The sequence below is a fragment of the Salvia miltiorrhiza genome, chromosome 8 (assembly GCF_028751815.1).
Source record: "Salvia miltiorrhiza cultivar Shanhuang (shh) chromosome 8, IMPLAD_Smil_shh, whole genome shotgun sequence".
NCBI classification, from domain to species: Eukaryota; Viridiplantae; Streptophyta; class Magnoliopsida; order Lamiales; family Lamiaceae; genus Salvia; species Salvia miltiorrhiza.
In genome coordinates, this window is record NC_080394.1 from 41428604 (window position 1) to 41500692 (window position 72089).

Here is a 72089-nt window from a genome sequence, read left to right on the forward strand (position 1 = left end):
TTTACAAAAATACCCACTTCAAATTCAATCTCAAGCTCAACCACATATTTCATAAAGTGGTGGGACCCTTTCTCCACTACATCAAAATCATCAACAATTTTATTAAATTCTGTACCCAACTAAAGTGCCCCAGTTTTGGCGGACGGAGAGAGTATTTTAATAAGTATTTTTATTTTAGTGCCCTTATATATATATCTAATATATGGTTAGGTTATAGTGAGAATGCTATTTTTCGTGAGAAATGAGAATACTGAATAACTCAGTATATAGTGTTAAATAAGCCAGTATATAGTACTGAATAGCTGTATTCAGTTTATTGATTAAAATTTTGCTCCCTCCAGGATTCGAAACTAAGTAAAATTTCGCCCTCTAGGTAAATATCAGTCATAGGATTTGAAGATCTAACATTTCAGATTCATTCTCATTTCTCATTATATTTATCCATTCTTATTTGATCTTGTATTTACAATGTAAGGGATAAGTTAAACAACAAACCTATTTTTAAAATATAAACCACAGATTATGAATTCTATGCGAAACTTGGTAAATTCAATATGTGAAAATGATGAATTAAAAAAAATCATCTCATGAAATTTGAACCGTTGATCATAAAATTTATTCGACGAAGTGATGAATCAATCGTAAATTTTTAGGGCTGAAAATAATTTCTAATTTATATATAGGGACGAGTTATTATTAAAATAAATTTTATTGAAAAGAAAAACTAAAAACCTTTGAAAGCACAAGAAGCAGACTAAGGGTCGAGCCTCATTAAAACCTAACTAAGGAAAACCCGGGAGGGAAAAACCTTAGTTAGGAAAAAGAGTACTCGTCTAAAAATCAATGTTAACGAGCTGAGTTGAGGCTATTTCAGAGAACAACAAAAGCCAAGAAAAGCTCCAAAAAACTGAAAAATTAACAACAGAAACGAGCTGCCAAATCCAAGCGAAAGTAACGCCGTTGAGGGGCTTGAAGAAGATAAAACTCAGCTTCCTGATTAAAACCCAACAGAACCACCAACGCAACTGATCAAACCAGCCCCTGTAGTGCAAAGGGGCAGCAACTCCATTCACACCCATCAACTGTTCGACCGTAAGACCAGAAAAGGTAGAACAACCAAGAACAACAAGAGGCAGCCTAGTTCGCCCACCATCTGTTTGTCGAAAGTCCAAAGAAGAAGGCATCATAAAAAACCAAGAGCAAAAGTCAAAGGAATGATGCAAAAGCTCCTCACGGAGCCGAACACGACATATCAACGACCAGAACTTGTCGGTTCGAAAATCTCTATGCCGGTAAGCAAAGGCTTTAACCGCAGAGCTACCACAAAGGCACCAATCGTCCAGACCCAGTTTTGAGCTCACCCAAAAACTGTGAAAAGCACCGGAAGAGTGCCCGAAAAACCTCCTATCCTTAGCCACCCAAAGACTCCTATAGTTCCACCACCAGAAACGCCCCACCACATGATCTCTCCAGCCCCTGTAATGCAGATGAACTGCCACGCCAGGCACCCCCACCAACTGTTCGACAGAATAACCGAGAATAACTAAATGCAGCCTGGTTCGCCCACCAACCGTTTGACGAAAGCCCAAACAAGAAAACATCCTGAAAACCCATAAACACACGCCAAAGGAATGAAGCGAAAACCTCCTGTCCATAGCAACCAAGAACCCAAGAACCATGGGAGAATTAGTGGAGAACCATACGAATATGGCTATGTGAAGACATATCCAAACGCACAACAGCCTTGATAGCGTCAATTTCAAAAGCCCACCAGCCCTCAACCATATTGTCAGCAGCCAAGATGTCCACCACTGTAATACCCCGTTTCCCTGAGTTAAATTTAGAATTTATTTTCGAAATTTAGAAGTAAGATGATTCACGCCGGATATAAAAAAAAAAAAGAATTTATTTTAATTCCAACAAAAATGATTTACAAAAGCATTTGTAAATTTAGTAAATAAATTATATGCATTGCATATTTATTTAATTTAGCATTCAAGTATTTTCACGAGCTATTTATTTAAACGAACACTGAACGATTATTACAGTTTTCATAATACAACCCGGAAGACCTTATTTTATATTACTCTCCCACCTACTTCCATCCACCTACTCCCTCTCACACCCACCTACTCCCTTCTTTTTGCAAACTTAACATAGCTGGATTGATCCAACTTCATGCTTCCATTTCACAAACTACTTTCGCAAGGGGGAATTTAGATTCAAGATTTCAGACTCAGCCAAGCTTCATCAGATTCAACCTACAGACATTTCTTAAGGTTCCATCTTGAACTTCCTTTACCTGATTTTGCTATCACAGTAAGATTCAAGCTTTGATTTGTGCTATTCCAATCAACCACGAATGAATTTACATTTTGCAAAACTGTAAAAGATACAAGCTTTATATATATCTGCATATATACATACATATATGATGCATGTTTGAGATGAAAGGAGAAGAAGTTGAGTTCGAAACTTTAAATTTTATTCCTTGTTTTCGAACTGCTGTGTCGAGTCGGGTAGACGAGTGTGGTGGCTGTGTGAATTGAGTCGGGAGGTGGACGGAGGCACGGCACGGCAGCGGCGCTGCTGTCGCCCGGCCACGGCGAGAGTGGAAGAGGGAGGCCAGAGCTCGGCGGCCTTGGCTGCTGTTGCTCGGCCACGGTCGGAGAAGTAGAGGAGAGTCGGAGTCAGCGGCGGTCGGTGGCGGTTCTCGCTGCTATCGCCGGAGTTCCAGAGGAAGGAGGAAGGAGGAGAGGGCGGTCTAGTCGGGAACCTGTGTTGAACTTGGCCCCGTCAGAGCTTCTAGCTCGATTGTGTCGAGTCGAGAGGATTGGAATGGAGGCTCTCATAGAGAGGATGCACGGCTCGTTTGACGAGTGAGTTGCAGGACGGCGGCGACCTTGGCCTTGCTGCCGTCGACCTGAGGAGGGAGAACCGAGCGTCGTCAGCGGCTGTCGTTGTTGCTCCGGCAAACTTCGGCGGTGGCGAAATTCTGAGGGAGAAGGGTGCTGCTGCGTGCGTGAGTTTGTGTAGGTAGAGGAAAAACTAGGGAGAAGAAGATGGGGTAGAGGGAAAGGGACGATCGTCGGCTTCTCGCCGGAAGGAGCCGCGGCAGCGGGAATGATGGCTGAGAGAGAGAGGTCGAGAGAGAGAGGGGGCTGAGCGGGTTACTGGCGACGCTGGGTGCGTGCGTCTGTGTGTGAGGCGGCGGTACGGCTGGTGTCGTGTCGTCGCCGGAGTCAGAGGGTGGCCGGCGCCGTGTCCGGTTAATGCCGTGCGGCCGTGAGTTCGAGAGGGAGAGAGAGCAGTCGTGAGATGAGAGATAAGAGAGGGTGTGCGGCTGATAGGGAGAAGATAGAGAAGGGTTGGGGGTGTTGGGCTTTGGAGTGGGCTTGAGCATATGGGCCGAAAATTTTAAAGGTTGGGCTTTGTTATTTCCTTATTTGGGCCGAGTATTTGGGCCGATTTTTATGAGTGATGGGCTTCGATTTTTAAATAGATTTGGGCTGCGATTTTTTAAAAGCTTGGGCCGATTTTTAATTTTATTTAGCTGAGCCCGATTTATTTTATTCAGTCTGGGCCATTCATATTTTATTGAGTTGGGCCTCATCTTTTAAATTTATATGGACTATTATTTATTTAAGCATGAGCTCTATTTCATCTATATAAATGGCTTCCCTATTTTATTTAATTAGACTATTAATTAGTTTGATTAATTATTTTTAAAGACTTTGGATTGCCTTCAATTAATTAAATTGGGCTTTCTTATTTTTAATTAATTGAACTATTACTAGTTTGATTAATTTATTTAAAGGATAATTTTCATAATAATATCATATTATTATTATGTGCATATTTTAAGTAAATTACTTATTATATGCTAAGCATGACATGAAGTTGCATTTATTTTGCAATAAAAGTATTTAATTGGTTTTAATAATAATTCCAATTATTAAAGAAAGATGAGTAAGAATATTGTTGGTGTTCTTAACTCAAGAAAAATGTTTTCAATTATTTATTCATTAAATTTTGAAAACCCGGCTAAGTGAATCCTAGAATATTAAGCACTTCACTTTGACTTAAGATTAGATTCAAGGAGACCTATTAAGAATAGAATTTCTTGTAGGCTTTGTGGACCAAGGGGATTAGCACTGCTTTCCCAAGACAGGTTATGTGATTATGATCTTCAGGCTTTGCCTATCCAGGTGGGCATTACTTTTACTATACGTATATAGAGATCCCCTGCGTGTCGTAGGCCTCTTATACGAATATATGCATGAGATGATTTTAACTGTTAATTTCAGTTTATTATTATGCCCAAATGATAAATGACTCTTATGAAATGAAAATGAAATGTTTATGAAATGAAATGAAATGTTTATGAAATGATTGACTGCCAAAAATGTTTATGTTTTTATATGTATCCTATCTGTGTTGGTTCGCCAACTTTAAAGGAAATCCAATTGGGATCCTATGCTAGACAAAGGTCGCTAGCTAGGGTTAACGTGTACACTCATGGAGACCGCGAGTCGCTTGCGACCGGTCTTGGCGTCCGTGGTAAGGAGGCCTCCTTCCCGGCGCGTGACAGAAAGGAACAGATATGGATCATATGAAGGAAAATGATCGGCCGATCGACTTTATGAAAATGAAAGAAATATTTTAGTAAGCACAGGTCATTTAAGAAAACCCCTGTGTGTTACTGTTATGGCAGTTCAATTTATATATATGTTATGCATGATTGTATTTTCGGCTATGCCCACTGAGTATTTTTATACTCAGCCCTGCATGTATTTCTAAATGTGCAGGTTGAGCAGCTGATGGAATGGAATGATGTTGAGCGGGTGTTCCTTTGACATTTCAAGAAATGTAACCTTGAGTATACATCTTCATATGTATATCTCACACGTTTTCCGCTGCAAAACACTTTGATTAGGATAACTTTATGTTATGAAATTGTGATACGTGTTATTGGGTAACCCACCTTAATCAGTTCTCATTTATGTGTATGTTTTATAAGTATCCAAATAATCATATATGATCCTAGCATTTTATCTATGAGTGACATTTCCATATACTTTAATGTTAAGTAATTGTCCATTTCCATTTCTTATTGTTCACCCCAAGTCATAACCCCTGTTAACCCGTCATTGGGATAGTGGGCTGTGACAGAGTGGTATCAGAGCGGTTCGTTCGCTCTGGCCCTAGAAACCTTATTCTAAAGAGTCGAGTCTAGTTTGATTCTTTAGACTTACACGGGTTCATACGGCACCGCTCAACACTCCATTGCATCGTGCTCAATCAAGGAAAGAAGGTAACTGCAGTTTCAACGTTTTAAAGATGTTAATGTTCTAAAATGCTTCATGAATATGTTTATGTGAAGAGCATGTTATGATGAAATGTTGAATGTTTTGCCTTTCATGGCATATTTTCGCAGTCTATGATGTTATGATCAGATGAATGATAGAAAAGTGACATATGTTTTCCCAGAGAACATAGATTGCTATAAGATGCATGATCACAATTTCAAAAGAACATAGACTACTAGATTAGTAGGATATCTCTACAATCTAGATTCTTAAGGTAATGATTTAGAAGAATGAAAGAGAACTTAGAACGTCTCAGCTCCCTTAAGAAAATGATGGTTCTTTTGAACTACAAAGAGGAATGAAAAGATATGTACGAGGTAAAGGAAAAGCACAGAATGAAAATACGAGACGAATTCAAGGTAAACGTTGCATCAAAGGTTGAACCATAGTCTCTACGTTCAAATGTTCAAGTGCAACGGAAGTACGACGGAATATCAAATCGACTTTTTCTATAGTATAGATTTTAAGAATAGTGTGTTTTGTCTGTGTACGTATGTCTGTGTGTATATGTCTTAAGAGAGGTTTGGGGTTTGAGATCAATAGGATAAGGAACCTTAAGATAAGTTTAGTTGTCATGATAAACTTATGCTTTGTTATGTATAGTATGTTCATGGCTCTCCAAGTTCGGGACGATGTTTCCCGTGTGACTGGGAGGTGATGATGTTGGACCTGGCCAGTCCACATGATCCAAATCTCAGTAGACGTCTTTTGGGTTGAAAACCCATGTGTTTCAACTTTCGGTTGAAAAGCCAGATGGGTTCTTACTCGAGGTCATTTTGTTCGACCTAGTAGTTAATCGTTTCATACCCTCTGGTCATTCTTTTGATTCTCTTGAACAATTTCTACAACACCTTGCTTTGATGTTGTGTTGAGTTTGAGCCTTGCAACTCGTGAGTTGTCATAATAGATCCCCTTGTTTGATAAGACCAAGAAATGTTAGTCTACCGATGTAGTATACTACCCAAACTATGACTTCATATTATTGTGTCTCATTGTGATTGGTTGAGATTAGTTTTTGTCCTATAAATGATATCGACCACTCATTATGATAGAAATTCAGAGTCCAAGCTGAGACCGTAATATAGTGTTCGAGTACGAGGACTTAAGTTAATTGGTCTATGATAGTTTTAAGATAAATTCATAGGAAAGTGTTATTCATGTGATAGGTAACAAGAAATGGGTTGATGACTATTTTAGTCTTTGGAAAAAAAAAAAATACCCCGTAGATGAGCCCTAGGAATGAGGTAGGAGCAAAATGAACCGCCGAAAAAGGACGAGGGAACTTATTCTCAAGTAAATCTCATGTATATAAATTGGAATTAGGAATCCAATTGATATGAGGAGAGACCCGAATCTATTCTAGATCGGAAAGTTAAAGTACTAAGGAATAAGTCGATACCTTTAGTAATAGTTCTTTGGAAGCACCATGACCAAGAAGAGGCGACGTGAGAACTCGAGTTTAGCATGAAGGAAAAATACCCAGAATTATTTCCTGTAATACAAATTTCGTGACGAAACTTCTTTTAAAGTGGATAGTATGTCATACCCCGACTTTTAATCCCTGATTAAGGGCTTAATTATTAATAATTAGGATTCGGCATCCATTTATAATAAAAACTGGTTTGATTTATCTGATGTGATTTAATCATTATATATGTGTTTTAATGTGCTTAGTTAAAGGAAAATTTTTATAAATGTGGTGCATAAGTTTTAATTGGTGAGTTAAGTGTATGAGCCACATGAATTTTAAATTATGCATGAAGTCATGAATTTTATCTAAATTTGATAGTACATGTAACACCCCGTACTTTTCCCTATGTTGTGAGATAGTGTCTTAACACTATTGAGAATACTGAGATGTCAGAGAGATTGACTGTCCTATTAAGAAAATAGGAATAATGAGTTGGAAATAGAGTCGAGAAAGAAAGAGTGAAAAACCTTGATAAAAAAAAAAAAAAAAAAAAATCGGTCGGAGAGACGTCTAGTTTGTCTGTGTTTGCCGACTGCTTTGACGTGATATTATGTGAAATTACGTGACTGATTGATTATGTGAGTTTTGTTACGTATGTCATTGTGAGCAAGTTATTATGATTTTTATTTGAGGATATTAGCACTTGGAATTTTAATTAAGTTTCTAAAGCAAGTGCAGTTTATTTTTACCGAGAAATCAAAGAATGCCGGTTAATGAAAATATTTCCAAGCATATATTTTGTTTTAAAATTATTTTTTCTATGAGAGGAATATTATAATTGAGTGAGTGCACTAATATTAGTGCTATAATTATTTTATGTGGTCACATGAATAATTATGTATTGGTATTTTATTAATTAGTACATTTCCATAGTTTTGTGATTTATTTTTGATCACCCTTCTCACACTATTACTTTAATTTCCCTACCATGTGACTAAATACCACAATTTGCCAAGTGTAGAGATTATTGAAGAGAGTGTAGAGATTAGAGAGATAGTGTAGAGATTAGAGAGAGAGAGATCAAGGCATTAATTGCCAATATTTCCTTAAGATTACAAAATCCTCTTTAAAGATCACAAGATCATTTACAATCTTGCAAAATCCTCTCTCACTACTCACTCATCATTTTCGACCAACACCTCTCTCCCTCTTTCTCTCACTTTCCTCCATTTTCCTCTATTGAAGAGACCTTCGGAGCTTCCAAAAATTTTACAAAACATCTCAATCCACTCTAAAATCTTCCATAAACACATCCTAGCTACTTATATTCAAGAGAATCATTGAAGAAAGGCTTCCAAGCTAGAGTGAGAAAATGTGAGTTTTGGTGAGAAATTTGGGTAAGTGGTCATGTATTCCATAAATCTTGCTTGAATGATGTTGTATGAAGAAAGAAAATCACCTCTCCCTTGTTCTTAAAATTTTCAAAAAAATGGGTCTTTACCCTTCAAAAATTTTCTTTTTCTTTCCTTGATTTGGGAAAAATAAATAAAAATAAAAATGAGATCTATGTGGTGTTTGTTGATGATTGATGTGTGTTGTGAAAGTATATGCTTTGAGATGTGAAAGTCGATTGAGTTTAGTTTACAAAAAAAATTGGGAAATTGTGAGTCGATGATTTATATGATGATTGATGATTATTGAGTTAATATATATGAATATCTTGATGATTAGCCATGAGATATAGATTTTTCTATTAGGTTAGTTTACCTAAAATTGGGATGTTGAGATCCTATGGATCAATTGATGTATTGATGATGGATTTGAGTTTATGAGATGATCTAGATGATTAATGATGGATGAGATTGAAGCTTGAGGTTGAGAAATGAAAAATGAAAAGTGTTAGTTTGAGGAAGAAGATGACATACATATGTATCTATATGTGATCTTGTTTTATGATGTTGATTTGTGCTAATTGGTAACCTAGGATGTTAGAACTATGATCTGATAAATAGGTTATACATGATTAGTGATATTTTCAAAAGAGTTTAGTTTAATAAAAATTAGGACTTTTTGCCTATGTGTTATTTAAGTGATTTTGGCTTAAGATATATGTATTTGAGCATGATATTAGTGTATAATTATGTTTGAGTAAGTCTTTTGTTGGCTAAGAAAATTTTTGACTTAGTTTAGTTTATATGAATTTTTGAGTTTTCATATTTTGAGAAGTCGATGATTGATAAAATGAGGTTTAATTGCTTTATGACCATTATGTGAAAGTTTGTCATGTTTTATTAAGAGTTTTATGATGATACATGAAGTTTCATTAGAGTTTAGTACATGATAAAAGGGAATCTATATGTGTATAATGATTTATATGATGAATGAGATCATGTTTGAATAATTGAGTAATTTTGTGCATGAAAATGAAAAGAGAATTTTAATGATGCGTTCATTGAAACGTTTTACTAGAGATTTGAGGTTATGATGTAAGAAGAGAGTTAAGATTTGAGTATGATGAGCATTATAATGTGCTTGAATGTTTGTGAGTGTTATATGTGTTTAAAATGAGCTTTGATGAGTTTCCTTGAAGGAATATTGAGTTGAGTATTTTAAGAGTTTGAGATGAGATTTTGGTGAATTTCGTAGGCCTACTGACCTACTGTGATCGACGGTTTTTCAATGTCAAAAAGCTTTGAAAATTTTATACCAAGTCTCTACATGAGTCTTGAGAACATCGGTAAAATTTCAAGTCATTTGGACTTCGTTTACTATTTTTATAAAATACAAAACCGAAACTGCACATTACTACCGAGAGTTTCAGAGAGCAGGGGAAAGAGTCATTCATTTCAGTAGCTTCCTGTGTGATCTAGCTTTCCAAAATTTTTATGGTATTAACCTTATTGTGTTAGCTAGATATCCACAAAATGTGAGCCCAGTTTGACAACATTTACTATTTTTCAAAAATCCAAGTTTTCGATTGCTCAAAACTGCCGAATATGGTAGACTGTAGTAAAACAGTCATATCTCCTACAATACTTCGAGTTTTTGACTCTACTTTTTTTTTATATGAAAATAGACTCGATGACCTTTCTTTTGGTATGAGTCTCGAGTCCAGGAGGTGTCGGAGTAAGAACAGATTAGATTTTGAAGTTGAGTCAGTGTAAAAACAGAGCATGTTTTGATAATGTTTGATTGTGTTTTCTTATGTGCCTTATGTGATTGTGTTGTCTATGTGTTGAATGAGATTAGACGAGCCTTATATGAGAGATAAATCGAGACTTAGTACCATGATTTTCTTGAAACCTATCCTTGAACTTAAGGATTTGAGATGAGTAAAGAGATAGAATATGAGATAGAGCATGAGTTAAGGCTTTATGAGTATGGATTTTAAAAGGATTAAAATGTTTTAAATCAATTCCATTTTAATGGAGTTTAAAATGCTTATTTAAGTCATTTATAAATGAATAATGAGAAATGCGTAAAGAAGTTCGTAAATGAATCGCGGCATGAGATTTTCAATTTCCCTAGTAAACTAAGGAGATATTATGAAGGAACAAGCAATGAACGAGACTCTCACCACCGAGTCACTACAACAATTGGAGAAGGAAAAAGTTCACGCACAAACAAGATATGTACACCACCTCAAGATGGAGGTAAAAAAAAAAAAAAAAAAAAAAAAAAAAAAAAAAAAACACTAGAACTAAACTTAAGGTATAACCCAACCCCAAGGCTAGTAGGCTCAAGTTAAGAGAGTGAATGCTTTGGCTAAAGTACCAGAAGCTACAGCAAGAATAAGTTGGAACGCCACCACAATAGAAACTTAGAAACCCCCATTAAATAATCATTTGAAAATGAGAAAATGAGTTTACATGGCAGAAGGAGTGCCATTAATCTTTAAGTGAAAGTTACCAAGATGATGAGAAAAGTTTGATATTAGAATTCCCTAGTCAAATCTGAGAAGGTGACTTAGGACGAAGGAAACAATTAAAGTAGTTCACCACTTTACTAAGATGAAGTGGGTGAAAGAAAGCTGTTAGGTCCTGAACTGGTCCAATAGATGGTTGAGAAGGTCGACCACATTAAGCAAAGAATTAAAGAAGTTCAAGATAGACAAAAGTCTTACGCCGATAAACGCCAATCGGAATTAGAATTTAATGTTGGGAATCGAATTTTCCTCAAAGTCTCTCCCTCAAAGGGAGTTATACGTTTTGGAAAGAGGAGCAAGTTACGACCCCGTTATATAGGACCTTTTGAGATCTTAGATAAGTTAGGTCTTTGTAGCCTATAAGTTGGCTCTGCCACCAAGCATTGTGGATGTATACAATACGTATAACACCTCGCAATTAAGAAAGCATGTGATTAAGTAAGATAAAGTAGTCCTAGCCAGGACCTAAGTTGTGATGAGAAATCAGTCCAGATACTTGATCGCAAGATTCAAGTTTTACGAGGCAATAATATTGTTCTCGTCATGTAGTGGAACCATCACAGGATGGAAAAGGCCACAAAAGAGATTAATGAAACGAATGACTAGTATCACAAGATAGAATACCAGATATGCAATTCCGAGGACGGAATTTTTATAAGGAGGGAGGAATGTAATACCCCGTTTCCCTGAGTTAAATTTAGAATTTATTTTCGAAATTTAGAAGTAAGATGATTCACGCCGGATATAAAAAAAAAAAAAGAATTTATTTTAATTCCAACAAAAATGATTTACAAAAGCATTTGTAAATTTAGTAAATAAATTATATGCATTGCATATTTATTTAATTTAGCATTCAAGTATTTTCACGAGCTATTTATTTAAACGAACACTGAACGATTATTACAGTTTTCATAATACAACCCGGAAGACCTTATTTTATATTACTCTCCCACCTACTTCCATCCACCTACTCCCTCTCACACCCACCTACTCCCTTCTTTTTGCAAACTTAACATAGCTGGATTGATCCAACTTCATGCTTCCATTTCACAAACTACTTTCGCAAGGGGGAATTTAGATTCAAGATTTCAGACTCAGCCAAGCTTCATCAGATTCAACCTACAGACATTTCTTAAGGTTCCATCTTGAACTTCCTTTACCTGATTTTGCTATCACAGTAAGATTCAAGCTTTGATTTGTGCTATTCCAATCAACCACGAATGAATTTACATTTTGCAAAACTGTAAAAGATACAAGCTTTATATATATCTGCATATATACATACATATATGATGCATGTTTGAGATGAAAGGAGAAGAAGTTGAGTTCGAAACTTTAAATTTTATTCCTTGTTTTCGAACTGCTGTGTCGAGTCGGGTAGACGAGTGTGGTGGCTGTGTGAATTGAGTCGGGAGGTGGACGGAGGCACGGCACGGCAGCGGCGCTGCTGTCGCCCGGCCACGGCGAGAGTGGAAGAGGGAGGCCAGAGCTCGGCGGCCTTGGCTGCTGTTGCTCGGCCACGGTCGGAGAAGTAGAGGAGAGTCGGAGTCAGCGGCGGTCGGTGGCGGTTCTCGCTGCTATCGCCGGAGTTCCAGAGGAAGGAGGAAGGAGGAGAGGGCGGTCTAGTCGGGAACCTGTGTTGAACTTGGCCCCGTCAGAGCTTCTAGCTCGATTGTGTCGAGTCGAGAGGATTGGAATGGAGGCTCTCATAGAGAGGATGCACGGCTCGTTTGACGAGTGAGTTGCAGGACGGCGGCGACCTTGGCCTTGCTGCCGTCGACCTGAGGAGGGAGAACCGAGCGTCGTCAGCGGCTGTCGTTGTTGCTCCGGCAAACTTCGGCGGTGGCGAAATTCTGAGGGAGAAGGGTGCTGCTGCGTGCGTGAGTTTGTGTAGGTAGAGGAAAAACTAGGGAGAAGAAGATGGGGTAGAGGGAAAGGGACGGTCGTCGGCTTCTCGCCGGAAGGAGCCGCGGCAGCGGGAATGATGGCTGAGAGAGAGAGGTCGAGAGAGAGAGGGGGCTGAGCGGGTTACTGGCGACGCTGGGTGCGTGCGTCTGTGTGTGAGGCGGCGGTACGGCTGGTGTCGTGTCGTCGCCGGAGTCAGAGGGTGGCCGGCGCCGTGTCCGGTTAATGCCGTGCGGCCGTGAGTTCGAGAGGGAGAGAGAGCAGTCGTGAGATGAGAGATAAGAGAGGGTGTGCGGCTGATAGGGAGAAGATAGAGAAGGGTTGGGGGTGTTGGGCTTTGGAGTGGGCTTGAGCATATGGGCCGAAAATTTTAAAGGTTGGGCTTTGTTATTTCCTTATTTGGGCCGAGTATTTGGGCCGATTTTTATGAGTGATGGGCTTCGATTTTTAAATAGATTTGGGCTGCGATTTTTTAAAAGCTTGGGCCGATTTTTAATTTTATTTAGCTGAGCCCGATTTATTTTATTCAGTCTGGGCCATTCATATTTTATTGAGTTGGGCCTCATCTTTTAAATTTATATGGACTATTATTTATTTAAGCATGGGCTCTATTTCATCTATATAAATGGCTTCCCTATTTTATTTAATTAGACTATTAATTAGTTTGATTAATTATTTTTAAAGACTTTGGATTGCCTTCAATTAATTAAATTGGGCTTTCTTATTTTTAATTAATTGAACTATTACTAGTTTGATTAATTTATTTAAAGGATAATTTTCATAATAATATCATATTATTATTATGTGCATATTTTAAGTAAATTACTTATTATATGCTAAGCATGACATGAAGTTGCATTTATTTTGCAATAAAAGTATTTAATTGGTTTTAATAATAATTCCAATTATTAAAGAAAGATGAGTAAGAATATTGTTGGTGTTCTTAACTCAAGAAAAATGTTTTCAATTATTTATTCATTAAATTTTGAAAACCCGGCTAAGTGAATCCTAGAATATTAAGCACTTCACTTTGACTTAAGATTAGATTCAAGGAGACCTATTAAGAATAGAATTTCTTGTAGGCTTTGTGGACCAAGGGGATTAGCACTGCTTTCCCAAGACAGGTTATGTGATTATGATCTTCAGGCTTTGCCTATCCAGGTGGGCATTACTTTTACTATACGTATATAGAGATCCCCTGCGTGTCGTAGGCCTCTTATACGAATATATGCATGAGATGATTTTAACTGTTAATTTCAGTTTATTATTATGCCCAAATGATAAATGACTCTTATGAAATGAAAATGAAATGTTTATGAAATGAAATGAAATGTTTATGAAATGATTGACTGCCAAAAATGTTTATGTTTTTATATGTATCCTATCTGTGTTGGTTCGCCAACTTTAAAGGAAATCCAATTGGGATCCTATGCTAGACAAAGGTCGCTAGCTAGGGTTAACGTGTACACTCATGGAGACCGCGAGTCGCTTGCGACCGGTCTTGGCGTCCGTGGTAAGGAGGCCTCCTTCCCGGCGCGTGACAGAAAGGAACAGATATGGATCATATGAAGGAAAATGATCGGCCGATCGACTTTATGAAAATGAAAGAAATATTTTAGTAAGCACAGGTCATTTAAGAAAACCCCTGTGTGTTACTGTTATGGCAGTTCAATTTATATATATGTTATGCATGATTGTATTTTCGGCTATGCCCACTGAGTATTTTTATACTCAGCCCTGCATGTATTTCTAAATGTGCAGGTTGAGCAGCTGATGGAATGGAATGATGTTGAGCGGGTGTTCCTTTGACATTTCAAGAAATGTAACCTTGAGTATACATCTTCATATGTATATCTCACACGTTTTCCGCTGCAAAACACTTTGATTAGGATAACTTTATGTTATGAAATTGTGATACGTGTTATTGGGTAACCCACCTTAATCAGTTCTCATTTATGTGTATGTTTTATAAGTATCCAAATAATCATATATGATCCTAGCATTTTATCTATGAGTGACATTTCCATATACTTTAATGTTAAGTAATTGTCCATTTCCATTTCTTATTGTTCACCCCAAGTCATAACCCCTGTTAACCCGTCATTGGGATAGTGGGCTGTGACAACCACCTTGTTTCTTTCACGATAGATATGAGAAACATATAGGTGGAAATTATTAAGAAGCGCAAGAATCCTTTTCCAAGAAGCCATGAAACGCCATGGGACAAGCAAAGAGCGTTCTTGAAGTAAGCGAACAATATAAGTAGAATCAGATTCCAGCCATAGATAATACCACTGACGATCATGAGCAATTTGAATAGCAGTGATCACTGCGAGAAGCTCTGCCTCAAAAGCATAGCCAAACCCTCCTTTTTCATGAAAGCAACCGCGCACCGTACTATGATTGTCACGAAAGACCCCTCTAGCTGCAATCTTGCCCGGCGTTCCCAACCCCGAGCCGTCCGTATTGACCTTAATCCAATGATTAGAAGGGGGCCACTAGTAAACATTTATAAAATCCGGCGGCGGAGCAACCCAACCTTTTATCCCAATCTTTGTAAAAATCAAAAGATCTTCCCAAGTGTTTGCCATAGAGCCCAATCTAAAATTATCTTCCATTTCCCGGAAAGCTACCTTAATCGAGTGAAGGATCTTTTTAGCTTCAAAACTCTCATCCTCAAAGATACATTTGTTTCGCTGCATCCAAATGCTCCAAATAAGAGTAATAATTCCCGCCTTCCTGAAACACATTAACTGAGAACTAAAAGAGTAGCCCCAAGCGGCCACCAACATGCTCATAATGTCCGAGTTATTGATGCCATGACTTTTGTTGAACCAACTCAAAAAATCTGATCAAATTGGACGAATATTGCAGCAACTCCAGAAAAGGTGTTCTACAGTTTCATTATCTTTGAAGCAAAAGGGGCAATAGTTAGGCGTAATGAGACCTTGACTAATGAGAGTGTCGAAAGTGGGAAGGCGACGATGTAGAAGACGCCAACAGACCATGGAACGACGAGTGGGTATATATTTCTCCCAAATCCACTTGCCCCAGCGGACCGCAGGAAAGTGATGGCAATGACGAGCGAAGGCAAGCGAAGCCGTGACTTCACCATGAAGTGAGGGCTTCCAGAAACGGGTGTCTTGATCTTCACCAATAGGGAGCAACAGAATGTCACACACGACGTCAGGGAAGACGTCCACAAAATCCTGCGTGAAGTGCCAAATCCCATCATAAAAATAATCTGCTACCGAATACTTAAGAAACTCTTGAACGTAATGCGGAACCCTACATTTACGGGCGATAGAGTATCCAATCCAGTCGTCATTCCAAAAATTAGTAGAGTCACCATTGCCGATGTAACAATAGGATTCATTAACCAACGATTGCATAAGTCAGCATATAGTGTTGCATAAGCTGCAGTATAATACTGCACAAAATTTTTACATGGGTTCAAATTCTTAAGGGAGCAAAATTTTTATCTAATTAATTGAATTTCGTTATGCAGTCATTACATGCAGCTTATATATGCAATTATTCTCTATTCTCACCACATTTATCAATTCTCGTTTGAACTTGTTCCTATATATATATATATATATATATATATATATATATATATATATATATATATATAGGGTTAGGTTCAATGAAAAAGGCCTAAATGTAAGAAAGAAGAGAGAAGTAATCTCATCCGTTGATCTTATCTAATCTAACGGACATGATTTATTCACGCCATGTTCAACGGATTTTTTCGTTGAACATTCGTGAACATATACAATATTTTTGGGGGTTCTGGGTTTCGACCCCCCATATGTTCAACGAAAAAATCCGTTGAACATGACGTGAATAAATCATGTCCGTTAGATTAGATAAGATCAACGGATTAGATTACTTCTCTCTTCTTTCTTACATTTAGGCCTTCTTCATTGAACTTTAGCCTATATATATATATATATATATATATATAATATGCCTAATATGTGATATATGGAATATATTGTACTCCCTCCGTCCCACGAAACATGACCCACTTTCCTTTTTGGTTTGTCCCACGAAGCTTGACATGTTTCTAAAAATGATAAAAAATTTACACTTTATTCACTTTTTCACTTTTTCACATACCACACTTAACACATAAAATATCAATTTTTTAATTCACGTGCCAAAAAGGAATGGGTCATGCTCCATGGGACGGAGGGAGTATTATACGGCTAGGAGTGGTAAAAAAAGCCTCATTTGTACATATATTACTCTCTTGATTAAAAAATGGTAGTACAAAATAAAATATACACATGTTGTAACTTGTAAATGAATCAACCCTTCTATTCCTCCAATGTTGATACTTCCGTCGTCATTAGTCTTTGAAGACATTGCTAACGGCTATCTATATGTAGTATTTAAAACTCCAACTCATTTGTCAAGAAACATATTTTAAATTACAAGCACAAAGTTTGATTTATTGGATGTGGTTTTCATTGTATTTTTATGACAATTCGTATAATATGTGGCAGGATAAGTAAAAAATTAATTATTACTCCCTCCGTCCCAATAAAAGTGGCCACATTTCCTTTTTGGGTGTCCCATTAAAAGTGGCTACTTTCTAAAAATGACAAAAGTTTACTTTAATTAAGTCAACAATTACTTACTAATTTGGTCAACAATTGTAGGCCACTTTCTAAAAATGTCAAAATTACTCACTAATTTGGTCATCAATTGTAGGCCACTTTCTAAAAATTACTCACTAATTTTGGTGGGTCACACTCAATTAAAACATAACAATCCTTTTCTTAATCTCCGTGCCCAAAAAAAAGTTGCCACTTTTATTGGGACGGAGGGAGTATATATTACAATTATTGTGTCGAAATTTGACGGTTAATTATGATCCTGGATTAGTGCATGAGAGGACCCAAAAGCGAAGTCGGTAGGATAAGCCCTTGATGTTTCTCAATATAAACAACAAAATTGAAAAATCATTGACGTGGGGCCCACTTCAAACGCTGACGTGTGAAATTGCCAAGTCCAATTCCCATCATACATAAACCTACTTTTTGATAAATTTCTATTCATTAATTATGTTTATCTTGGCTAATGGTTAACAGATTCCACTTGCACACCATTACTCATTTCTTTAAGAAAAAATATTATTAAAAAAAAGTACAAAGGACTCTCACACATGCTAAGTAATTTGAATCTTCAATTTATTAATCAAATATTAGTATTTTCTCAATTAAGTCAAGTTTCATTGTTTTTTAAGTTATTTCATTACATCTTACATTTACACATTAAATTTTTGTCAGGCAATGTATAAAAATATATACTTTTATAATTAATATATACTATATGTTATGACGAGGATAATCAATACTATAATGTGCACTAAATATATAAATCTCGCCCTTAATATGCAAAATCACATAAAAGAAATAATTAAATTGCATAAGAAAAATATGATACGACAAACTCGACATACAAGAGATTATATCTTGTGGTTTTGAATTGATATCATCATATACATGAAATATCGCTAACCCAAATACATTTTAATTTTTTTTACGTAACTAGTAGAAATATTTACATGAAAACTTAATTTGGTATCAAATAGGTTTGCAGTTCCCCAGTAACTTTGATTAATTATGTAATAGTTAAATTCGATTCTTTTGCAATATTCCGGAATGTGGACAAAGCTCTTTTTCACTTTTTATGGTAATAAAAAGATCGTAAAATGAGGAGCAACGGCAAGATGAGTATATATGTGGACAATCAACAGTGCATGTATTTTGTAAGTTGAATGTTTTGCATTTGTCCGGCTTCATCTAAATTCGTTCAATTACGCTGAAAAATATATTTGTTCCGGAAAATAATTCAAATCGAGTCGAGTATCAACAATTATAAAATATCAAAAGTAAGTGTTACAAAATGAAATACTACAGAAATCGAGTGAAACTTTTAATGGGTCGAATTTCGAATAATTCACGAATTGGCCAAACTCACTTACACCTGTATTATTTGATACAAACAATGAGAGACAGAGTAAATAATTGATAAAGCAAAATCAAATTATGCATATAGCATCCTCTAAAAAAATATAAAAAATAATACTGATATATTAGATATATTAGGATTTCAAAAGTTATTTCCACAAAATTTGCTACGCGTAACTTAATAAAATTAATTAAAAGTTTTTTTTTTTTCTGTGATGTAAATTAAATGTTTTTAGCTGTGAGTATTTAAAGTACTGCAACTAGTCAAAATATGCCGATACACGAATAAATATTTCATTAAATATTGAGTCTTTTCCACAAAGTTAGAGGCTAGTCATTTCCTTTTGCTTATTTAAAGTCACAGCTTTTCATCTAACTAAGTCACCAATGCTTCAAAAAGATGTGACTCGTTACCGGCATTATGCAATACCAATCAAATAATTTTCTCCCATTTAACATGCAAGTTTATGATCCATCTTAAACTCACTACGACTGAGCTATATTTTACCAACTAATTAAATTGCGAAAAGCCAACAAATTTTTGTTTTGTCCGTGACAAAAATAGTTCATTAATTACTCATAACATTTTAACTGTGCAAATATACAACTAATTATAGAATACACTAACACGACGTCGGGGCCAACTTGACAAGTGGAGCTATCTATTTGGATCAAACAATCGTAAATTTATTATTCCTTTAATCTACTTGTTAATTTGATTTAATATCAACTCGTAAATATTACTTCTCCAAGTACCTTAGTCTAAACTTTAAATCAACTAAAAAATAGCCCATTTTGTTAATTATTTACATGTCCGACATAATTTTAATCACAATCCTAATTCAATTTTTCCGAACAAATTACATTCAACTCAAGTTTGTTTTACCACGTCTCATATCAAGTTGAACATATGAGTTGCATTTGAGTGCGTGTTCGCGCACTGTGCGCTCGGGTTGGATTCGAGTTCAGTCCTTATCGAATTCGATATAATATAAAACTCTACCCTCATTTGATTCATTTGTTTTTGTATGTATAAATTATCGTTGTTACTGAAAATATACTAACTTTTGCAATCGTGAAATACACAATATCAAACGTCAATAGCATTGTCAATGTTACAAGTAACAATGAAAATTCAAAACAAGCAAATAAAAATGCAACAAAAAAAACACACGATATGGTGATAAAAACACCTACCCTCGCCTAGGAAAACATTTCACTGCCTAGAGATAAGTTACAGAGTACTTACACAATAAGACACGAGACTCAGCCTAAAGAAATTCCCTCACCCTCACCCACGGTGTAAAGCTAGATGTGTATGCACCACACACAACTTGAACGTGAACAAGGTACGCTCACCACCGAACTCCTATTCTAAAGATTATACAACTCTTTTACAAGTGAATTAGATTAACTAATATTAAATCTACGTTCAAAAAAATATGTTGTCAATGAAAAATCATTCACACCTTCTTATGAATTTGTGAGAGAGATAACTAAAACAAAATAATAAAAAATGGTAGTCTTGAATAACTTCTCACATTCATAGATATAGGGCACACTTGCAAAACCTCGGATCCCTTCAAATCTTGCCTTGTTGGATAAGTCTTCTAGCTTGAAACATAAACCAATCATATAATAATTTCTTGAGAGATATATCATAAGAGGTGGTCTCCTGTACATTTGGGTGTACCGTACACCTAGGTTGTACCCGACCCAGATCCTGACCTAATTGGACTATCCTGACCCATTTTTTCTTGAAATGACACTAACACTAACACTAACACGATTTTGGAATGACACTAACACTATTTTGTTTTACAAATGACACTATTTTAAAAATAACACTAATACTATTTTATTTTACAAATGACACTATTTCAAAAATGACACTAACACTATATAACACTACGTGTAAAATGACACTAACACTACATGTAAATGACACTAACACTATATCGAAATGACACTAACACTTGACATTCAGGTAGGATAGTTCAGTTAGGTTAGATCCGGGTTAGGATCCGGGTCGGGTACGACCCGGGTGTACCATACACCCGGATGTATAGGAGATTTTGTGATAACATAAAAAGGTAATTTGGTCACGCATAATATATCTTGTGAGATCTTCTGAGATGCCTTTTTCCATACATGACTCCTTATAACCAATAAATAAAACAAGAACGGAGAACCATTTTAAGCCATTCGATCATTAAGATCTAAGGTGTATGCATCATCTTGATGGATGAATGCAGAACCTAAGTTCGAATCCTGAAGGGAGCAATTTTCTTTTTCGAATGCAATAAAATTTAATAGCGAATACATTAATTTGTATAGAAGATGTAGTAATTTTAATGGTTCTCATGTTCTCACGAAAATTGTGGTTCTCACTAGAATCGCATCCTATATATATAGGGGAGGGATACAGTGAAAACACTTCTTAAAATATAAATATAAACGTTTTTTAATGTACGAATTTTATCCAACAGGGTTACGAATTCATCCAACATAGTTACGAATTGTGAAAAATAAATTTTTGCTACATTTGGGATTCGAACCCAAGACCACGAATTCATCCAAAAGGGTTACGAATCAACCGTAGATCTTAATGATCTAAGGGCTGAAAATTATTTATATTTTATATTTTAAGAAGTGTTTTTATTTTAGCCATCCCCTATATATATATATATATATATATATATATATATGGGAGAGCTACAGTTAAAATACTTCTTAAAATATAAATATAAACGTTTTTTAATGTACGAATTTTATCCAACATAGTTACGAATTCATCCAATATGGTTACGAATTGTGAAAAATAAATTTTTGCTACCTTTGAGATTCGAACCTAGGAACACGAATTCATCCAAAAGGGTTACGAATCAACTGTAGATCTTGATGATCTAAGGGCTGAAAATTGTTTATATTTTATATTTTAAGAAGTGTTTTTATTTTAGCTCTCCCCTATATATATATATATATATATATATATATATATATATTTCAACGAGTAATATCTGGTTGTAACATATTATTATGTTTCCACTATTCAGATGGCCTTGGATGAAGATGAAAATTGATGCAGGAACAATATCAGAGGACCTTCATGAATGTGTTATTTTTCATTTCGTATCCTTATAGAAGATAATAAACTCTGTGACTATTTAATTTTTCTTGTAGATATTGGACATGAATGATAGGGCATTTAATTTAAATCGAGTTGTTATTTGAAATTTTTAGTTACACAAGTGTTGATGATACTATTTATTAATATATCAAAAAAATATGATATGATTGTATTTGTACAGTAAGTAGAGATGTCAATCCAACCCCGTGACTGACCCGATTAACCCGTCAATCCGAGAGGGTTAAAGTTTAAAATTTACAACCTTATAAAAATTAAAATCCGACTAGCACGTAACCGAATAGCCCGGCACCCGATAGGGTCGGCCCGATTAACCCGATGGGTTAGCCCGAAACCCGAATACTTAACATAAAATATTTAGATATAAAAATTAAAAAATGACAAAGTATTATAAAGTCTCATCATTTCACTTTTTTGTATTTTTGAGATGTTTTGATTCTATGATTTCAAACTATTGTTGGATATTTTATTGTTTTTTCTTTAACAAAATTGAACATTGTATTGTTACCAATTTATTTTATATGTTATGTAATCTTGATTTTTTCTTCAATATCTTATATTTTTGCATTTCATGCTTGCTATATAATTATAACTTTGATTTCTATGTATATTTCGTACATTATACATTAGATTATTAAGAATAATAAAATACAAATGATTATTTTATTTTTACGCCTTTAACCCGATTAGCCCAATGGGCTAGCCCGATACCCAAACGTTTAGGGTTAGGGTTGAAAATTTATAACCCGCCAAAATCCTCCGTCCGATTAGCCCGCACCCGATTAACCTGAAGCCCGAAACCCGGTAAGCTGGCCCGATTGACATCCCTAACAGTAAGGTATACAAATATGTCATACAAGGCACATGTAAGTGCCTTTATATACTAACATTGGGGCATAAATTTTTTAATATTACGGATAATAGTGTCTTTAATTTTTTTCAAATGTCAAAATAATTGTCTCATATATTCATCTTAAGACACACATAAGTGTCCCATAATATTAATCTTGAAACATCAAATGAATTTTGAGACTACATATTTTGTGTCCCGATACTTAAGTAAAAGACACGAATAAGTGTCTCATAACATTAATTTGGGGACATAAAATAAATTTTGAGCCTACATATATTTTGTCCCGATATTTAATTAAAAGATACAAATAAGTGTCCTATAATACTAATTTAGGGACATAAAACGAATTTTGAGGATACACATTTTGTGTCTAGACACTTAAGCAAAAGACACATAAGTGCCCCATAACATTAATCTAGAGACATAAAATAAATTCTAAAGATACACATTTTTGGTCTCGATACTTAAGCAAATGACACAAATTAATTCCACAATATTTCATTTGAAGGCATAAATAAATATCCCTATAAACTTAGCAATATATTTCGAAATATTTTAAAGGACATTTTTATATGCCTTTAGAAATCAATCTCAGGGCATAATAAATTGTTGGGTAATCTATGGATATTGAGGCACATAAAAAGTGTCTCCACAAATATGTGTGGATAATAAACATGTATTACTCCCTCCGTCCCACTAGACTTGGCACACTTGCCTTTTTTGTTTGTCCCACTAGAATTGACACTTTCCTAAAATAGTATGTGGTCCCTACTTTCTCTACTCACATAAAATAAGTGGACCCTACCTACTTTACACTCTTAACCATTTATTCTTAATCTCCGTGCCCAACTCAAAAGTGTCAAGTCTAGTGGGACGGAGGGAGTACTATATATTTTTGTGATGAGACCTAGCAATAAAATCACTATTTACATATCAAATTCATATGTATCTCTAATATAAAAATTATTTTATTTATTATAACTATATACACAACTAAAATAATTACTACCTTTAATTTTAAATTGTACTTTTATTTTATTTTTAAGTAATAATGTACATTTATTCTATTTTTTGTATTAACACTAATTAATATTCCTATAAATTAGTACTCCCATCTGTCCCGCGAAGCTTTAACAATATTTATTTTCGGGTTGTCTCACGAAGTTTGAGCACTTTCTTTATATGAAATTTTTTTTCCTTGATTTTCATTTTCGCTTTTTCACCCACCATTTAACGAATAAAATACTAACTCCTCAAATTTCGAGGGATGGGATGCATGGAGTATATATTTATTCTATTTACAACAACATTACAAATTTTAGCCTTTTTTTCATTGAACTAAAACGCCATCCGTCCCATTACAAATATTTCAATACTTTTGAGACATAAAAATATTTCACCAGTGCGCAAAGGCGGAAGGTGAACATTCGGGGAGACACATTGAAGCTATCGCCCAACTGTGGACGGCACCGGCCCCTCACAAAGCCAGAGTGACAGCTTGGAGAAGCATCTGTAACAGGCTGCCAACATGTGAAAACCTTCTCAAAAGGAATGTATCGATCCCAACCGAAGAACAGTGGTGCAATGCGTGTGTGTGGAGGGAGGAAACAGCTGAGCATTCTTTTCTCCATTGCTCGAAAGTCGACTACGTGTGGGACCAAATCCATCAATGGATCGGAATTGATACGGCTAAGCCACAAAGAGTCGAAGATCACTTCAAGTCTTTCATCGGAGGAGGAAGAGGTAAGAGAAACAAGAATTTCCTTAAAGCTCTTTGGATTGAGACTATTTGGTTGATCTGGAAATATAGGAATGGGAGTAGGTTTGAGAACAAGAATTGGGAGGTGTCCAATCTTGTTAAAGATATCAAAGGAAGGCTTTGGAGTTGGAACAAAATCTTCCATGTTGTTGAGTCCAACGTTTCCTTTGCCTTGTGGTGCTCTAACGAGTACTCACCACTTGTTTGATGTTTTTGGTACTCCTGGTACCGTCCCAGTTTTTTAATGAATTTTTTATTGATAAAAAAAATTAGTAGATAAAGTGAGTTGGTGATAAATATTAAGTATAGAGATAATGTAATTAAAAAAAAAAATGTACGACATCTCATTATAGAAAGTGTGAGAGAAGTTTTTATGGCAGCGAGAAAGCATAAAGTAAGCAGGTAAAAATCAAATCCAAGACACACTACAGAGAGCGTGAATGAGATGTCTTTTATATACGAAAAGAGCGTACACATAGCCAACACTCTCATCAATAAAGCTAGCCTATATTAGTAGATACCCAACCCAACGCCACATATCTCCTCCCACTCTTATCTCCTCTGCAATCTGAAAGCGGCAAGAATGTCAGAGAAAGTGTGCAGCCACCACAAGAGCAAGAGGCGGAGGGTCCTCCGCAGGTGCTGCGCGGGCCTCCTCATCTTCAACTTCATCCTCCTCCTTGTGATCCTCCTGATCTGGGCTATCCTCCAGCCCAAGAAGCCCCGCTTCATCCTCCAGGACGCCACCATCTTCGCCCTCAACGTCTCCGCCGCCAACGTCATCTCCACCACCGTCCAGATCACCATCTACTCCCGCAACCCCAACTCCAAGATCGGCGTCTACTACGACAAACTCGACTCCTTCGCCACCTACCACAACCAGCAGATCACCTACTACACCGTCATCCCCCCCGTCTACCAGGGCCACAAAGACGTCAACGTCTGGTCCCCCTTTCTCTACGGCAATGACGTCCCCGTCGCCCCCTACAACGGCCTCGCCCTCGCCCAGGACCAGTCTAACGGCGCCATCAAAATGACCATCAAAATTGACGGCCGCGTTAAGTGGAAGGTCGGATCCTTCATCTCCGGCCGTTATCACCTCCACGTCTCCTGCCCCGCCTACATCCCCCTCGGCAACGCCAAAGCTAACGGAATCATCGTCGGCACCGCCGTTAAGTATCAGCTCTCGCAGAGCTGTAGTGTAAGTGTGTGACCACCATCCATTTTATATACTTCCATCAATCAATAATTAATGCTTGCTCTGAGGGAGGAGAAGAAACACAGATTGATTGATGAAATTAAGACAGAGCCTGTATTTAATTATATATCGAAAATTAATTAATAGGGGCGATTTACCGTTAATTTGGCAAGTAATTAGTTGAGTTTCTCCTTCAATTTTTATGTTTCAGTTGTTTTTTCAGTTGCCTTTGTTTACAGAGGAGCAGAAAATTGTACATTTTGCCCGTGAATAAATTACAGTGAACTTATATCACGATTGTGTGTTGATGAATGATGATTGATTACGTGTTGGGGTTTAATTAATTCATTGATGATGCAATAATTGGTTCTTTGCTAGTGGAGTTTTAGTTAATTAATTAATTATGAGTCGCTTTCTTTAATTTCCCTTTGCATAAAACTCTTTTTGACTTTTTAATCTTCACTACTATAGTCCCTTTTGGTTTAAAAATTTGAGATTTTTATTATCCTTAAGTAGTGGGTTTAACTTTATAAATTTTGTATGTCTTAATAATTAGTATAGTATACTCTGGTCCACGGAACTTATATATGAGCTGTTTATGCGGGCAAACCATGTGATTTTTCTATCATTCAAAGTTTGTTTTTATATGACATACTGTATGTATATCAGTGTGTAAATGTACATTTATTTCCTTAAATTATTATCGATTAGTTGGTCGTGCATTAGGGTTGGCGAATGTATAACTGCTCACAATTATTCATTGTTCAATTTTAATAACCAAACGTAACATTTGAGTCAAATTAATGCGTGCAAAATTCAAAGGTTTTTGGTCATTAAAGTTGAGTTTAATTTCTGGATGAGACTTTGTAGGATTGAATTGGTGGTTGTCACTTGTCAGTGTATAACTGCTCAAAATAATGAAGGGCTAATAATTAATCGATTAAATATGTGTCGATATTTTCCTCCAGCACTGCCCTATCTAAAGGCAACACTAAATTCCCACTGCATTTACGTAATAAATAAAGAAAAAAAAAAGACCAAATATAATACAGAAATAAAACCAACTTTACGTAAAAGATGTAATGACATGCATCAATTATAGCGAATTGCTACCTAACACGGCACAAAAATTAATTTAAGGATTTAATGTTGAGACATGGTATATATTTTAGTGTGGCAGGTCCATATATGTTTTAGTGCATCTTGTACGGCTGTATATAAGTTTCCAATTGTGAATGATTTGCAATTTTAGATTCAATTGGATCATGAATTCATGATTTTATTTAGTGTTAATAGGCAAAAGTGCCCCATTCCTTATTCATATTTTGAAAAATGCCCTCCCTTATCATGCAAAGCTACCCATGCCCTAAATTACTAATTAACCCTTAAGTGGGTCAACATCAAATGTAATGATTTCGGTTCTCTTACACAATCTTACACATTTTTTAGTTTCAATGCATTTCTTTACAATAATGACCGAAATGATTTCAATCTGTGCATGCAATGATTTTGTAAGTCACTGTATATATATATATAGTGTTCATATCTTTAAATTGTAAATATATCGACCGGACACTAATTAACACTTAAACAATATATTAAATTAAATTCAGCAAAATAGTAAAAATTAATATAAAGATACAAATAGATAGAATACAAACTTTTATGTCGATATATCATCGATCCGGCCGGTAAAATGGCCAGAGAAATGTATCCGACCGGGTACATTTCAATTTACAAATGACCCGGCCGGATACATTTTTCCTTGACAATTACCGGCCGGATCGATGATATTTAGGCATAAAATATTCTATTTTATTCAATTTCATAAAAAAAAAAAAAATCAAGACGCTAATAATATATATCCATGCGTAGCTATCTTAAATTTTTTATTTTTTTCCCTTTAATATATTAATTTCAATACATATATTCTTTGAAATTATTTGTATATATATATATATTTATATATATATATTGTGTTATTCTTGAATGTTGATATATAGTACTATATAACACTATATATATCGTGTAAATCAATTGATATCTTTAAATTTAAAATATACTCAATATCCGTCCCAAATAAATGCATGCTTGTTACCCAAAAAAATCATGCATGTTACCGATACATAAAGGTAAAAATATCTTTCTTCAAAATTTGATTCCCTTTTGATAGACATAAAGCCGATACAATCGGCTTCTTCACTTTTACCTACTTACTTTAAAATACTAGGGTTTTTTACTCCACCACACACCTCTATCGGCTTCTTCACTTTTACCCACCGAGAGAGAGAGTTCAAAAGATTGAAGCACAGAGAGTTCAAAAGATTGAAGCACACTCGGACTCATCCATGGCATCTTCTTCACAGGTATTTATTTTTAATTTTCATGAAATTGAATAGAATAATGTATGCTAAAACACGATCGGTCCGGCCGGTGAAGTGGCCGGATAAATCGATCCGGCCGAGAACATTATTTAAATGAAACATACGGCCGGATCGATTTATCCGGCCACTTCACCAGCCGGACCGATCGTGTTTTAGCATAAATTATTCCATTTTAATTAGTTGTATGTTTATATTAATCAGTTAGTAATTTACTGAATTTAATTTAATTATATTTGGTTAAGTAATTATTATTGCGAGTTTTGCTGGGTATTACTGAATTTGTTTCAATCTGAAATATTTGTTTAAGTAATTATAATTGCATTGTGTATGTGGGCTTTGTGCGATTTGATAAATTAAAGTATTTTATGCCGATAGAACAACTACCCGGCCGGCACTATGCCCGGAATAATGAGTCCGGCCGGGACAGTTTCAATCTGAAATGTACCCGGCCGGATTCATTTTACCGGACACTTCGCCGGCCGGATAGTTGTTATTTAGGTATGAAATACTTTTTTCCATGTATCTGTATGTTTACGTTAATTATTACTATTTTACTGAATTTAATTTAATTATAATTGTTGAATTATTAATTAATGAAACTGTTATTTTTTCGTATTAATTAAATTGCCGTTTTTTAATATTTTACTGAATTTAATTAAATTGCTTGGTATTAATTGCAGTTTAATATTTTACTGAATTTTTACTGAATTTAATATTAAATTGCTGAATTACTAATTTTACTGAATTTAATATTAAATTGCTGAATTTTACTGAATTTAATTGCAGTTTAATATTACTGAATTTACTGAATTACTATTTTAATATTTTACTGAATTTGACTATTTTTCTCGAATTTTAGTATTTTACTGAATTATTGAATTTTAATATTTTGCGGAATTTAATTGCAGTTTAATATTACTGAATTTTACTGAATTTAGTATTAAATTGCAGTTTAATTAAATTGGTTGGTATTGATTAAATTGTAGTTATTTAATTATGCCTATTTGTATTATTTTTTAATTTTTTTACTGAATTTAATATGGTATTCATTTTGTAAATGAATAGGCGAATGTCCCATATCTTCGTCGCGACACTATAGACCAGACGGAGGTTGCTATCAGCACCTACTATAGGGATTCACATTTTCCGGAGCTGGTTGAAACTTTAAATGTGGTCGGCGAACAGTGCAATTCAGATTTATTGGGAAGATTTAGATCATCATGTTTTGGGCATTTCACTGATTGGAGGCCCGGCGCGAAGAGCAATAAAGCATTACACCAGATTGTATCGAGGCAGATTGTGTCAGAAGAAAATGAGATGTGCTTCTTTCTGTGCGGAGCACGAGTCAGATTTTCCCCTGCGGACTACGCATTAGTGACTGGGCTCAATTTCGGGGGATCGAGGTTCGATGCGACATTACAGCACGACTGCAGTCGCGTGGAGGCATACCGACGATTCTGCGGTGCGCGAAGCATGACCATACAGTCGCTCATCAAACGCGTGTGCGATTTGGATCGTCGAGTGGATGATGAGGATGGGAGCCTGTACCTTCGTGCTGTCCTCGTGTGTGTGGCTCACACCCTTGTTCTTGGGTTGGATGCGCGGGTACAGCCGTGGCTTTGGGTGTTGGTGGATGATCTGGCTGCATTTGATAGATTCCCCTGGGGCGCGTATTCGTATAAGATGTTATGCCATTATACGAGAGAGACAGGAAAGGGCGAGAAGTATCACTTCTACGGTCCTTCGTGGGCTTTATATGTCTGGGCATTGGAGCGCGTCCCGGGCTTCGGACACATGGTCGCAGCATCTAGCGGTGATCCGACAGCGCACCCTCGGTGTTTGAGATGGACTTTCAGGGGTAAGCCGAAGCTTCACGGTCTGCGCGATCTATTCGAGGGACAGGTAATCAGTTATTTAAGATTATCCTCCACACCGTTACTGGTTTTACTTATGTTCTAATATATTATCTTTGTTGCTTTCTAGGGTGGTGTCATGCCCCTGGACCCCGATGCTGACGATCTGTCGAGTCACTACTTCATATCAGCGCTGACACCGGGCGAACTCTCGGTGAGCTTCAGGCCCCCCGACAACCCATTAGCTCGGGGTGTCCAATTTCCACAGGGCACCGGAGCCCGTGTTGTGGAGGAACGCGGGGACGAGGAGGATGTACCTAGACAGCCTCGTACGACTCGCAGTCACAGTGTTCGGGGCCCTGTGAGGGATGCTCGACAGCACGAGCCGGCTCGTCATTCAGTAGATCCGGGCTCGCGCCCTGTGAGGGATGCTCGACCCCACGAGCCGGCTCGTCATTCAGTAGATCCGGGCAAGCGCCCAGCGCCGCATACTTCTTCATCGTCGAGCGGATCTCGGACTGTATCCAGTCCCAGCGAGGGTGAGGTGGATCGTAAGTGGGTGAAGAAGACGATCCGTCAGGAGATTAAGAAGGCCTTCGGCAAATTCGTGGAGAAACTGAAGAGCAAGGGTAAAAAGGATAGGTGCAAGAAGAGCAAACATTTCCGAGTGCCCGACTCCCCTGATGATGATGACCAGCGACGGTCCCCTGATCCTCCACAGCCACGGTCTCCTCCACAGCGACGGTCTCCTCCACCCAGTGCTTCAGGGCCCGACGCTTCAGGGCCAAGCGTTTCACGTTCCTGCGACAACGACCCCCGCGGTGAGGAACCACGCCATCCAGAGACCCAGGATTACGACGAGCAGTGGCGGGCCATGAATCAGTCTGTTCAGGGCGACTACACACCGGCGGAGCAGACTTTTGACTGGTCGACCCAGGTCTACCCTCATTGGTCTTCCCCATTCCTGAAGCCGCAGTATAGAACAGAGACCCCGATATTCTTTGCTGAACCGCTCACTTCTATTGCACCACATGAGTGGGGACAGTCCAGTTCGACAGGACAGGCTCAGACGGAGGAGCCTGAGCCACAGGCAGAGCCTTCACAGGTACTGCTGCTGCAGCACCTAGAGCAGCCGCCAGCAGAGCAGCCGCCGGCAGAGCAGCCGCCAGCAGAGCCCCCGCGTCGCAGTGAGAGGGTGAGGCGTCCGTCTAACTATCAGCGATCGCCTTGGGTTAATAGCCAAATGCCACGTCGAGTGACACAAGTCTGCAGTGACCATTATGAGAAGTGGATGGCTAGGAGTCGAGAGGGTAGGGGTCGTGAGATTTATGTCAAGGCAAGTGGTGGTTTGCGGGAGTACGACGACTTCGCGCGGGTGGATAATGTCAGCCAGCAATTCACAACTGGGGTAAATAATCTATTGATTTTAACATTGTTAAATTACTTTCTACTAACTTATTGATTTTAACTTTGTTGCAGGATATTGACTTGTATTTCTTAAGCTTGAGAAATAGACTTCGAGCTTCAGCAGATTTACTGGATGACGTAGATATGAATAACACAATCATATTAGACACGGATTGGTTTGTAAGTAAACTTTCATTATTTGTATGTTTTCATTGGTGCGAATATAAATTATTAATTACTTCTATTGATCTGTAGATATACCTCCAGGGCGAGTGGGACGCTCTATTGGAGAAGTGGGCAGCCAGTGAGTTTACTCCAGAGGAGTATCATATATTGACGCATGGAGCAATAGCTGATGGTTGGCAGCCCCGGATAGACTGGCTCTGCCAAATACGTGGAAAAGCCGTTAAGGGCCAAGAACTTCCTCCTGGTCATATAGGATGGATGGATGCCACACAGGTAATCAGTTAAACAATTATTTGTCATTAGTCATTTGTGCTTTATATGTTGTTTCTTATCAATTCATTGTGGTTTGTCATAGGTTCTCATGCCAGTCATAATTGGCCACCATTTTGTCCTATGTCGGATCCGGTTAGGAGAATTGGTTTGCGAGGTCTATGACCCAGTATTCCACAAGCTATCACCTCGACAGCAGGATGGTCGAGTTGGTGAACTACTGCCTTTACTGAGATTGTTGCCAATTGTCCTTCAGTTGGCGAGGTGGCTAGACGACACATCCATTGATTCGACAGTGGCAAAGGAGAAGTACCCACTTATGACGGCGGTGTTTGCTCCAGCGGAGGTTCAGTTTCACCAGCAGGACTCTGTCAGCTGCGGGCCTTTCGTCTGCATGTATGCAGAACGACTGATATCTGGCTCTCCATCCATTGAGTGGGGTAACCACAACGTGGCGGCATACAGGGCCAAGATTGCTAGATCTATATTTTCGTTGTGTGAAACTAGGACACATCGTATCTCTAGACTTGGTTTTGCATAGTTTTGTATATTGTTACATTAATGTGTGCTTCTATTTGGTTATTCAACGAGCATTATTTCCTGTAAATCATTCCAGCTTATCGAATAATAAGATAATTCAATCAATATCATTAACTGTTACAGCACACAAATACATCCCACTACTCCCTGGGCTCAGTCGCCCTGCCAGCGCACGTTCTCTTGCTGTGTCCTTCTTCATGGCAGATGCTGCACTTCTTTGGTTTACGACGCCTGATACTAGAAGACTCATCGGCTTGTGTGCTGGTGCCTTCACCACCACCTCGATGTCTACCTTCTTTTGGGCGCCCCGCTTGACCTTTTACAATCAGAGGTAATACAACCTGCTCAGCGATGTGCTCGGGAACCAACCACTGGCGTCTCGGCGGGAGATTATTAACTTCGCGAGAGTAAGTATCGATAAGAAAGTCATTCGTGTAGTACGAGTCTACATACTCCGCGATCGTATCACCGGCTTCACTATAAAAACAAACAAACTCCGATAGTAATCAATATAACGAACATTAGAACATATTTACATTTCAATGAACCCGACAGTAATCATTTCATGATCGTACCTTATTGCAGCGATTGAATGAGAACAGGGCAGTTGGTCTAGCTGAAATACTCGACATTCGCATTTTTTCTTCTCTAGATCCACCTTGAAGCTTCTGTCAGCAGTTTGCACCTTATACTTCATGCCACTCAACCTTTGTGCAGTGTATCGACGACTTTTTTGGACTTCAATAGCTACCCTTTTACCAGCCTCAACAGTCAAGCCTTGCTCGATTTGTTGTGCAGCCCTTAGTCGCTCGCTGAACCATTTCTCAATAACAATTCTGATTGCCTCTAACATCGAGCATATAGGAAGTCTTCTTGCCCACAACAATCTGGAATTAAAAGCTTCAGCAGCATTTGATGTCATAAAACTATAGCGTCGCACAGGCATAGGACACATCGAACGAGCCCACTTCTCCGGCCCAATCCCCATTAGTTTATCGTACGCGGCTCTCTTCATAACCTTCAGGGCGTTCATAGCCCTATTGAAGTCGGACTTCTCGTACGCAAATGCAGCTTGTCGATACACCTCGACCACTGCCTTACCGTAATGCTTCAGGTTATTTTGCAAATGGTAGTAGCATAGGCCGTGGGTTGCATTTGGTAACTCATTCCTGATAGCATTGGCAATGGAGATATGCTGATCAGAGACAATCAAAAGTGGATCGGCTTGGCCATAAACACGTCGAATGCGTGACATGAAATAACTCCACGATTCGTCGTTTTCTTTCGGGCCAACACCATACGCGAGTGGGAACAAACTCTCGTTGCCGTCCTTCGTCACTGCAACAAACAAAATACCCCTATTCTTGCCCTTCAAGTGTGTGCCATCGACGACAATCACTGGCCGTAAGCTGAACATGAAAGGGGTAGCCGAAGCTGCAAGAGCAACAAATAAGTGTTTGAATCGGCCATCATCGTCAACTTCCCACTCCACCCTCGAACCGGGATTGGATTGTCTCAACATGTATAAGTACTTGGGCAGCATCTCGAAGGACTGATCATGTCGACCATAAACCATCTCAGTGGCTCGATTACGGGCTCGCAATGCAACATCGTACTTGATCTGTACGCCAAACTCACGTCGCAGCTCCAGCTGGATGGCCTTCGGCTTCAAGATCTCGCAATCGTCGTGTATCTTCTGTGCTAAATATGCTGCGACGACTTTTGCGGGGGCCTTTATTCGCGCTACGCGCCCTAGCTCACCGTCGCATGAGTGCTCATTGGTGAACTTATACACTCCCCAAATGACTCCATCTTGTGACGATGCATAGAGCTTGAAGGGGCACGTATCTGAATGCTTGCATTTGACGTAGACTCGTCTGCTGTCTGATTTGCTGATAGAAAATTCCTTGCCCTGCTTCATGTTCCACAGACCGATTGCAACGATCAGATCATCTTTGCTATTGAAATACATATTCTTTGACAACTCCCGAGGCAATAGCTGATAATCTTCAATATCCACAACTGCCGCTGCGGCGTCCAACGGGATAACCGGAACTAACCTATTAGTTAGTTCATCTGCTCCAGGAACCTGTTCGTCATCATCCTCGTCGATCTGCAAATTCTGCCAACCTGCATATTCAATCCCCGCCCTTCTCACGTTCTCTGGCTCCGACAAGTCTTCAGAGGCGCTTGTATCAGTCTCGGCTTCAGACGATGGAACATAATCTTCATCTACATTACCAGCATCCTCCACGAACTGAGGCTCGTACGTATATTGATCATCAGCTGGACCCCAACAACGATCAGTTATTAGGCGATCGTACTGGTACGGATTTGGCTCATCCCATGAAGGCCAACCCGTTGACTGATCATTACCCCAAGTGACCGACGGTTCAACACTTTGTCTCGTTGGTGAATCTCCGGCTGATAGGTCTAAATAAGCATATCTTTGGATTGCTTCCAATCCGTCCCCACCTTCGAATGTTGCACTGGATTCACCTCCATACCCGGAAGATTGAGGGAGATCGAACGAAGGAACATACACTCCTCCACTGTAATCGTCTTCAACAACATAAATCTCAGGAAAATGTGGCTGCGACGCCAGCAACTGAAGCAAATCATTGTCATCGGCAAGAATATTTTTACTGTATACCCTGCCATTTAATCTCTTCGTCAAATAATACAAGCTGTAATTAGTGCTCAATGAATTCTCCATCATCAGGTAATTTATCATGTACACCGTACTGGCCATTGTGTCTCCGAAAATATGCAAATTCTTAGAAGAGCCGCCGATGTACTCATAACCATTGAAGGCACCTCCATAATTAACCACAAAGTATCTCCCATATTCATTCATCTACAGAAAAAATAATAAATAAATAAATATATGATGTAAATGGAATACAATGTTAAAATACAACATATAACATGTTAATACACTCGAAAAACATCTATCCGCCCGGGGAAGTAGCCGAGGAAATGTGTCCGGCCGTGTATTACATGATATATAATTACACACGGCCGGACACATTTTCAAGGACACTTGTCCGGGCGGATACATAATTTTCGAGCATAATAACATGAGTTATGTAGCAATATATATGTATAGAACTAAAATGCAACTAATAATTACTAATTAATACTTTAAAACATGATAGAATTTGCTCTAATTCACATGTATTTCCTTCAAACGTGGCTTTAAATCATAGTATGCTATAATATGCTAATAATTCACATAAGCATATAGGATCAAACAAAACATTGAAAATAAACAATAACCAACTTAAATTACATTTCAAACGTAAAATGACATACCTTTAAACGTTCGGATGAGAGAATTCACAAATAATAGCTTCACCACTTGGAAAATATTAGAATTTCTAATGAGTTTGAGTGTTTTTTCACTTTGAGTGTTCGGATGAGAGGATGAGAGAATGAGAGAATTCACTCATATATAAACAAAGATTCCTTCATTTCACGTGAATTTCAATGAAATTAGAGTGTTTGACATGAATACTTTACTGACAAAGCTATTTCACATCATATTTGTCGTTTATCATCAATTTAAAAAAAAAAAAAAATTATGTCCCTTAATTGAAGGCTAATTAATCGATGGAATATAAATACAAAAAATTAACACAATCCATATTAGCACTCAAAACACACATAGGAACCAAAAAAACATCTATCCGACCGGAACATATATGTGTCCGCCCGGTGAAACCTTGTGTCCGGTCGGACACTTGTTTTTCCCGGTCGGACGCTTGTTTTTTTTTTCCAATGTGTGTTTTGAGTGCTAATATCGATTGTGTTAATTTTTAGTATTTATTTTCCATTGATTAATTAGCCTACGATTTACTTGTAAAACCTTCGATTTTAATTCAAAAATAAATAAATATTAACTTCTCTGTCAGTATTTCACATGTTCCAACACATATTTGACCGATTTCAATGTTTAAATTGATGAATTGATGTTTTTCTTACACTTTAACAACTTTTGTCATAGATGTGTAAGAACTTTTGCGGAAAACAATGCACATCCATCACATTCAAAGGGCATTTTCGGTTCTTCACTTATTTAGGGCATGTAGTGCTTGGTATAGTAAGAGAGGGCATTTTTCAAATTATTGATAAGAGAAAGGGCACTTTAAATTTCGCCCCTTTTATTTATGTAACAAAATTTTGAGGCGAATTGGGCGATATTTTATTTCCAACAAAAATGAAATATACGAAAATAAACTTTTGTGGGGTGTGTGTGTGTGTGAGAGAGAGAGAGAGATATTATGTACATATACGTAAAAGAAGGGTGTATCGTGGGGTCATTTTCGGTGTCCACCGTCTTTTACCTACTAATAATTGAAGCGTAGAAACTGGAAAGAGACTTAAAAAAAATTGTGTAGCTTTAATTGTTTAATTGTCTTTTTATCAAAAGATTTGAGTGGAAACATATTCCACTTGCACATGCTCAACAATACATAACTCTCCAACTATTACATTTACATGGAATATAAAGCCACTTTTTTGAAGAAGACCTATTTACATGCTGATGCTACCTAAGTATGGAGTCTTATATATACTTTTTTTAGGTAATTACTTATTTAAACAAATAGCGATTATTACCTTATGTTGATTGAGGGATTTGATTCCAACTACATACGAAAACAGCTATATATTATTAACATCAAACCAATGTACAGTAATTGTTAAAAGAAATCGAAATTTCATAATTAATTTATAGTGTTATTTGAAATTTTAGAAGGATTTCAATATAATTAGTAACGTTTGCACATGGGGTTCGAGTTTGAAACGAGTTTTCCGAATTCGTGACGGCGAGGAAGAAAATGTTGGTCTTGAAATTGTTTATTATTTTTATTAACAACGCTCAAATTCATTTTAAAATGACCGTTGACGGAAGACTTTAATACCCACATATCTAACATTTTAAATACTAAGCATGAGTAATACTGTGGCCAGCCACTCCATTTGCCAGCTTTAGGACATGACTTATAACGAACATTTATACTCCTAGATAGAGATGACTAATGTTTTACACAATATAATTATTCCCCCGGTGCCACCATTTTAGTCCCTTATTCTATTTTGAAATGTCTCAAAAAGATAGTCCACTTTTTTTAATTAATACTATATAAAAATATTGTTTTTACTAAATTAACCTTATTTAATGCTTCACTTAAATGTGAAAAGGATGTGTGAAAATAATAAATAAGGGTATAAAAGATAAAAATATAAAAATTAAATTCATTTTCTTAATATGTGTGAAAAGTGGGAGGGAACTAAAATGGTGGGACGGAGGGAGTATTACTAATACTAGCTAAATAGAGAGGAGTGAATCAATTCATTGGCATGTTTGGAAATTTCTGGAGATAACTGGAAAATAGATTAGGTTTTGAAGGAAATAAAAATAATAAACAAATGTAACTCGGAAGAAAGAACTTCTAATGCACTTTCTTTGACTCTTTTGTCTTTTTGACGAAGCCTTATTTAACTGGGAAAGGTATTTTGTGAAATAATTTACATGCATGTATTTATACATGCATTCAAAAACAATCAAAGTGAAATACCAATTAATGTTGAGAAAATCGCCAAATAACAATGAAATGGTAAATTGAGAATAAAGAATCAGCATACATTAGATTTACCTGATTTTATTTTAAATAATTATGTTTACAAAAGGTTAACAGAGAAAATTCATTATCGTCGACAAAAGCAAATTATAAGTTTTAGTGAGAACAAGTTCTCAGTTACATAAGTCCGCCATTCTATATTTCTCTAGCTCTAACTACTTTATCTCAACTTCACATACACAATGAATGAAACATAAGAGCATCCACATCGGCTTACTCACCCGAGAGGACTCGAGTCATTTCTCAGATGAGTAAGCCGTTCATCCGCTAAAATGTAATGCGCGTGCATTGTACGCGCCATATCAACAAAAAAAAAATTGAAAATTTTAAATTTAACGGTCCAATCAGATTTTTCCTTTTTTTTTTTTGTTTTTTATGTTTTTTTTTTCCTTTTACTAAACGGCTATTTGACCATTTTAATTTTTTTCCCAACGGTTATCCTTTTTATTTATTTATTTATTTAATCTTCATATATATAATCCCCATCAATCCTCTTCCAAAATCATTCCCCCACAATTGCAATTTTCTTCATCCTTCATCTTTTACATCTCTCAAACTCTTTCAATTTCAATTACCAAAATGGATCCCAAAAATCCAAATCATCCCGACTACTCGTCAAATTGGACCGATGATCTTTCCGACGACTACCATCTCAAATTATCAGCATTCAACTTAGGGGACGAGCCCTTAAACGCCAAAGAGGCGGCGGTGGTGGGGAAGCGTGGGTGGCGGAAGGCGATCGCCTTCTAGGAAAAGGCGTCGGCGGCGACGGAAGGTGGCCAAAAGGGTCGTCATTCTTACACCCTTGAAGAGACAGACCTCATCGCTCGGATTTGGGTGGAGGAGACGAATGATGCCATCCGTGTTACCGATCAAAATGGTGAGCATTATTGGCAACGCGTCTCGACCAAGTGAACGCCATCTTGGGTACCAACCTCAACCACCGCCAAATTAAATCTCACTGGCTCCGTGTAAGTTCGGATGTCAAGCTTTGGGAGCCGATTTGGGTCGAGACCAACGCAAAGTGGCCATCCGGGCACTCCGACAACATGATTCGGGAGAAGGCACAAACGATGTACGCCTTGCGTATCAAAGGCGTTACATTCAAATGGTGAAATGCGTGGAGGATCCTCTAGACGAACCGAAAGTTCAAGAGCTTGTACCTCGAGGGAGACGTGCATTCCTCCAAGAGGACAAAGACGAGTGAGAGCGGCGACTTCACCACCTCGTCATCGGGTGAGAAAATCTCGTCTTCCCGGCCAATGGGAAGCAAAGCGGCGAAGGCGGCGGCAAGAGCGATGAAGGGGAAGGGAAAGGCGAAGGGCTCGGCGTCGCAAGGTTCAGAGGCTCCACCCGAATGCAAAGAGTACATGTAAAATACAAACACCAAGCTCGACATAATGCTCGAAGAGTACGAGATAAAAAATTGCCTCAAGAGGGAGATCCACAACGACTGTATCTTATGCTTGAATACCTTCAACATGACACCCGAACAATGAGAAATCCATGCGGCACAGGTGGCGACGATTCTAGCAAGACAAAAAGGGGTGGAAATTAGCTAGTTTTAAATTTATGTAATTTTTAACTATGTCTTTTTTTTAGTTTATGTAATTTTTAGGATTTTGAAATTAATGCAATTTTAATTTCAAGTAATTGATGTTATTTAAAGTGGTACAATTTAAATTAAATGAGAAATGCAAAAATCAAAACTAATGGATATGAGTCAGTTGGATGAGTCTCTCCAATGTAGGTTGCTGACTCATAAGTGATCCCCTCCTTGGATGAGTCAGTAACTGACTCAACAGATGTGGATGCTCTAAGATAACTCTCTCTCTCTCTCTACAATGCACATCTACAACTATTTATAGAAAATAAAAGTAACTGTCATTAGCTAACAAACTTTCGCCAACTAACAAACTCTTCATCTAACTCGGCTTCCATCAACTAACCATCATTGGCTGTGTAGCTAACCTTATTAGTTGGCTCCATCAGTTAAACCCTTCAGTTAACTTCATTAGCTGACTATCCAACATCAGTTGATTCCATCATATTTACTATGTTAGTTAACACGCCAACTGATTATTTGAGATAAGCATAATCTATCAACTGACTGAACTGAACATCTTGACTAATCGACTTAGCTGAATGACTTAATTGATTCGCTAAAATTGCTAAATTTCTTGTTTCACACGTTACGAATCTCCACCTTATAGCACGATATTTTTCTCTAATTCGGTCTCATTATATGATCTTTTCGAAACATTAAATTCATTGAGATAGAACAGATACCAGCTCTATGAAGTGTCTGAACTTAACCGGTGCTAAAGGCTTTCTCAACATATCTGCAACATTGTCATATGTAAATACTTTTATCACTTTCACAACTTTGTTAATGATATCCCTATACAAAGTGATGCCTCACATCAATGTCTTTTAGTTTTTCATGATATACATGATGTTTTACGAAATGAATTACAATTTGGTATAGTTGATTTCAACTGTTGTCTGCATAATTCTTATCTCCGAAATTATTTCTTTTAGCCACATAACTTCCTTCACAGACTTCGTCATTTCCATATACTCTACTTCTAGAGTTGATAAAGCAACAACTAACTGCAACATTAATTTTTAATTGACAACAATTCCATATATAGTAAGTGTTCGTTTTGTTCAAGTAAATGAATTAAAAGAGAATGGAATCAAATAAAGGGGTGAAATGGTAACAATAATTATTACTTTTATTGAGTGTTTGGTTTAACAATGGAAATGAATCACTAGTAAGGGATTCCATTTCTTTTGTTTCCCCTCTATTTTGAAAGGTAACAAATTTGGTGATTGGATTACCCTCAAGTAAGGATAATGGTTGACTCATTACTCAAATAAAATAATAAGTAATTGATTCAATTAATTGAATCATTTTCCAACCATCAAAAACACCCAACCAAACATGGGCTAAAGATATACCCATTTGGGATTTCCAAGTGTACATTTTGTTGCATATTCATAATCAACATATCCTTTTATAGGATTTCTTTTAAAATCTTTAATTCATTTGAACAGAACTCCAATATCAATAGCTCATTTCAAATGTCTTAATATCTATTTCAAAGCCTCCCAGTGATACTTGCCTTGATTAGACATGTATCTACTTACTACACTCACTACACGAGATCATTCAAGTCTTGTATAGATCATGGTATACATTATGCTACCTATTACATTTTCATAAGGTATATTGCACATCTCTTTCCTTTCATGATCATTCTTAGGTCTCTGATCTAGTGATAGACTAAAATGTTGTCCCAAATGAACTGAGACAACTTTAGCTTTATGCTTCTTGATTTCTTCAATACCATTGAAATGTAATCCTTTTGAATGAGCCAAGGTGATCATCTATGTCTTTCCCGAACGATAACTATCCATAAAATCCTAAGACCTTCATCTCAAACTTCTCTTGAAACTTAGACTTTGTATTTTCAATTTCATCATGACTTTGCTAGCAATTATCATGTCATCAACATATAGTATAAGATAAGAAACATTAGGCTCTCCAGCTTTCTTTGTAAACATAACTATCATATTTTGACTTAGAATATCCAATCTCTTCTATATATTCATCAAGCTAAATATTACATTACTTCGAACTTTGTTTCAAACCATATAATATCTCTTTTAGTAAACAAGCTTTGCCCTTATTTCCAAGTAGAAAAAATCCATCAAGTTGATGTGTATATATGGTTTCTTCCAAATATCTATGTAGAAAGATTATTTTCACATCAAGTTATTCCATTTCTTGCTGAACAAACATAGCCAACAAAATTTTGATAGAACAATATTATACAACAAGTGAAAAAAACTTCATTGAAATTTATTCCCTCCTTTTGAGTAGACTCATTTGCAACTAAACTCGCATTGTACCTGACTTCTTCCCCATTCTCTATAACTTAAAGTTTTCAACTTTCTTCTTGAAAATCCATGTACAACTAAAATTTATAAGGAGATGGTTCAAACAGAATCTAAGTTGCATTCTTTTCAATAGAATCTAGCTCTTGTCTCATAGTTAATGTCCACATATGTGCTTTAAAACTTCTTATAGCTTCATTGCAATTCCTAGGTTCATGATACTCAATCTTCTTTGCAGTGCACAAATCATAACGTACCATACCATCTTCAGCATATCTTGATGGTGGTCTCTTATATTTCTTCTAATTTTATCTCGAGCTAATTGATAATTCTGAAATCAGATCATATTTCTTGTACATCAAATTTTTCTTCATGTTGAACTGAATCTTAATTTGAATCAGAACCGTCAACTCTGATCTCATCAGTTGACTTCATCTTAAGTCTTATACCATCGATAACTATTGCCTTTTGTAGTACTACTAGCTTGTCATTGGCTAATAGAAATGGCATATCTTTCTCATTAAACACAACAATCATGCTAATAATGATCTTATTATTATCAAGTTATATGCACCACAATCTATATCCTTTTATTCCTTTTGGATACCGTAATATAACACACTTGAGAGCCATTGGCTCAAGCTTATCATATTTCATATAAGCAAAAGCCTTGCAATCAAATACCTTCAAGTTAGAATAACTGTCTGTTGAATCATACCACATTTTATTTAAAGTTTCGAACTCCACAGTTTCTGGAGGGCATATATTAATGAGATAGGCTATTGTAGCATTTTCTTTTCCCATAACTTCTTAGGTAATTAGATTCCAACATCATGCATCTTAGTCTATCATACATCTTACTCTATCAGGTATTATATTCATTCTCTCAGCAATACCATTTTGCTGTGATTTTTCACGGACAGTTCTATGTCTATTTCTTTGTAAAATAGTTATAATTCATCAAATAAAAATTATAGCGCATTGTGTGTTCTTGGACACTTCAAGGTTGACAAAACCGTCGTTTAGCTTTGAGCACATAAATTTATCTTGTGCCCACAACTACACTAGTTAGGAACAAGTTCACGGTCTAATCCACAGGGAGCTGATTGTAATCTCTTCTGTCAAAGTGTCACTAAAAAAGTTTTGATTTTTTGGTTATCTTGGTCTCAACACTCTTGTAGGCAAAACGCATAAATAAATTGAACTAAATAACAACGCAGGCTAGTCAAAAGATAAATCAATTAGACATGACTTGGACTTGACTCATTAAACATGAACTTTACTTGGCCATAGGTTCAAATATAGTTATCACATTCGTACATCAATCGGTTATAGGCACAAGACAGTTACACCCCCAATTGTCACGCGTCACGCACGCAACAACCCCATGCCCAATCTTTCCTTTTAGTTTAATTATATGCCCAGAAATTATAAGTTAATGGGATTAACTATTCTGGTCATAAGTTCTCCCTACGTTGACCTCTTGCTTGAAAGAGTTATGCCCAGAATGCATTCAAATTTATAAAGACCCAATTCGACCCTTATGTGGAATTAATCCACTAATCGCGACTCCAACACCAATTGTACTCTTCGGAGGTCGAAATTCCTTTTGCCGTGTGCCCAAAGTTTACTTGTGGTCAAGACCCCTTAATTGACTAGTGATCAGTTAATTAATCAAGTTGCCCAAACCGTATTACATCAAACCTAGTGTATCAGGAACATACTTATGCAGTTATTATGCCCATTTAGACCTCTCGAGTTTAAGTGTTCATGCTTAATTCATTTTTCCTAAATCAGATTTAAAGAACTTACCTAGACATAAATGAAATAAACATAACAAAAGACATACAAGAAATAATGTTGAATTGAAAATAAAATTTACTTAAAGCAAATAGTACTTACGACCAAAAGTGCCGCATAAAATATGAACAGAAAACTAAACATGTCGCAGCCCGCCTTAACTAAGGATAGTTAAGCCGAGTGATCTACGACAAGGGATGGGGTTAAAGAATAAGGGGAAGAAAGGGGCGTCATTTGGAACCGTAAAACTTACTCATTTTAAGAAAAACTCGTCATAATTACTCATTAATGCTTAATTAAACAGTCTATGAAAGACAACATAAAACTCAATTAAAGCATTAAAGAAAGATGACATAAAACTTAATTAAAAACATTAATTCAAGTTGTACATCACCGGAAACTGTTCTCTTTAAACTTAAAGTACGACATGACAAAACATGGTACCAAAAGTATGTTGCAGCGGAAAGTAGCTAGACATATGTATGAGGACATATCCTAGATAGGTTAACATTATTTATTAACAACCCTGTAGACTCCGCTCATTGCAGCACCATCATCACATCGGCTCAACCTGCACATTTAGAAAACATATGCAGGGCTGAGTACAGAAGAACTCAGTGAACACATGCCAAACATCTCATGCATATAAAGTAATAAATATTGTTATTGCCATTTTTAAACAAAGCATAAGGGATTTATCTAAAAAGCCTTATGTTCGCTAAACTCTTTTTCGTTTTTCTAAAGTTGACTGGCCAGTCTATGTTCTCAAGTAAGTACCATATCTGTTAACTCATGTACTGAGAGGGAGTGTAACACCCCGCATTTTCCTTTTTAAATATTTTGAGATTTATGTTTAAGAGCACTGAGAGCACTGAGATATAAAAATAAGTTTATACTAATTAAGATAAGATGGAGTTATGATGATAAGTAGAAATATTGAGTATTAGAGTTACACTTTTGATGAGAAAAGATAGTCCAATAGTTTGAGCTATTATATTTTCGATGATGAGATTAGAGAATGAAATACTTTGAGGAAATAAGGATGTACACAGATGATGGTTGAATGATGATGAGGTTAAAGATGTCTTTTCTTTTGATAGTATGTTAGCCGAGTTCTGGCCTTGGAGTTCTGTTTTTGGCCTAGGAGTTTGCTATGGCTTGCGAGCTCTGCTCGGGATGCGGGCTCTGGAATTGCCATAGGTGAGGCCATTCCTCTGGAATTGCCATAGGTGAGGCCATTCCTCTGGAATGCCATAGGTGAAGCCTTTCCTCTGCCTTCGTTTGCCCAAACAGAGGGGAAGTCATTCCTCTGCCAGACAGAGGGGAAGCCATTCCTCTGCCATTCGTCTGCCCAAACAGAGGGGACGTCTTTCCTCAAACTGAGGGGAAGTCTTTCCTCTGCCCTGCCAGAGGGGAGCCGAGTCCTCTGCCCTGCCAGAGGCGAGCTCATTCCTCTGCCCTGCCAGAGGGGAGCCGAGTCCTCTGCCCTGCCAGAGGCGAGCTCATTCCTCTGCCCAGTCAGAGAATGCATTCCTCTGGTGAGCATTCCTCTGCTCGGGTGCAGAACTGACGTAAGAGAGAGAGAGAAGTCAAAGCTAGCGGATAAACATAGTTATCAGATAAGATATTTTAATGCAAGTGGATAATTAAGCATGTGTTAATTATCCAATACTTGATGGCTAAGTAAATGGGGTTATATATATATAACACCTTTCTCTTTCATCCACCATAACAGACGTCCCTTTCCTCTCTCTCCTCTCTCTTCTCTCTCTCCTCTCTCGACTGTCAATACCAACGCCATTGATAAGCTGGTAAAAAGCTTCGTAAGTTACTTGTAACCCATAACCACCGATTAAATCTAGCTGAAAACACTCGTATATCCATAGAACGAAAGCTGGTTTGGAGCTAGGAATCAAGAAGGTGGAACTATACTTTTCGTTACAGATCATAAGAGTAAGCTTCTAAACACATGAATCTACTTATATCTAAGCTTTATGAGCATGAAAATGGAGGATCAAAGCATGAAAACAACTCTTAATCCAAGATTGGTAATTTTCGAAGATTACTAGGGATGGAAGTCTTCTAAAATTTTTGTCGTCTTCTAACTTTAAGATGGATAGTATATGCATGCTATTAAGATGTTACTTGTTGGTCATTGAATGAAAAGCATGATTTGATTTTAAGATATGGTATATAAAGGTGTTAGGTTGTGTGATGATTGGAAGATAAGATTCATGAAGAGAGTGAGGATTTGAGTATGAAATGAGCCTATGAGATTGAAGTTATGATTGTTGATGGATTAAAATGATGATTAGAAATGGTTGATAATTTTTATAATGAATTGGGTTGACAAGAAAATAGAGTATGCTTGGCTAGCTTTTAAGCTACTGACTTGATTGTTTTCGACGGGGTTTTTGATACCCAAAAATCTTGAAAATTTTATGGTAAACATATATAAGTGTTAGGAACGTTCATGTAAAATTTGAGGTCATTTGAACATCGTCTGATAATCTTTTAAATTATGAGTCTCCAACTGCAACTGTCTACCGAAAGTGTGAAAGAAACAGATACTAGAATCACTTTTCCAGTAGTTGTTCGTGAGTTTATGGTTTCCAAATTTTTATATGAACAAGATGAACATGTTAGCTAGCTACCCATAAAAGTTTAAGTCTTTTTGACAAGATCTACTATTTTTCTAAAAATCAAAACTTTCAGTTGCACAAAACTGTCGAATATGGTAGACTGTAGGAAAATGATCATATCTCCTAAACCACATAGAGTTTTGCAACCTACTTTTTTTTTAAATGAAACTAGACGTTAAGAGGTTTCAAATGATATGAGTCCCAAACCCAGGAGAGTTCCGAGGTAAAGCAGTTTATTACTTGAAGTTGGGACAGAGTATATGAAGTCAAGTATGGTCTTTCACTAATTACACCTACCTTGATCTAGTAAATTGCATGTGTTAATGGTGATAACTATACACCTTAGTAATTCATAAAAAGGCTAATGGAGTATATATGTATGTTTATATATGTATATAGATGTAATACTTTTCCGAGATAAATGTACTTAACCGAAATTCGGTTCACTTGAGATATTAAACCACATAGTAATGTCATTAAGCATTATGTGAGTTATCTGATATATGTTAAATAATGTGTTATACCCTCATAACTTTGTTATGTGATTGTTATATGGGTTTGAGTATTTAGGAGTCGTTCTTTAAGGAACTGATATAACTTAAAACCTTGGTATATGGTTGATAATGGAAATAATGAATAATTAGGAAGTATTATTATAAGAGTGTTTTGTTACAAGGAGTGATTAGTTACAAGAAAACAATGAGAAAGGAAGACTAGTACTTAGATAAGAATAGTAAACCTAGTGAGGTTTTGTCCGATTGACGTTTATTTTATTACATGATCGTCTATGCCAACGATGATATCTGAAGACGCGAGTCAAGGGCATAAGTAGGATTTCTCCAAAGTACAAGTACCAAAGCTAAGATTTCCAGGTGGGCATTACTTTCTAATACCTCTATTACAGGTTTTCTAAATAATGATTTTGATGATGTCTATAAGTTTTAAGATGATAAATTGATGTTTGAACTAATTAACTTGCCGAATTTTGATGACGACGAGCCTGTATGTTACCCTCTACGAATGAAACGATTTCGGGTCCTGCCAAAGGCGGGATTGTGTACACGGAGGTAACTGTGAGCTGTATACCGGGTTGGCCGGTCAGAAATGACCGTGAGCCGACTGTCAGGTCGGCCGGTTACGGTGCTTGAGAAGGAGGCCTACTTCTCAGTACCATGATGATGATAAATTGTAGAAGTGGTACTACATGCTAAGTATTTATGACTGCAGTCTATTTTTCATTACTTTATGATGCTTATAATTTATCAATTGCTTACACAGGTTCTTTTAAGTAAAACCCCTGTGTGATGTATAAATGGCAAGTTAAATGTATAGCTCTAAGAGCGAGATTGTTTATTTTCGGCTTATGTCCACTGAGTATTTTATACTCAGCCCTGCATGTATTTCTAAATGTGCAGGATGAGCAAGGAGAGAGATTAGGGGATCGCTGGAGGGCTGTTGTTCATAGACGACCTCTTGAGTACCGTATTTTACTACTATACGGTTGTGCATATAGTCGAAGACTATGTTCTTGAAGCTTAATTAGGATTGTTACTCTCAGCTATATGTCTTCATACATATAGTCTGATCACGTTTTGCTGTGCTACTCTGAGCAATATGAATCATTGTAAATATTTAGCTATACTCCCTTTGTTTTTGTTGACTAGAACCTTGATACATTTGAATAAGTGAAGCCGATAATGTTTCTATTAAGTTTGATGATATTTTAATTGTTTCAACTTGAATTATTAGTAGCTTCCGCTTGATAAGTCTTTCAGATTTCCTTGTTCTACCCTATCATTTTATTAGTCGTATCGATACCCAATCTACGCTATCACTGGCTAGATGTCGGGCTGCGACAGGGAGGCCTCCCTCTGCAGCACTGTAACCGGCCAACCTGAAAGCTGACTCACGATTACTGTGTACACTAATTCTACCTCGCGTAGAACCGATATCATTATGCTCAGACAGATAGATAACATACTAAAAATCTTAAATATTTGGCAATACAATAACTTCAAAATATATTTTCAATTCAAGCTTTGAAAGGAAAATAAAACATCAATGCATTTAAAATCAGTTCAATCATACATCAATACATAAAGCACGTAAACAACTTGATTTTAGCGTAGAAAAGCCCACCTCTTGGCATCCTGGTATCAACGGGGGGAAAAATCACTCTCCTCCTACGTCTTTACTTCTCAAACGGACCTTCATCGTTATGAAGAATCGATGAGAAGGAGGGTCGTTATGAAAGAAAACTCATTCATTAACCTAACTCAAATAAGGAATTAAAACTTAACAATTTTAACCCTATTGTCTTGCCAGCGCTGACTTGGCAGCCAGAGCTGACAAGCTCGACAAAGCTGAAAATCAGCAGCCAGAGCTGACCACTCGGCAGAGCTGAAACTCACTCGGTAGAGCTAAAAATCACACGCCAGAGCTGACCACTTGGCAGAGCTGAAAGTCACACGCTAGAGCTAACCACTCGGCAGAGCTGAAAGTCACCCGCCAGAGCTGACCACTCGGCAGAGCTGACCAACTCAACAGAGCTGACTTCCGCACGCTAGAGCTGACTTCCACACGCCAAAGCTGACAAACTTGGCAGAGCTGAAATTCACATGCCATAGCTGACCAACTTGACAGAGCTGAATTCCGCCACCAGAGCTGACAAACTCGGCAGAGCTAAAATTAACACGTCAGAGCTTACCAACTTGACAGAGCTGACTTCCACACGCCAGAGCTGACAAACTCGGCAGAGTTGAAATTCACACACCAGAGCTGACCAACTTGACAGAGCTGAATTCCGCCGCCAGAGCTGACAAACTCGGCAGAGGTGAAATTCACACGTCAGAGCTGACCAACTTGACAGAGCTGAATTCGCCGCCAGAGCTGACGAACTCGGTAGAGCTGGAATTTGCACGCCAGCTCAAAAAGCTCAACACTCACTCATGCTCAGCAGAACACATTCGGTTCTCATCTTCCTCTTTCCTATCATTTCTCAAGACTTCAAAACTAAACTAACATGCTCAAGACATCCTAGAACACTTATACATTAAAACACTTAACATGCAACATTCATACTTCACGAAAATTTGACAGTCATGCTCTACCAAAATCATGCTTGAAAAAAATACAAATTTAAGATATAACAATCCTAGCATACTCCTAAGCACAATTATCACGTCACAACGATCAAACAAAAATCGAAAGATGATCAAAACGACGAACAAAGACGGGGCTGCCCTTATGGGTTTCATAGCTATGGTTCGTTCTGTTCTTACTTCTTTTACTAAACATGCTCAACTATGTGCCAATAACAACATACTAAAAACTCACAACGATCCGACATCGTTTCAAAATAAAAATCGAGAAATCGACGTTTTTCGACATCGACTAGAAACGAAAATCTAACCATCAAAACGTAGGAAGAGATGACACCTACCTAGATATGTGATTGAAAAGATGATCGGGGCTCGTTTTGGCACTCAAATCGGAGCTTGAAAGCTTCACCAAGCTTCAATGGAGGTTGGCGTGAGAGATGGGTGTGTTTTAGGTGTTAGTGTGTGTGCTGCGTGAGTGATGGAGTGTTTGGCTGGCCCATAGCCGCCAATTATATAAGGGAAGGGGCTTTGGGCGGTTGGGGGGGTGGTCAAGGTAGGGTAGGTCTAGATATTTAGGATATTAATCCTACTTAGTCGCTAAATATCTCGTTTTAACGACTAACTACCCATACTCTTCGTTACTCGCCCTCTCAACTCTCACTCACTTTCATCACACTTGTAATTCTATATAAATATAGAAAACGTAAGCTCATTCTCGAAATTCTAATAAACGAGCTCAGTTCGTTTATCGAGAAATTCTGGTTTACTATTCACTCGCCGTCCGAAAATAAAAACTTTCATTACTGGACTCGTATCGAAAAACTAAGAATATTTCTCGACGACGCGCACATAAGATTTTGAAAGTCAACAAAAAGACGAAATAGCAATTATTACTATTTATCGTCAAAAAGTCAAAATTTCAAAAACGTCATAACGGACTCAGATCTCACTTCTGAGTTCATCGTTCTCATTCAAATAATTATCTCAAATTATTCGAATACTCAAACTCAATTACGGATATAAAATCCCATATCATCCAGATATAAAGAAAAAGACTTCTCAACAACTGTAATAATAACAGTTCTAAAATAAATTCTCACGTCTCTATAAAATTAAAGAAGGGAGCTAAACCTTAATTACTCAAACTTAAGCAATTAAACAAGTCCTTAAAAGTTCGGGTATTACAAAACAACTATGCCCATAAGGGGCGAGTGCTCCTCACAAACTCTCGAAATTAAAACTATAACTTTGGTCTCTGAATTGAGACGTCTCCTTTTTGGCTTGCAGCTATGTGGTATTTATAGGCATGAGTTAGGGCTCATGAAGGCCCGACCCAAAGGAGTGGGCTGGAATTAGGGCTCTTATGCCTCAATTTGTATCCATACCTTCAAGCTGATTTGTTCTTATCCAGACCTCAAGGGATAAGGTTTTTAAATTTCCATCCTTATCTATATCTTTTGATCGGATTGCATTGCGTTTTCCCTCAACACAATCTTATATACTTCATCTACTGCACTCTTCTTCTCTGCCCGTTCTACCCTCGATCATCTTCCTATGCCACGGGATCCCATGCGGTGTTAAATTGCTTATGGACCAAGGGCTATGTTTACTTGAGCAACTCCAAACTCCATTTAAGCTTTTGTAATATATGTTGCTTCCAGATCCAATTGGCTTTGTATTTTTACTCATACGTCTTTCCCGAAATGCATTCGCATTATGCCCAGGATATTCTTTCGATGCTACTGGATCCGGTGTGGTACTTATGGGCAACGGGTTAGGTCGGTTGGCCACCTTTACTTCAGACTTTTGGTCTTCAATTTTGGTTGCTTTGTGCCCCAAAACACCTTCGTTTAATATCCATGCCTTTTTCGCGGAATGCAGCAGCATTATGCCCTACCTGCACATTATGCCCAAGAAGCGACTCTCTTTCGAACTATGTCCTCCCAAGCACAAGACACTAACAAAATAAAGAAAAAAGATACTCTATCTAGATCTAAAACAAATACAAAAACAAGCACAAACATGGATTTATCAAAGGTATAAACCATTTTCAGCCTCTACCCCTTTGCACCATTTCTTGAATATACTTAAGGCACAATTCTTATTTCTCAAAATATAAATCCATAGTTTCTTTGAGAAAGCATCAATAATAGACAGAAAATATCTGCCTCACCCTAAAAAGGCATTTCGTGTTGGCCATCATAAATTAGAATGAGCATAATCAAAGAAACGCCTTCAATATGTGTTTGCCTGTCGTATATGAGCATTTCTTACTCTTGCCTATAATACACTGGTCGTAATTTTCTATCTTAATAAACTCACATCCTTTAATGTTCCTTGTCTAATAAGTTCACCATTGCCTTTTTGACTCACTTGGACTCGATCATTATTGTTCACAACATCTGATGTTCCAATCAAAGTTTCAGCAACGAGATGATACAAGTTATTCTTCCTAATTCATTTCATCACAACAACTAAACTCTTTAACACACACATTCATTTATATTTAGATTCAAAATGATAGCCCATATATTCCAGCATGCCTAGTGATATCGAAATTGAGGTATTTATCTAATATTAAGGAGGATTGATAACACTCATTTTTTTTATAGTTTTTAATGTTTATAAGATGTCAATTTTATAGGAAATTGAGTGTTTGATGGTTGTTTTGTGCTTAAATTGTTTATCTCTTGTAATGTGATATTTTCTTGTACTTCGATGAAATCTACATAAATATTGAAGTTTAATTTGGAAGCATGATTTGAATAAAAGTTGTAGATCATCTCAATACGAGTTTGTGGACCTAAACGGATCACAAATCGGAGTTCGAATGAGAGAGATATGGTCAAAATAATAAAGTCGCGCACAATAGTGAATAGTGGCCAACGGGGTTTTGCAAATTTTCAAGAATTTGCCAATTTTCAGGATTTTAGCAGTATTTTCGAGTTTTGTGTTGTATTTTTTCTCTGTGCCTATATATAGGTCATTTTCTTGACCTATTAGACACATCTCTCCACCACTATTTTCCCACTTTTTATATTTTTCAGATTTAGACATAGAACTTTATAACTTTCATATATCAGCTATTTTTTTTTGCAAGATTCAAGATTCCAGCTGTTCATTCAGAATCTTTTCGAGTTTTATCTATTTATTTATTTCAGTTGCTTTTTTTTTATGTCTTTGATTTATTTATTATATCTAGCTACTTTCTTTTCTAATTCTAGGGTTTGTACGTAGTTAATTGAATATGTGTGTTTGATTTATTGATATCAATTTGCCCTCCAGCTTGTGATTCATGATTCTTGGTGCTTGATTTCTTGTGAATTACTTGATCAATAATTTGCATGTCTAGTTGTTCAGTTTGAGATTTGAATGTGATAATTGTTCAGCCGATTCAAGAATGCATGATATAGTTTTACCTTGAGACTTGAATGTGACAGGTGGGCTATAGGAAGCTATTCTTTGTTAGGGATGGATTAAAATTGGTAATTGAGTCAATAAGTTGAATGCATGTGTTTGATTAACGATTGTACATTCCCTAGTGTCAGTATTTTTGGTATTTGATTTATTCTCTTGAGTTTATTTATTCTGTTTGAGTCTAGCTTTTATTCTCTACCTTATTTCTGTTTGCATGGATATTGCAGTAGTATTTGTTAGGATTATTCATACTATTTTTGCTTATCAATCCCTGTTGATACGATACTCGATTTGCTATTTATGCTACAATTACAGTGTATTAGTTGCGGCATTTTTGTTGCTATTAAAATAGTGATCAAGGATCTTCATAGAATTATCGTGCCATTTTAGCTTAATATTCCAATGCCTTTAACTTTCCATACTTAGTTGTTCCCAAGTAAAACTGAATCACTTTCTTGAGGATCAAAATCCAAAAACTGTTATTCACAAACACATATGTGGAAGTTGCATTTACAGTCCATAATCCATGTATTCTGTATGTGATTGTCCACCACATTTAGTATCTTGTCATCCACACATTTCTCTGCACAATCTACAGGCTCGGGTTATTTTTGTTCTTTTTTAGCTTGCTTTCTTTTCCAAGCAAAACAATATTTTTTTATGTGTCTAGGCTTGTTGTAGTAATGCAACATTCTTGTTTCTATCTGACCTGATTCATTTCCCTTCAATTACTTTATTTCTTGGCCACAAATCTCTTTTTCAATTAGTGTTCTTTTTGTCATTCCCACTCACCACTAGGGATAGCATTGGATCTTGGACGCAGTCCAAATCCGTGGATCCGGGCTTTTTTCTAGATTTGGACCTTGCAAAAATCGGACCCAATGAATTTGGACTAGATTTGGACTATTTCTAAATATCTTGGATCTAGATCTGGAGTAGGAGTTTTGAAATCCAGACTCTGCCTACATCCGGCCCATGGATCCAATTATATATAAAAAATTTATAATTTTACTTTTACTTTTACTTTTATGTTACCCTACAGTAAATATCTATGGCTAAGTTATGCATCTCTTTTCATAAATAATATATAATTTTATTAAAGGTAGTACTTTACTTTTATCTTAATTTAACTTTTATTATTACTAGTACACCCACCCGTGCGTTGCACGGCGAGCGTTATTTTAAAATAATATTTTATGTAAAATAAATATAAATATAATATATTATATGTAAGTAAATCAAATGACATCAAATTAAATTATAATTAAATGTCAAAAAAATACACAAAATATTATATATTTTGAAAAACTTCCTTATATACAACATTTGTGGTAGATATATCAACATTTGGAAAATCCTTGATGGAAGACACATCTTCAAAGCTTTTCAAATTGTACATCTTGCATGGAAATAAATCATCTTCCAACTGTGTGATTCGTGTATTTTTGAAGATCATTATCTTGTGTTTGCAATTCGTGGTTTTGAATTTATTGTTGTCATGGACAACAATAAAGTTCATCATTGCATACACATTTCCTTGTTGAAGTTTGGGCTTCATTGTTGATAGTGCACTTTGTGGAATTGTTGCATGGATTTGATTATCCTACAAACAAAGATGGAATATATATATCAATACAAATCTATATTAAATTCAAAATTTGACAAAAAGAGTTAGAGTACATACTACCTCTTTGTCATGGAAAACGCATTCGTGGGTGTAAACTTCATCTTCGTTGTTATAATATGGAACATCATAGCTGCGAACCAACCTTAGTTGTAATGCTATCTTACTCTTTTCCAGCTCCAATTTCTCGATCAAACCAAAAAGAGGAGGCATTTTTGAAGAAGCAAGAGGCGTGGAGAATTTTTCGGAATGTTGCTGATGTGAGACGTGTGTAAAAGTGAATGAATGTGGTGCAAAGTGAATGCAAAATGAATAATATAATTTATAAGGATTGCGTGTAACTGCTGCTGTGAAACGTGTGTAAAATTAAAATACTTGTAGGTTTGTTTATTTTGCTATTTATTTTATTGTAATGGCTGTAATTGATGTAAACAGTTTGATGTGAATGTGGTGGGATATATTACGTGGGTTAGTGGAGACTTTCTGTATAAATTAAATTGAATAAATCTATTGTAATCAATGGGTGAATGTTAGTGGGTGAAGACTGATTGTCGATAATTAGTTAGATTCATTCCGAATAAACAGACGTTAAAGCTAAGGAATATTCTGTTAAAAAATTAACGGTAAGTTAGATGCTGTTAAACTGGTTCTTTATATAATATATAGATTATTGTTATTATTATTATCTCTTTTATTTGTAGTCATAATATTTTTTTTTCAAAGTAAAATAGAAGACACTCATCCTTATTCTATTGTTATTGAAGATTATGAGATCAAATCGATTTTAATGATATGATAATAATTTTAATCCCTTTTATACCTATGTATGCAATTGAAATAAAATAAGTGTGTAATTTTCATTATATTTTCCTTTTCACTTCTTTATGATGTTGATGATGTTGAAAGTACTTGTAACATGGGAGATGTCTTTGAACAATTACAAATATTGATTGTTTCAATATGTTCTTGAACTACTAGTCCACTATTTATATGTTATTTTGTACTTGATTAATGTATTCTTGCTTATTTTGAATTCTTATAATGTTTTTATGGATTATGGTGGTATTATTTGTTTTTGAATGATTTTGAAACTCTAGACAATAATTATGATTTTATTTTGATTTTTAGTTAATTTAGAATTTATTTTAACAGAGAAAATAAATATGGATTGGGGTCTGGACCCGAGACCCTGTGGATCATATGGATCTGGACTTAAATCTTATTTTTTTTATCCAATGAATTTGGATCGGATCCGAACATAAGTAAAAATTTTCGATCTGGATCTGAACCAAGTAAAATCGAGTCCAAATCCGGTCCATTGCATATCGACTCTCCCCATTCAATTCTTCTGCTACAACATTACTTATTCTCTTGTTCTATTTTTGCAACTCATTTTCCTTGAGTGAATACACTTCTTCAAGAAAAATTCATGTCTCTTTGGAGGAAATCTACTATCACCGGCAATAACAACAATTAGAAGTTCGAGCGAGAACAAGCTCTTATACACAATAAATGAAATACATAATAACTCTATCTCACTCTTTCTCTGTGTGTGTTCGCCTAATGCACAAGTACAATTTTTTTTTTAAAGAATAAAAGTAACCATCATAACTATCATCTGCTAATGAACTTTTATCAACTAAAGCGGATATCCATCGTTGGCTGATACATCAACTAGCTGACCCGATGAATTAAACTGTCAGCTATCTTTATCAGCTAACTATCCGATATCAATTGATTTTATCAGTTTACTAACTCTATCAATTAACCTGTCAATTGATTATTTCACATAAAGTGATCATCCACAACAAAAAAACAGTTGTTCAGCAACGAAAAATTCCATAGTTAAAAGAATGAATTATGCAGTTAAACTCTGTCAGCGACATAATAACAACAGAAAATTTCCGAGTCTAAACTCTGTAAGCGACAGATTAATATTTCATCCTTAGCCTTCACGACGAAATTAGCGATGGAAAATATCGTAGCTAAATCCTAGTTGTGTTTGGGTTGTTGTTGGAACTTAATGAAATATACTAGCCCTAGTTTTGATGATACCAAAATCCTTAAGTTTTCTATTGTAATAGACTAGAATCTTTTGAACTCAACTGTTAGAGTTTGCTTTCTAATTTTTCTAGTGTTCTGAAGACTGAAGACTGAAGATCGGAGGATTAAAGACTGAACACTGAAGACTGAAGAACTCAACTGATGTTGCAAATTAAAGGCAGAAGTCAAATACTGATTGTTGACTTAACTGGAGAATCAGTTATGACTGATTCATCAAATGCTGGCTACGTGGAATTAGCGGACTGATACTAAAGTCAAGTATCAGTTGACATTCTTCCTCGGATTGAACCTCCAACGTTAAAAGGAATCTGCGCACTTCCAAGTACAGCCGCATTAAATGCAGAGATATTGAGGATCGTCCTTTTCTCAGCAGAGCCTTCCTTTTTGGTGATTACTTTTCAGAGGGACTCTACCTACTGAAGGAATATTAAATTGAATTAACGTTCCACTTTGCCCGATGATCGTTTCTTGGATTATTATTAATTTATCATACAACGATTAATCCTAACATGCTCCTATGAATTTAACAACTGCACGTTGGAGTTAGAAAATACCTGAAGAATTCCTAAGAATTCGTCAATCTGTCGCTGAACAGGTCAGCCAACTTCAACGCTCCGTTTGACCCCTTAAACGACCTCCAATCGTATTTCGCCCTGAAATACGACTTCTTCGTATTCGAGAGAGCTTTCCGTGGCCACCTGATTCATCTGAATCGGAGTTCTGTGGAGGAAGTTATGGCCGTTTTACGGAGACTGCCAGAACTTGGTTTCCTGCGAAAATCTGACTCCAGCTCTGATCTTCTCGACTGTATCCCGCTCAATTCCCAACGTTGGATGGACAACGAGCTATGGAAATTCCCAAGACAGAATGGCTACACACGTTTCCTGCGCCTCCCTCTGCTCTCAAAACCCTAATTTTTATCAGTCTGTTTTCCTGAGAGCTGACAACTGTATTTAATAGAATTAAATACGTAGGAGGCGCCAGAAAATAATGTAGGAGGCGTGTTCTCTCTATACTAGGGCTAGGAGTCTTTGGGCCAGTCCAGGGACCAGATACAAGGAATAAAGATGGGCCTCAAATAAATTAATTTATCTATGGTCAGCCCAGACCATAATTAATTTATAAATATCAGTTCATTCCACTAGAGAACCGATACTGACTTACCCCTTTATTGCCGGTGATGAGTCGGGGGCTTGTATTTAGACTTATTAAATCTCCGTATTTAAAATATCCGACATCCATTAATTAATTAGAGCTCTGACAGCTTAAATTAATTAATCTCTTTATAAATCATTAAGCAGTACCACTCAAACTTTATTATTACGCCTGAACTTAATCAACCTGCGGGGTTTAGCGTAATAAACCTTATTGAGCTCCTTAAGGGGATGTCATTATCCTATACCGGATACGGGTACTAATACAGATAATCAAATATCATATATTAACCGCTATCACCCAAGATACAGAGTACTCGAGTTAGTATATAACTTTCACCCATAGTAAGTCAAAGTGATATACGAATTAATATATATATCTGAATACTTATTAGTATTAAGATTTATAAGTCACCGAGATCTTGATTCTTCACTTAAGTCAGATAGAAGAATACATCTCAACTGTGGTCCTATCAATACGTAATGACGTACCAGTATAGACAAGTAGCCAAGACAAACTACTTCCATCTATACTGCAGCCTAAACCAATAACTTGTCCTAGAGTTATTTCGGCTGTGATCATATTATATCTCTTAAGGTTATTCCAATTATATGGTCTTCTGTGATCTACAACACACCATATAATCTACTTATATAGAGATAAAGAACATACATATGCAATCATGAACACAATCAGATAGGAGATTAGATAGTGAACTTAGGAAACATTGTATACAAGCATAAAACGTTCTTGCTTTCAGTATACAAATCCAACAATCTCCCACTTATACTAAAGCAAACTTTTAGTATACAATGCGTCTATTTACCAATCACCTAACACTTCTCCCACTTATACTTAAAGTTTCCTAAGTGGGTGGCATCAATCTGGCATCAATCGCATTCCCATCTTTAATGACCATTTGCGATAAGCCTTTTGTGAAAGATCAGTAGGTTTCTCCAATATGTGAGAATTTATTCTTTGAGCACAAAAACCTCGATTTACGAATAATCGTATAACTTGGTACTTACTCTCCATGTGTTTAACCACTTGTGGTTCTTGGATTTCTTAGAGTTCGCAACTGCACTTGAGGTATCACGAAGGTGATGCTCCCACGCAAACTAGGAATTACCCTTAGATCCTGGAGGTAGTGGTCAAACCAAAAGGTTTTACCTCCCAAGAAAAAACACATAGCTCGAGGTAATTATTCTTTGTTCCGGTCAGCCTGGAAATCCGAAATCATATAATCCAAAAAGGAACTAAACTGTCTAACTGGTAAACTATCCTTATTCTCTAGTCAGGGACTTGAGAATATAATTTACCACAATTCAGTGTCCTTAACTAGGACTATACTGATATCTTACAATCATGCTATCTGCATAGCAAATATAAGATCTCGTACATAGCAATCCATACATGAAGCTATCTACTGCGGAAACGTAGAATACTGCCTTCATTTCCTCAACCTTAATAGGCATCTTAAGACATAGTCTTTAGATAAAGGAACGCCATATCTAAAAGGTAGCAATCCTTTCTTGGCGGTATTCATACTACAACGAGTATTCTCAGTATCAATGTAAGACACTCGAGATAAGCCCAACATCCTTTTCTAGTGATCCCTTATTACTTTGATCACAAAGGTGTATACTGTACCTCCTTAGTCTTTCATATGAGACTGTTCGGATAACCATTACTTTATGTCTTAACAATAGCTCCATATTGTCGCCAATTAGGAGGATATTGTTTACATAAAATGCAAGATTAACCACATCACCGATGACACGAGAGCGATTGACACGAGATATTTCTCTCCCTCCCTCACGTAACCTCGATGGTTTAAGTGAGCTGCTATGGGTAAAATGATCCGAATGTTCTGAGCATGGCACTGGCGAAAATATCATCATAACCTTTCGCCACCAGTCTAGCTTTAAAAGCTACGACCTTGCTCATTCGGACTTATCATTCTCTTGTATACTCACTTGCAACCTATGGCTTTACGGCATTCTGGTAGCAAGATTTTCTTAGTATACAACCATATTCTTAATGGATTGCTCCATTGAGGCGTGCCAGAAATCTACATTCTCGTCTTCCACTAATTCCAAGTAGATATCTGGGTCGATTATCTTATATTCACTACCAGGGACTGAATCCAAAGATTCTCCCAAGAACATAAATCGATCGGGTTGTCCCACAACCCTCCCACTACAATGGATCTGTGGTGGCACATGTGTGTCAACAGTGCGTGCAGTGTCTTGTGGTACAAAACTCTTGCACACTTGGCTTGGGTGATGGAATCGCCTGTCTAATGTCTTCAATTTCTTGAAGTACACTATCTGACTTGGATTAGTGATTACTCCCATAGTCCACTTCTAAGAATCGTGTGTCATTGCTAATAACCACCTTCTGATTCTTTAGGACTAATTGCAAAGATACATAACTCATCATCGAACATATTTTTCCAAGAGTGACCTATTTCTTCTCTCCACCACACCATTTTATATATGGATTACATGGTGTAGTAAACTGGGTTGGAATCCCAAACACTGACAATGAATCAGAAAAGATCATTCCTAACACATTGGCCCTTTATCCCCTTTGTCATGAATGACCTGGTCTCCATATTTTCCTCTATACAGGATTCGCAGGTTCGAAATAGTACAACCTGGATTGAATCCAATGTACTTATTTAGACACGAGCCTTTGGATCCTATTAAGATAGATGTGACCTATTTCTAGGGTATCAATATATGTGTAAGATCCTCATGAGAGATTAGCCTTAACTTTTCTCTTTCTTTTGTTCGATGATGTAAATGCAATATAAAGGTATTTTGTAGACAAGTTATAGTATGAAGAGAGATGTTCAAAATACCAGAATAGACAACTTTGTCATTTCTTATGATAGAAAACACCACTATCAAAAATGTCATAAGATCCATCTATTCAAAATTTTGGAACATGATAAGGAACTCTCAAAAACTAAACTATGTCTTTAGAACTTAAAGACAAGGCTTCAATTGCAACAACTGCGACTCTAGTCACGTTGCCTATGAAGACAATCATCTCATCACTTCTCAGCTTCCTTGTCAGCTTAAAAAGCGATGCAAGGTGTAACAATCAATATCAGTTTCTCTCGTTATCCACTACTCACAACTGAGTAGAAAATGAGCTGATATGTCTCAGTTACTATAGCAAGTGAAGTACCTTAACCCTTTGCCTTGAGTATTGAATGAAAAAATCTTCAATACTCAATCTTATCACACCACTACTCCCACTATTTCCCTTGTCTTTCTTGCCCCTTGGACCCTTCTTCTTCCCGTCATTCGACGAAGAAGATGGCTCTCCTTTGGCAATAACAAGTGCTTGCACATCTCTTTCCTACAACTTCCTTAGCCGTAACTAGAGCATTCAACAACTCAAAAAGAGTATTATCTCTCTTGCTCATAACAGCGTTGAGGCGGAAGTTCTTAATTAAAAGACTTGGGAAGAGAGTTCAGGATAATATCGACTTTTGCCTCACCGTCGATACTCCCACTGAGCAAGTCAAGTCCGTCAAGAATTGCATGACATGCTCGTGCACTGAGCTGTGCTCACTCATAAAAATAACAAGATTACTCTCATCAAATTTAAATGAGCAACTCAGTCCGACTCTCCGAACACTTTCCTGAGATTCAGCATGATGCTAATAGCATCGTCCATGCCCTGATGTTGGAGCTACAAGGTTTGTGACATTATACTCATAATAAAGCATATAGCCACATTATTCGTCACATGCCACCTTTTATGCAGTTCCTTTTTCCCATCAGTTGTCTCATTGTTCGAACAAATAGAACGTCGAGTAGTAAGCAACACAAAATATGTGTTTAGTTTGTGATAAAGATAAAAAACCAAAACTGCTTTTCCATTTTATATAAGTGGACCGGTTAAAAGACTTTGTGCAAGAATAAAAAAACAGGAGACATAGACATATCTGAAAGTAAACAAATTAAACATGTAAGAACATGAACGCATATAGTTCGTAACAATAATATTGTAACCTTTTGATAAAACAATATTAGTGAAACCTCCAACGGCTCAAAGAATTCCATATGTAAGCCACGTGGGGTGGACAGTTACACACGAACTCCTCAACCAGACTATTCACCTAGTCATTTAATTTCCATGTCAACTTAACCTTTTGACAAAAGAAATTAATAGTTGGCACCTTGACTAGACCATATCATCATCAAGAAGGGACTCCGTGGGGGAGTTGTACATTGTACTTGATATGATATCTAAGCAATAACCACATTTTAACCTTGAAAATTAAATTCTCGAAATTAACATACTCACGCGGACCATGTCGCTTTCAATTTAATTTTCTTGGTTATCTTATTTAATACCATTCTCCAAAGTACTTATGAAAATTACACAAGTAAGCCACGTGGGGTGGACTGTTACTGCATAACTCCCACTACTTCAATGGTTTAAATATTTTTTATAGAAACCTCTTCTGACAAACTTATGAGAAACAGATATGAAGTAAGCCACGTGGGGTGGACCGTTACTCATATTGCTAATCACTTTGTCTAGAGACCGCATGTGGAGGTCTACATAATTTTAAGAATAAAATTAATTAGAAATAACCACAATTTAACTTTGAAATTAAATTCTCGAATTTTGACATACTCACTCGGACCATGCCGCATTCAATTTAATTTCTTAGTTATCTTATTTAAATCCATCATCTAAAGTACTCGTGAAAAATTATACGAGTAAGCCACGTGGGGTGGACCGTTACTGCATAACTCCCACTACTTTAATGAATTTAAATATTTTTATAGAAACCTCATCTGACAAACTTATGAAAGAACAAACATGAAGTAAGCCACGTGGGGTGGACCGTTACTCATATTGCTAATCACTTTGTCTAGAGACCGCTTGTGGAAATCTAAATAATTTTTAATCATCCATAAAATTATTAAGCTTAGTCTTTTTTCTTTCAAAAGGTTTGATCATGCTCAACACATAATCCTAAACATGCTCTTCTAGAACGCAACATGTAAAACATGCTCGCAGAATTCTAAAACATGCTTAAGAAAACGATAAACCTAGCATGCTTGTCTAAGCGCAGTTAATAAATAAATATTAACAAGCAAAGACGTGCAAAAGCAGGTAAAGAGCATAAGGGATTAACAACCACGACATACAAAGAACATAATTAAAGAATTAAAATTCTTCGTGACCCATTCGTGGAATCCCATTTCTAATCTATTACAAAGAACAGAAAAGAAAAAGCTCAAAAACGTAAACTCGGCCCGAAACGCTTCAAACAGGCCCGTCTTTGAAAACTAGGGTTTGGGCCCCCTAGGGTTTGACAAAACGCAGCTGCCACCTCCCACAGCAGCCGCCCCGGCGCTCGGCAGCAGCAGCCCGGCGCACTGCTCGGCGTGCAGCAGCAGCCTCCCGGCGCACTGCTCGGCGTGCAGCAGCAGCCTCCCGGCGTGCAGCAGCAGCCCGGCGCACTGCCCGGCGTGCAGCAGCAGCCTCCCGGCGTGCAGCCCGCCCTGCCTCCGACTCTCCAACCTTCGTCCATTCGATGTTGATTCGTCGTCGTCTTCGTCTCGATTTTCAATTTTTACAGATTACAACGGAACAAATTGAAAACCTAATCTAACCACGGATTTTCTCGTGGTGAAAAATGATTACAACGTCAAAACGACGTATCCCACGAATCAACAAGCCACGAAGAACAACAGCAGTAAAAACAACGCACATTATTAATCGTACATAAATTAATAATAGAGCCAAGAAATTAATCCTGGGCTCTGATACCAATTGAAGGAATATTAAATTGAATTAACGTTCCACTTTGCCCGATGATCGTTTCTTGGATTATTATTAATTTATCATACAACGATTAATCCTAACATGCTCCTATGAATTTAACAACTGCACGTTGGAGTTAGAAAATACCTGAAGAATTCCTAAGAATTCGTCAATCTGTCGCTGAACAGGTCAGCCAACTTCAACGCTCCGTTTGACCCCTTAAACGACCTCCAATCGTATTTCGCCCTGAAATACGACTTCTTCGTCTTCGAGAGAGCTTTCCGTGGCCACCTGATTCGTCTGAATCGGAGTTCTGTGGAGGAAGTTGTGGCCGTTTTACGGAGACTGCCAGAACTTGGTTTCCTGCGAAAATCTGACTCCAGCTCTGATCTTCTCGACTGTATCCCGCTCAATTCCCAACGTTGGATAGACAACGAGCTATGGAAATTCCCAAGACAGAATGGCTACACACGTTTCCTGCGCCTCCCTCTGCTCTCAAAACCCTAATTTTTATCAGTCTGTTTTCCTGAGAGCTGACAGCTGTATTTAATAGAATTAAATACGTAGGAGGCGCCGGAAAATAATGTAGGAGGTGTGTTCTCTCTATACTAGGGCTAGGAGTCTTTGGGCCAGTCCAGGGACCAGATACAAGGAATAAAGATGGGCCTCAAATAAATTAATTTATCTATGGTCAGCCCAGACCATAATTAATTTATAAATATCAGTTCATTCCACTAGAGAACCGATACTGACTTACCCCTTTATTGCCGGTGATGAGTCGGGGGCTTGTATTTAGACTTATTAAATCTCCGTATTTAAAATATCCGACATCCATTAATTAATTAGAGCTCTGACAGCTTAAATTAATTAATCTCTTTATAAATCCTTAAGCAGTACCACTCAAACTTTATTATTACGCCTGAACTTAATCAACCTGCAGGGTTTAGCGTAATAAACCTTATTGAGCTCCTTAAGGGGATGTCATTATCCTATACCGGATACGGGTACTAATACAGATAATCAAATATCATATATTAACCGCTATCACCCAAGATACAGAGTACTCGAGTTAGTATATAACTTTCACCCATAGTAAGTCAAAGTGATATACGAATTAATACTAGCATTTGCACCCCGTGCAATGCACGGGAAATATTTTTATATTTCTAAATTTATATAAAATTGATAACAACTCAATATCACATTTATACATATAATAAAAAAAATTAACTTTAACTAATTAAATATATTTTATTGAATATTGAAAAAAAAAAGAATCCACAATAATAAAAAAATTGATATTATGTAAATAAAAAAAATAAGTTAAAAAATTAAAAATTTAAACAATTAAAAAAATTATTCAAAAAAAAATGAGAGGAGAGATAATTTTTAAAAATTTTAATTTTTAAATAAATATAAATTTTATATTATAAATAAAATATATCAAATTAAAGTTCTTATCACAATCTTTAATTTAATATGCATATTAAATATTTTATAATTAAACGAATTTTAAAAATTTTGAAAGGAACAAACAAAGAAATAAAAAGATAAAGAAAAAGAAAATAAAACCCTTTTTATAGATTCTAGAACTGTAAATAAACGTTTGTTAGAAATGTGAGTTAGTTGACTTAAATATTTTAATATTTTATTTTAAATTATGAATCGTAAAAAAAAAGTTTACAAAATTAAAAAATAATGAAAAATGAATTAAAGAATAGATTTAGTAAAAAAAAAGATGAGAGAGGAGAGAGAAATTTTTAAAATTTTAATATTTAAACTAATATAATTTTTACATTTTAAATCTTATATTTACATAAACTATATCAAATTAAAGCTCTTATCGCGATCTTTAATTTGATAGGCATATTGAATATTTTATAATTAATCGAATTTCATAATTTTAGAAATAAATAAAACAAAAAAATAAGAAGTTAAAGAAAAGAAAATGAAAAGAATAAATAGAGTTTATAAATAAATCTTCAATTTTGTCTTAACTACAAAATCGCCATTCAATTTTCAAATTGATTTGAAATCAATTTCTAATTGAAAACTGCTGTTTTAATATAGTATAGATATATATCTGAATACTTATTAGTATTAAGATTTATAAGTCAGCGAGATCTTGATTCTTCACTTAAGTCAGATAGAAGAATACATCTCAACTGTGGTCCTATCAATACGTAATGACGTACCAGTATAGACAAGTAGCCAAGACAAACTACTTCCATCTATACTGCAGCCTAAACCAATAACTTATCCTAGAGTTATTTTGGCTGTGATCATATTATATCTCTTAAGGTTATTCCAATTATATGGTCTTCTGTGATCTACAACACACCATATAATCTACTTATATAGAGATAAAGAACATACATATGCAATCATGAACACAATCAGATAGGAGATTAGATAGTGAACTTAGGAAACATTGTATACAAGCATAAAACGTTCTTGCTTTCAGTATACAAATCCAACACCTACTGCATCTGAGAAGACCTGTCTCACCAAATCAAGGAACCTCGAAGATTGAAGCCTCAGCCAAGATTTGAATATCTCACAACAGATGAATTCTTGAAGGTCATCTCCGCCAACAGATATATTCATGGCCTCTCCTATAAATAGCGCTCGAAGATCACTTCAATCTTCACCGATTCAAAAGCTCAAGCTGAAACGTTGCCAAATTTGCATCTCAGCCATTCCAAGCAATTCAACAATTTGAATCGAAGAAGAGAATCAACAAAGCCAAAATCAGCATACTAATTACTCACATTCTCTTAGAACCTTAGGCATATATCTTGTTTCATTCTAAGCCTAAGTTCCGATTACTGAAGAGCTTGTTCTTCGTAATCTAGTTTGTATTTCGAACCTCCTTTTCAACTGACCGAAAAGAGTGTTAGTATGGAGATCAGACCAGTGTTTTGACTCCAAGAGATCTTAGTGCCCAGTGCGCGCTAAGTGTGTTTGAGAAATCCAATCCAGTGTGTTCGTGCTGAAACGTATGTTTTCATTTCAAGGTTTGCAGTGCACCCGCAACCACAAGCCCAGAGTGTTTGTCAGTGTGATCTACTGACCGTAGACGTAGGAACTTGTTTCGAACCACGTAAAAATTCCTTTGTCATTTATCGCTTTCAGTTTTACTTTCTTATCTGTGCACAAACGTTCTCAACTGAAACTGACTAATCGCAAAGTAAAACATTAACCTGACAACGTGTTTCTAAAAGGCTTTTTCAAAAGATAAAGTTTTTTGCTGCGTGTGTTATTAGTCTAACTAATAATTCTTAGGATTGTCAGTAAGATTCTGATGAGGACTGTAATACTCATCAGCGTTGTGCTTAGCAATACCAGAGCAGACCCCAGCTCTGTCGAGGAGCCAGAGCAGAGCTAACCGCCCTGCCAGAGCAGAGCTCAACCCGCCTCGCCAGAGCAGAGCTGCTTACCCTGCCAGAGTTACCAAAGGCAGCCTACCAGAATGCCTTCGCAAGGCCTGAGACCAGCAACGAAGGGAATTGGCAGCATAGACGAAGGGACTTGGCAGCGCAGACGAAGGGATTGGGCAGCGCAGACGAAGGGACTCGGCGGCGCAGACTACCGAAGCTACTTGCCAGCACAGACGCACCTGCACAGCTCAAGGGAACTACTCAACACGGGCAACGAAGGATAGCACAGATGGGTCAAATCAAGACTAAAGTTAAGTGTATTAAGGCATTAAAGGGCCTAAATCTAATTATTAGAGTTCATAGGCCTAAGGCCTTTAGGGCTCACTCTCACATCTATAAATAGAAGGTTTAGCATTAGCATTAGGGGATCATGATTTATTTCTAAGCAACACTTGTAAAATGTAATTATCTCGAAATATAGTGGAAGAACTCGAAGATCTCCCGTGGACGTAGGTCTTAACAACCGAACCACGTAAATTCTGTCTCGATTATTATTTTTTAGATTAGGTGTTGGTTTCATGTTTCATCCACTGGGAAATTGAGCTTAAGGCGTGAGTTTCGATCTTACATTCTTCTCGATTTTTAGAATTTCCAAATTCAGATTACTGTTCATCGAATAATAAAAAAATGAAGATTTTCGGTTACTGTTCATCGGAGCTGGGCTACTGTTCATCAAAAGTGGGATCGGTGGGTTCTTCTCCAATTTGGAAAAGTCACCGAAAAAACTCATAGGGCTCAAATTGTAGCTCCTTATTCGTCGCCTCGCAGGGACCGCGCGCCATAGCCACACTGGAACCCCGTGTCGCCATCGGCGACCGTCATAAACATGCATTTTTACCTCTTGGTGTGTCATTTTTGATGCTTAGTTGTGAGGATTTTGTGTGTTTGATGGTCTATTTGAGCTTATATTCGTTTATGGTCAAGAACTTGTTACTTGCTTGTGTTTGAACGAATTTTCAGAAATAATGAAGCAGAATTTGAAAGAATTGGCTGAAATACAAGTTGTAGTTCGTCTCGATAGGAGTTCGTGAGCGCAAACGGATCGTAAATCAGAGTTCGGACGAGAGAGAACGAGCCAGCCATGCGGGCCAGAACGGATCGAAATACAAAGCTGTCAGGAGTTCTGTTTCGTCACGCGGGCCAGCCATGCGGCCGCACGACGTGGCCGCGCGAGTCGCCGTATTTCCGCCCAAAATTCATTTTTTTAGCGATGTTGGGTATTTTTGAGAGCTACAAGACCTAGGGCATATAAATACTCTCCAAGAACTTATTCTCTGGACCTTTCATCACTTTATATCATATTTTTACTTTTCCTGAGAGCTGAGAGAGACGAAGAACGGAGCGAGAGCAAGAACTGAAGATTCTCAATTCTACTACGGTTTTTCTTGTGGATGTTTATTTGTTTTATTGAGAATTGTATTCTAGTTCATATGTCTATGTGTGGCTAGAATCCCTTTTTTTCCCAGGGTTTAGGGAGTAAACATGGTTTGAATTTCTGACTGTTTGATTTAATTAATTGAGATTATTATTTCTTTTTATGTTCTTGATATAATTGTTTGCTTTATTGATTGGCCACCAATTTAGCATAATCATAGGTTTTAATTTGAGATCGGGAGATGATAATTATTACATGAACTAAGAACATAGAACACATTTATTTTAATTCTAAAGGGAATTGATAATTGTGAGGGCGTTAATCCTAGGAACTTTTAGGAGTTACATGTTAGAAGTGCGATCCAGGGATGGTAGCCTTGCATGTAATCAACGGTTTGTATGCCACGGGAGTGGGTATGGACTAGTTTAGAGATTGCCTTAGGAATCGTCCTATTAATTGAATTGAACAAGTTAGTTAGAAGAATCTGTTGAAACCTTTCCCTTGGGAAATCTTCTCTTATCTGTTTCTCTGTTTCGCAGCTTGATTTATTTTCTTTCCTGCTGTTTATTTATTTTGTTCTTTACTACAAAAACTCTCAATTTCGTTTGTCCAGATAGAGTAAAATAATTTAGGATAGGCATTGATAATAATTAGTCTCTGTGGAATACGACCTTGCTTGCTACTGTACACAATTGCACCCGTACACTTGCGGCGTGTTAAAGAAAATAGCGAACAGACCGCTCGATCTCGTTTATACTGTGTGTCGTCGTCACGCCTGATTCCTTCGATTTGGGGCAGAGAAGTACCTGGGTCTCATGAAGAAAAAAAAAACATGGGATAAATTGTAGGGAAGTGGGGAAGAAGGATAAATCGAAGAAAAAAAGAATAAAAAAGAGGAAGAAGGGAAAAGACACAGGCCGACAGGCGACTGTTCCAACTCCGGCGGGAGTCGCCTCATGGCCGCCTATCACCGCCGCACAGGAGCTGCGTATACCACCGTATCGCTGGCCGGGGATTTATGGCTCTGGCTTCAAATCTCTCTTGTCTCCGGCTTCGGCGAACAGCTGCACTACCAGAACCCTGCACGGAATCTTTCATCGCCGGGAAGAAACCAGACCAAGTCAGCGCAGGTTTCGATCGAGACCGCCTCCCGCTTCTGAGACTTCAACGTTCGATCCTTGATTCGCCGATTCAGCGTGCAATAATGATTCGTCGGCCATGGGCAGAGGGGAAAACCCCCAATTCTCTTACTCAATGTGCATCTATCAGCAATTTCATGTGAATCTTGGTTGACCTTGTGTTCTTGTCATCTTAATTAGGGTTCAATCTATCCCCAACCCCAGTAAAATTTTGAAATCGGGCAGAGAGAGGTACATCATCGCCGCCGTGCGTCGCCGCCGCACGTGTCGCCGGCCATCGACTACTGAGAAAACCAGGGAGACATTTTGGGCCTGGAGGGGCAGAGCTTCGGGAATCAAAAGATCTATACCACCTTCTGGTATCACAAATCGGCAAGAAATAGCTGCTGATTACTATTCCACATCTCAGAATCGAATGAGTCATAATATCTTAAAATAAAGCCCGAACCAATAATCCATGTTGAGGGGCCATTTTTTTGGCATTTGTAATCCGGCTGCATCGCCCCAGAGCTCGCCGTCGTCGTTCCCCCGGGCTGGACTGAACAGGGCAGCCCATCCTCATCCAACAAAAGATAAGTCTGCTACTTGTTATTGTACAAAGTATTTGATTCTTCTCGGCAAATGGGGGGTCTTGGTTTATGATAGAGTGAAGACGATAGGAAAACTAAAGAACTCGATTATGAAATAGAGATTCAAGAACAAAAGAACAAATCCCCTTCGCGAGGCCACAGAAACTGAGTTTCCGTCCACAGCGTACGCTGCAAGCTAAAAGATCCCAAAAGATGATCCTTAATTTACGTAGAGCCAAATATAAATACTCTACTTCCCAAAGCCCATAATACTTCCTACTAAGGCCCATAAACATAAGGCCCGAAAAGTAAATATCTATGATAATAAAATAAGAACTCTTCAGCTATTTTAATTAACTACTGCTGCATCGTTGGTCTTGTGCTTTCGTCGGGAATAAACTTTAATCCCTCTTGGCGGATCTTTATCAATTACTCCCTTCAGTGAAACAGCCTTGTCCTCAAGGCGGAAATCCGAAAATTGGCCATGCAAATCCTCCATATCTACCCAGGAACACTCATCTACACCCAACCCGTGCCACTGAACCAACACTTGCTCCACATTGTGGTTCTCACGAGAAACTGTAAGGCGCTGCAACGCGTTAGACGGAACAAATGGTGGATCAACTACCACCAACTCTTCTGGTAAAGCAGACGGTGGTAATGCAGATCCCACCGTGGCTTTCAACAGTGACACATGAATTGCTGGGTGAATCTTTGAATTATCTGGCAACTTTAACTTGTACGCCACCAAGCCAATACGCGCAATAACCTCAAACGGCCCATAAAATCGAGGAGCCAATTTAGCATTCTGACCGGTAAAAAGACTGCGTTGCCGGTACGGCCTGAACTCTACAGTGCTTATTTGCCTCCTTGGTCATTTTCCGTTGAGCGCGTTCCAGATTGACCTTGAGATACGTAAGAATATCATATCGCTCACGGAGAGATTCAGCGAGGAGCTGCACCCGGACTTCTTCCGGTAGAAACTGCACAAGCGGTGGAGGAGCCCGCCCATACACCGCCTCAAATGGCGTCATGCCCGTACTCAACAGGAAACCTGCATTGAAGCAATATTCAGCCCAAGAGAGCCATTTTCCCCAACTCTTAGGTTTCTCAGAAGCAAAACATCGCAAATATGTTTCCAAGCACCTATTCATCACCTCCGATTGCCCATCCGTTTCAGGATGATATGCAGAACTCATCCGCAGTGTAGTACCAGAAGATTTAAACAACTCCTGCCAGAATGAACTCAAAAAGATTGGATCACGATCTGAGACGATAGAACCTGGCATACCATGGAGCCGTACTACTTCATTAGCAAACAATTCTGCCACTGACTTTGCCGTAAAATGATGCCTCAACCCCAAAAAATGGCAGTACTTAGATAAACGATCCACAACGACCAAGACACAATCCAACCCACCAGAACGAGGTAACCCAGTAATAAAATCCATACTAATATCTTCCCAAACTTGTTGCGGAATAGGAAGTGGTTGGAGGCCCGCCGGCCTCTTCGTTTCATACTTGTTACGTTGGCACACATCACACGCAGCCACGAACTTAGCGACTGCTCTTGTCATACCCGGCCAATATAAATTCGCCGCCAAGCGCCTGTAAGTTCGAAATGCCCCTGCATGACCTCCCCCTGGTGTGGCATGGAATTTGGCAATTAATTTGGAAGTCCATGGTGAGTTTTGGGGTATCACAATCCGTCCTTTGTAAAACAAAACCCCTTGAGAAAGATTATAGTGTTTCGGCGCCGCTTGACCCTTCTCCAACATGGTTATGATTCGAGAGAGTGTGTGGTCTTCCATCACCGCTTGTTTCACAGCACTCCAATCCCTCCATTGTGGAGTAGTCAATGCAGCTAGCTCGAGTTCCTCATCCCGTCGAGAAAGAGCATCAGCCGCTCGATTATTTTTGCCCTCCTTATACACAATCTCGAAGTCGAAACCTAATAGTTTAGCCGCCCAATTTTGTTGAGCCGGTGTGGTCAAGGCTTGTGCCAAAAGATGCTTCAAGCTCCGCTGATCAGACCGAACCACAAATCGTCTGCCAAGTAAGTAAGGCCTCCAATGTTGGACTGCCAAAACTAGGGCCATAAGCTCCTTCTCATAAGCTGATTTTGATAGCATTTTGCCTGCCAAACCCTTGCTAAAATAGGCAATTGGTTGCTTCTCTTGCATAAGGACTGCACCAATACCTCGTCCTGATGCATCACACT

At 37.2% G+C, this 72089-nt stretch overlaps 3 protein-coding genes and 2 long non-coding RNA genes across 5 annotated transcripts; 4 read left to right on the forward strand and 1 right to left on the reverse strand.

The window, feature by feature from the left end:
• The first annotated feature begins 4093 nt into the window (after nt 1-4093).
• LOC130997080 (uncharacterized) lies at nt 4094-5085 on the forward strand. Its single transcript, XR_009092941.1, has 2 exons — nt 4094-4208; nt 4809-5085. It is a non-coding gene; the product is annotated as an uncharacterized LOC130997080 (long non-coding RNA).
• Nucleotides 5086-13656: 8571 nt separating this feature from the next.
• LOC130997081 (uncharacterized) lies at nt 13657-14624 on the forward strand. The gene is made up of 2 exons (XR_009092942.1): nt 13657-13771; nt 14372-14624. It is a non-coding gene; the product is annotated as an uncharacterized LOC130997081 (long non-coding RNA).
• Nucleotides 14625-24733: 10109 nt separating this feature from the next.
• Nucleotides 24734-25840, forward strand: LOC130997082 (NDR1/HIN1-like protein 1). The gene has a single exon (XM_057922356.1). It carries the CDS (start codon nt 24938-24940, stop codon nt 25565-25567), a length of 630 nt encoding a protein of 209 aa, XP_057778339.1. The 5' UTR covers nt 24734-24937; the 3' UTR covers nt 25568-25840.
• Nucleotides 25841-28863: 3023 nt separating this feature from the next.
• On the forward strand, nt 28864-32302 carry LOC130998483 (uncharacterized). The gene is made up of 5 exons (XM_057923901.1): nt 28864-29838; nt 29920-31197; nt 31269-31376; nt 31452-31655; nt 31738-32302. The coding sequence occupies exons 1-5, from the start codon at nt 29254-29256 to the stop codon at nt 32191-32193; spliced, it is 2631 nt and encodes an 876-aa protein (XP_057779884.1). The 5' UTR covers nt 28864-29253; the 3' UTR covers nt 32194-32302.
• LOC130997083 (uncharacterized) lies at nt 32270-33465 on the reverse strand. The gene is made up of 2 exons (XM_057922357.1): nt 32768-33465; nt 32270-32669 (listed from the first exon to the last, which is right to left on the reverse strand). Exons 1-2 carry the CDS (start codon nt 33445-33447, stop codon nt 32333-32335), a joined length of 1017 nt encoding a protein of 338 aa, XP_057778340.1. The 5' UTR covers nt 33448-33465; the 3' UTR covers nt 32270-32332.
• Nucleotides 33466-72089: the final 38624 nt, after the last annotated feature.

Bases quoted from the DNA above. Each gene is read 5' to 3' on its own strand.
- LOC130997082 (XM_057922356.1), top strand. From the start codon at position 24,938: ATGTCAGAGAAAGTGTGCAGCCACCACAAGAGCAAGAGGCGGAGGGTC.
- LOC130998483 (XM_057923901.1), top strand. From the start codon at position 29,254: ATGTGCTTCTTTCTGTGCGGAGCACGAGTCAGATTTTCCCCTGCGGAC. The intron at 31,198-31,268 runs GTAAATAATCTA...ACTTTGTTGCAG, and splicing joins GCCAGCAATTCACAACTGGG to GATATTGACTTGTATTTCTT. The intron at 31,377-31,451 runs GTAAGTAAACTT...ATTGATCTGTAG, and splicing joins TATTAGACACGGATTGGTTT to ATATACCTCCAGGGCGAGTG.
- LOC130997083 (XM_057922357.1), bottom strand. From the start codon at position 33,447: ATGTCACGCATTCGACGTGTTTATGGCCAAGCCGATCCACTTTTGATT. The intron at 32,670-32,767 runs GTACGATCATGA...TTGTTTTTATAG, and splicing joins CATTCAATCGCTGCAATAAG to TGAAGCCGGTGATACGATCG.